This window comes from Limanda limanda, chromosome 20 (assembly GCF_963576545.1).
Source record: "Limanda limanda chromosome 20, fLimLim1.1, whole genome shotgun sequence".
Classification (NCBI taxonomy): Eukaryota; Metazoa; Chordata; class Actinopteri; order Pleuronectiformes; family Pleuronectidae; genus Limanda; species Limanda limanda.
The window spans coordinates 21,231,155-21,303,243 of NC_083655.1; the positions used below are offsets into that span (position 1 = coordinate 21,231,155).

Below are 72,089 nucleotides of genomic sequence, written 5' to 3' on the forward strand. Positions count from 1 at the left end.
ATAAAGGAATAGCCTGAGGGAGCAAGATTTATTTCCCCACACATTTTGAAATCTGAAAATCGTAAGGCAGAGTTGAAAAAAGGATTTTCTTTCAACCAGGAGTAAAATCTCTGTGTCAACCAGGACACAATGATTATTCCAATGAGATATCATCATTAAACTGTATAAACTGACAGCTGATGAAAAAACTAAGATAAATTATTATATTGGTTTGTGCAAATCTATCCCATGTCCCTTCTGCACTGTAACATACACTAAGTGGGCGGCCATGCTGGCAGCTCAGAAAGAATCTGTTGCCTTTCAGATAGTCTGTGTGGTGTGGTTCTTAAAGTCTGTGTGGTGGGCAGAGCACAAGCATTGTATAAAGAAATGACTGATGGCTGTGCTCATTGCAGTGTGTTTTATTCATCGTTACAGTGATCACTCTTGAAAGAGGCATGGGGATTGGCTGATCTGATTATTATGCTGCTGGTGGCTGTGCAGCGATCCTGATTCGGTGCCAGATATCTTGTGAGTGGAAAACATTGAGAGTCTGTTTTAGCATTGTTACTCCAACAGTCCACCACTGACATGTTGAGGTTCTGCTGTCATACAACATGTTGTTGTAATGTCAGAGATCAAAGGACAGAAACCTGCCTCACTCTACCTTAAAGGCCCAGTAATTGCTGTTTGTTTCAATGAAAAGAAAGAAAGAAACAGACCACACATAGATAAATAAGCATGAATTAATTACATAAGGATAAAGTGCCCCTATTTGTCCTTAGGGCTGCACCAGTCATTATGTAATTAAAAAAAATTGAATAAAGAACATGCTGACGATTGTGCTATTGTAGAGATTCCTTACTATAGAGCTCAGCTAAGCATGCTGCAGGCAAGGTCATGGTGTCATCAATTTGAAGGTATTCACCCGTTAGGAATCATAAATGTGCCGAGCTAATTTAATGTTCATATATTTTAAATACAATACTAACATTTAACTAAGGTTGTTTTTTGTGTATAAGTGTTGTGATTATGGTCAGACACCAGACATCCTTTCAGGTTAGTGTGGGCATCCCAGGTAAAGCACTGTTGTAACTGATTTAAATTGTCTGTGTCAGTGAACTTCAGAATTGTGGTTTGATTGTGTAACTTGTGTAGAGTAAGGAAAAAATACTTAAAACCCTTTTAACAGGGTAAAACCAACGTAGAAACCTCAGAGAGGGCCACATGTGATTCACTGAGATGGATGACTACCTACGGACGTCATTACGGTAAGCGTGCTGCGTCACTTCCTGTTATTGCCACGGGTGGTGTAGTCGCTATCTGAATTAGCTCCTCCGCTAAAACACAACTGTCTTTCTGTTCTACTGCGGCTAAAATCACCGGTATATAGTTAAGCACCCTCACATACCAGCCCCTACACTCTGGTGCTTTGTGAGTCTATGTTCTGTTTAAATCTCACCCTCGTAGTTTTAACAGCGATGTGTTGTCTCTCTCCCTCTCGCTCCACCCCTCTCTCTTGCTCCGAGTGTCTCATGTTTACTTACTCCTCCGCCTCCATTAACAGTAGTGGTAAATGTAATAAATGTAGTATGTTGGTAGCGATGGAGGCGAGGCTTAGCGACTTAGAAGCTCGGCTCCTCAGCTTAGAACCCCCGTTAGTTGTAGTTAGCCGGCCCGTGCTAGCTGCAGCGAAGCCACGTAGCTCAGCCCGTAGTTTAGCTTCAGCTAGCAGTCCCTCGACCTGCCCCGGGCAGCCGGGAGCCCAGGGCGGCTGGGTGACGGTCCGGAGGGGGCATAGTGCTACCCTTAGAAAGCCCACGATTAAAGACCCACCAGCTCACGTTTCAAATAGATTTTCTCCACTCAGCGACGCACCCGCTGAGAAACAAACTCTGGTTATTGGCGACTCGGTTCTCAGAAACGTGAGGTTAGCGACACCAGCGACCATAGTCAATTGTATCCCGGGGGCCAGAGCCGGCGACATTGAATCCAAATTGAAGCTGCTGGCTAAAACTAATCGCAAATACAGTAAAATCGTAATTCACGTCGGCAGCAACGACTCCCGGCTTCGTATGTCGGAGGTCACTAAAGTTAATGTTGAGTCTGTGTGTGCTTTTGCAAAAACGATGTCGGACACAGTAATTTTCTCTGGCCCTCTCCCTAACACTACAGGTGATGACATGTTTAGTCGCATGCTGTCTTTTAACCGCTGGCTGTCGAGGTGGTGTCCTGTAAACGGTGTGGGCTTTGTAGATAATTGGCAAACTTTTTGGAGTAAACCTGGTCTTGTTAGGAGAGACAGCGTTCATCCCACTTGGGATGGAGCAGCTCTCTTATCTAGGAATATTACCCAGTCTATTACATGACAACCCAGAGTTGGGACCAGGAAGCAGAGCTGCAGTGCTAAACACTTCTCTGCGCTCCCTCTGGATCAGTCACCCAACCGCATAGAGACTGTCTCTGTCTACCGTCCGATTCAATTATTTAAATTAAACAATAACACAGCGAGAACTCACAATAATCTTATACAAATTAACACAACCTCTGGAACAACACAGGAAACTAAGACTTTCAAATGTGGTCTTTTAAACATAAGATCACTATCCTCAAAGGCTATTTTAGTTAATGAACTAGTCTCAGACTACAATATAGATTTATTGTCCCTTTCTGAGACGTGGCTGCATCCTGATGAATATGTCAGTTTAAATGAATCTACTCTAATTCACACGTTCCCAGGGAACTCGGGCGAGGAGGTGGAGTTGCTGCTATTTTTAACTCCAGTCTATCAATTAATCCTAAACCTAAACTCAGCTACAACTCATTTGAATGTCTTGTTCTTAATCTTCCACGTCAATCCAGGAAACACCAACAGCCAATCATATTTGCTGTAGTTTATCGTGCTCCTGGGGCTTATACTGAATTTCTAACAGAATTCCCTGAGTTTTTATCAAACCTAGTCCTAAAGACCGATAAAATTATTATTGTTGGTGACTTTAATATTCATGTTGACAATAATAAAGATAGCCTGAGCGTAGCATTTATTTCAATACAAGACTCAATTGGTTTTAGTCAGTGTGTACATCAACCTACTCATTGTTGTAACCACACACTTGACCTTGTGTTATCATACGGTGTCAAAATTGAACATTTAACAGTACTTCCGCGCAATCCAGTACTATCAGACCATAATTTAATAACCTTCGATTTTTCATTATCTGAATATATGCCCCTAATAAAAAACTCATTTTCTAGATGTCTACCTGATAGTGCTATAGCTAAATTTAAGGAAATAATTCCGATTACATTTAAACCCGTATTATCCGTTGACATAAACAACAAATTCTTTAAAAACCCGAGCTCTATTGAGATTGACCACCTCATAGATAGCTCTGCAGACTCGTTACGATTAACATTAGACTCAATAGCGCCTCTAAAAAAGAAATGTGTAGAACATAGTCAATTAGCTCCGTGGTATAATTCCAAGACACATGAGTTGAAACAAATATCAAGAAAATTAGAAAGGAAGTGGCGCTCCAGCAACAGTGTTGAAAATCTCCTAGACTGGAAGAGTAGTGTTAAAGAATATAAAAAGGCTCTCCACAAAGCAAGAGCTGCCTATTATTCAAAACTAATAGAGGAGAATAAAAACAACCCAAGGTTTCTCTTCAGCACTGTAGCCAGGCTGACAGAGAGTCACACCTCCACCGAACCCAGTATTCCTCGATCCCTAAATAGCAATATCTTTATGACCTTTTTTAATGATAAAATTCTAACTATTAGAAATAAAATCAACCATCTCCTGCCCTCAATTGGCACTAATACCCTCCCAACAACAGAGATCTCAGAAACGGCTGAGAATCCTTCCCATTATTTAGACAGCTTCTCTCTGATCACCCGTGATCAGTTTACCAAAATAATCTCAGATTCTAAACCAACAACCTGTATCTTAGATCCGATTCCAACTAAATTACTTAAAGAAATTCTGCCCCTAATAGATAGTTTGTTACTTAACACAATAAATCTGTCATTATCATCAGGTTATGTACCACAGTCTTTTAAAATAGCTGTATTCAAACCCCTACTCAAAAAACCCACCCTAGACCCAGAGGTTTTAGCAAATTACAGGCCAATATCCAATCTCCCCTTCCTCTCTAAAATCTTAGAAAAAGTTGTAGCCAATCAGCTGTGTGAGTTTCTCCAGGAAAATAATATATATGAAGACTTTCAGTCTGGGTTTAGAACCAATCACAGCACAGAGACAGCCCTGGCAAAAGTCACTAATGACCTTCTAATAGCTTCAGATCAGGGACTTGTGTCTGTCCTTGTTCTGTTAGATCTCAGTGCAGCATTCGACACAATTGACCATCAAATTTTATTACAAAGACTAAAACAGTTAATTAACATTAAAGGAACGGCCCTAAACTGGTTTAAATCATATTTTTCTGATCGCTCCCAATTCGTACAAATTAATGATGAGTCATCTGTGCGCACCAAAGTTAACCATGGTGTTCCACAGGGGTCTGTGCTCGGCCCAATTTTATTCTCATTATATATGCTTCCACTAGGAAACATTATCAGGACACACTCGGTAAATTTTCACTGTTATGCGGATGACACCCAGTTATATTTGTCAATAAAACCTGATCAAAGTAATCAATTAACTAAACTTCGAGCATGTCTCAAGGACATAAAAACCTGGATGACCCGCAATTTTCTCTTATTAAACTCAGATAAAACTGAGGTTATAATACTCGACCCTAAACACCTTAGAGAAACATTATCTAATGATATAGCTGCGCTAGACGACATTGCCCTTGCTTCCAATGAAACAGTCAGGAACTTGGGAGTGATCTTCGATCCTGATTTGTCCTTTAATAGTCACTTAAAACAAATTTCTAGGACCGCCTTTTTCCACTTGCGTAATATCTCAAAAATCAGACATCTCCTTTCGCAAAAAGATGCAGAAAAACTAGTCCACGCCTTTGTTACATCGAGACTGGACTACAGTAATTCACTATTATCAGGCTCCAGCAGTAAGTCGTTAAAGACTCTGCAGCTGGTCCAAAATGCCGCAGCACGTGTCCTGACAAGAACTAAGAAAAGAAAGCACATTTCCCCAGTATTAGCATCGCTACACTGGCTTCCTGTTAAATCAAGAATAGAATTTAAAATTCTCCTCCTCACCTTCAAGGCCCTTAATGATATGACACCTTTTTACCTTAAAGAGATGTTAGTACCATATCAACCTACTAGAGCACTCCGATCCCAGAATTCAGGTTTACTTGTCATCCCTAAAGTCTCTAAAAGTAGAGTAGGAGCCAGAGCTTTTAGCCATCAAGCCCCACTGCTGTGGAATAATCTCTCACTTTCAGTTAGGGAAGCAGACACGCTCTGTTCGTTTAAAAGTAGACTCAAAACCTTCCTTTTTGATAAAGCTTATAGTTAGAGCTAATTAGTGGAATTCATGACACAAGACACACGGAGCTTCTCTTTCCTGCTTCTCCTTCCTTTTCTCCATCCCTAACACATCAAGGTAATTCTTATCTCATCAGTACATGTTACTAACTTGACCCCTTTCCCGGAGTTTCTGTGCCTTGTCGCCGCGGATGCAGGGCCACAGCTGTGGCCACACCATGGATATGATTATGGATCGCGCGTCAGAGGTCGCAATGGTGGATCTAGTTCGGTGGATTCTGTATCGTGCCTGCTGATCGTAGTGGTAATGGAGGATCCTTTGTCGCGCTGGCATCGGCTGATGGTGGACCACGACCGAGGCGGCAGCTGATAATGGATTCTAACTGGCGGCAGTGGACAATAACTGTGGACTATAGTGGATCCCATCCTGATGCTGGATCGTGATCTTGCTGCTGACCAGAGACTATGATTGCAGCAGGACTGCTTCACATATAGTATTGAAAAAATGTTTACCCTCATCGATGCTGCTAAAAACTTTAATCCTGATGATGTTTTCTTAACACTTGACATCTATTGCACTTCTGTCCGTCCTGGGAGAGGGATCCCTCACATGTGGCTCTCTCTGAGGGTTCTACATATTTTTACCTGTTAAAAAGGTTTTTAGTAGTTTTTCCTTACTCTTGTTGAGGGTTAAGGACAGAGGATGTCACACCATGTTAAAGCCCTATGAGACGAATTGTGATTTGTGAATATGGGCTATACAAATAAAACTTGATTGATTGATTGATTGATGTGAGAGATCCCTCTCCCAGGACGGACAGAAGTGCAATAGATGTCAAGTGTACTATATATCAAGCAGTCCTGCTGCAATCATAGTCTCTGGTCAGCAGCCAGCAAGATCATGATCCACCATCAAGATCGGATGCCACTATAGTCCACAGTCTTTGTCCACTGCCGCCAATTAAGATCCATCATCAGCTGCCACCTCGGTCGTGGTCAACCACCATTGTCAGATTCCAACTTGATAAAGGATCCGCCATTATTATCACAATCATCCAGCACGATACAGAATCTGGATCCATCATTACGATCTCTGATACGTGATCCACAGATCATAATCCATGATGTGGCCACAGCTGCGGCCCTGGATCTGCTGACGATAAGGCAAATGGATCCCGGGGAAAAAGTCAAGTCAGTAATATGTAATGATGAGATATGAATTACTTTTACTTATCAAAAAGGAAGGTTTTAAGCCTACTCTTAAACGTACAGATGGTGTCTGCTTCCCGAACTGAAAGTGAGATATTATTCCACATGAGAGGAGCTTGATGGCTGAAAGCTCTGGCTCCTACTCTACTTTTAGAGACTTTAGGGACGACAAGTAAGTCTCTAGAGCACTCCGCACGCCGCTCTACTTACTGGTAGAGCGGCGTGCTCTAGTGGGTTGATAAGGTACTAACAGATCTTTAAGGTAAAATGGCGCCATATTATTAAGGGCCTTGAAGGTGAGGAGTAAAATTTTAAATTCTATTCTAGATTTAACCGGAAGCCAGTGTAGGGAAGCTAATACTGGAGAAATGTGTGTCCTGATAATGCTTCCTAGTGGAAGCATATATAATGAGAATAAAATTGGGCGAGCACAGAGCCCTGTAGAACACCGTGGTTAACTTTGGTGCGCACAGATGACTCATCATTAATTTGCACGAATTGGAAGCGATCCGAAAAATAAGATTTAAACCAGTTTAGGGCGGTTCCTTTAATGCTAATTAACTTTTCTAATCTCTGTAATATTATGTGATGGTTAATTGTGTTGAATGCTGCACTGAGATCTAACAGAACGAGGACAGACACAAGTCCCTGATCTGAAGCTGTTAGAAGGTCATTAGTGACTTTTGCCAGGGCTGTCTCTGTGCTATGATTAGCTCTAAACCCAGACTGAAAGGCTTCATATATATTATTTTCCTGGAGAAACTCACACAGCTGATTGGCTACAACTTTTTCTAAGATTTAAGACAGGAAGGGGAGATTAGATATTGGTCTGTAATTGGCTAAATTATATAGATGCATAAGGTGTAATTGGGAAGAATAAACATGGATATTAATGGTTTACCAATGATTCCTTTATTATTCTTGTTCACCTATTTCCAACATGTGGGAATAAACTTCATAAATGTTTGCGAATTGACTGTCTTAAATATAATGTTGCTGTCTTTTTCTTCTAATATGAACACAGTGGTTAACGCCGGCCACACACCGGACGCGTTAGCGTCGCGTAGGCGTCGCGTAAGCGCACCGCCAAGCCTTAAATAACAGCTGGCTCCCATCCACTCTCATGTTAATCCCTTGTGCCGGCCACACCGGACGCTGAAGTGCAGCGCTGCACCAAAAGTGCCTCGCGTCGTGCAGCGATCGTTTCGGCGTCGAGTCTATTTTTTGCTCTTGACGCGAGCGTAACGCTCCGGGAAACACAGTGAAAAATGATTTTAAACAATATTGGGGACATATTTTATATGATATAAATGATAAAATATGCATCACATAGTTTGTATTCCCCTTCTGTTGTCCTGGAGTTTTAATTTTACCAATTTTACCAATCACATTATTAAATGTCCCCCTCTGCCCCCCCACTACAGCCACACAAGGTGTGACAGCCTAGCGTTTACGCGACGCTAACGCGTCCGGTGTGAAGCAGGCGTAAGACAGTGGAAACACAGCAGTCTGTCAATGTGACAGAATCAATAACATGGTTGCCACACAACCTCACAAACTGTCAGACAACGTGCTGGAGCAGCCTTTTAAATCCAACTTAAAATGCTTTTTTCCCCCCTGCAACATTTATCAATTTGTTGCTGCAAGTTTTTTTTCTTGCGACGCATTGGGACACTATCATCTCATTCAGAATGAAGAGTGGTCCAAACACTGCACACCTGCTGAGAGTCAAAATGCACGTCGCTCCATTTTGGCAGATACATTAAGGCCTATTGTGCTCGTCCGTGTGGAAATAATACACAATATACTGCTGCATTATCATTATGTGGGCCTGTAAGCAGAGGACGAAAAACAATGAGATAGTTAAGGGGGAGGGAAACATCAACACAAATATGAAATACTGTGTGGAAAAAAAACAGTAACCTTCAACAGAAAAGCCCCTCTTGCCTGCAGGCAGTCCTAATAGGAAGGCAAAGCTTTTTGACGCTAAATTGATTTTTAATTGTTCAGTCCCTGCATTCATCCAGGTGGCCAAGTTCTCTCTGTGTCTGCCTCTCTCTTTCTCCCTCTCTTTAAGTGGAACATGTTTGGAGCTGCCTGCCACTGTAAGCAGCGGTTTCCTGAACAAGAGCAATTCATTCAACATTAGACAGATAGGATGGATGGAGATGAGGGGGAGGGGGAAAAAAAACGGAAACTGACAATCACAAGAGTTGTGCCATAATTGTCATTAATGCTTTTCTACTTTAGCCATTTTGGACGTGGTACAGGGAAAACACAGTGAATGTTTTCCATTTGCTTAGATTTCTTTCCCTCCCTGTCTTACAGAGAAGCCACTCAGGCCTGTGCAGGCTAATGGCCGTGACAGTGGGTAAAAGCAGTTTGACAACGGTGATCTCTCAAAGCCATCGTTGAAGGAGGCATGGGGATTGGCTGATATGATTACTAGGCTGCTGGTAGCTGTACAGAGATCCTGATACTGTGCCAGTTATCTTGTGAGTGGAGAACATGGAGAGTCTGTTTTAGCAGTGTTACTCCAACAATCCTCCATTTAGATGATGAGGCTCTGCACATCGACAGGAAGACAACAGGATGTTAGTGTTGCTATGTCAAATCAAACCATTTCATCATTGTTCTGTGTGAGGATTAAGCCACAGAAACCTGTCTCACCATACATTTAGACATTTTCTTTTTTGATTCCAGCCTTATGACTTACGACTGAACAAGGCTTAAGCAGTGAGTGGATGGGAGGTGGAGCGGTTAGATCCCAGTCTCCCCCATTCCGCATGCCGAAGTGTCCTTGGGCAAGACACTGAACCCCAAATTGCCCCTGACGGCTGTGCCAGCAGTGTGTGAATGATGTGTGATAGGGGAAGTGGTCCACTTAGATGCACTGTATGAATGTGTCTGTGAAAGGGTCAAGGGCAAAAACTGTACTGTAAACGACTTTGAGTGGTCATCAAGAATAGAAAAGTGCTATATAAATAAAGAACATTTACCATATTAGGAACATAATTCTGCTTGATAATTTCATAAGGATTAGTATAGGGTTAAAGGAATATCCTTTGGGGAACAGGAATATACCCAGTAAATGTTATGAACATCTGGCCACTATCATTTGTAAAAAAATGTTGTGGTAAGCATTCTGTGAATGACAAATGGATAAATCCAAGCTTATGTTATCAGTTCAAGCAAACTCAAATGATGTCAGCGGATTAATGATGAGCTACCACTACACCATCTTCTCATAAAATGTAACATTAAAAACATCTTAAGCAAAATATAAGCACTGCGTTATAAGATTTAGTGTGAAATTGAGCAAGTAATAATTCATATACTCAAATCCATATATGAAAATTGTCTAATGAACAGATCTTGTCTCCTCCTCTGGGCCGGAGGGCAGCACCATGCACCACACACACAACACAACTTTAAACCCCCATGTTAAAACCAGGGCACTGGCCAAGGTGATGTTTGATGACCACACCTTCTTAAATGTTAGTGTTAATCATCAGAGTGAACCACGACAAACCCCTGCCACCCACACAGCAACAAACACTCGCCATCATCATCAGAGGCACGACAACTAGATGTCTCTCTTCAGGTCGAAGACTCCGAAATGCTCTGACATCACACCCTCCCTCCTCCCAGCCTCTACCACACCCCCGCCATCCTCCTCCGTTGTCGCTGTTTTCACTGTGAGAGAAACAGCGGCCAAAGAGAGGCTTGGAGGAGGTGAGGCTTTATTTTAAAAAATCAATCAGACAGACTGAACTGGTATGAAATGGCACAGAGATAATGCGATGGTTTGGCGTTGTGACCTTTTAAACACGGCCTACTGCTACATCCCAACTACTGAAAAACCCTGACCTTTGTAGAACCATTACAGAAGCCTCTAATCTGAAAGGTGGGGGACGGGGAAAATAAACACACACACAGACACACACACACACACACACACACATGCATACACATCACATGCATACACATCACATGCAACCATGTAGATAATATTTTTACACGTGCACCCGATTGCATTTGTGCATAAAAACAATTAACACACAGACCCAAGGTTAGGAACATGCAATAAGACTGAAACATTCATGCAAACACACTGACGCAAACACTCACTCAGCAGCCTTCCTGTTGGCTGCAAAGGCCATATGTGATAATGGCTTCCTGTATGTTAATGCCGCTGGCTGTAGCGCCTCCTCCTGCTTCTCAGTATTCTGCTCAGGCAGCGCTCACATAATTTTGAATTGCAAAGTGCCAAAAGTGGAACGACGCATTGTTTATAAAGCTATTGGCACTGTGCATTTAGAAAAAATATCCTGTGGAGTGTTTGAATAGATAATTATGTGTGGCGCTGTGTGTGTGTGTGTGTGCGTATGTGAGTGTGTGCATGCGCTGACTGCAAACTGAACAATCTGACTAAGGCAAGTGGAAGACAAGCAGTAATTGTTACTGTAGAGGAGAGAATGGATCAATAAATATAGATTATCTTCTGTCCATTAGGAATAATTGGTGATGTTTCGGTGAGCGATGTGAAGACACATCGACACAAGTGAGCTGGGAATAAAACATAATCGCTTTCAAACATAATGCACCGTTTGACAGTTTAGTTTATGTATCACAACTTGATCATCCACAGCTTTGGTTTCTTGGGATTAGTCAAGACATTATTTTTTTTCAAATAACTAAATCTGAATCCAAAACAAATTCAATCAATATGATATTATATGCATATGCATTTGATAGCTATTGTATAGCTATTTATATATTGCTAACAAAACCATTCCATTTTTCATTGGTACAAAACAGCATTGTTTACTGGATTGATTGCCAGATATGCACAAGAAACCTTCTCGATCTCTTGCCCCTATTATTTCCTTACAAACCACTGCATAAGCAATAATTCCTGAAAGAAAGATTTAACAGAAAAAAGAGAGGCTGCAATATCCCCCCATTTCCTTATATCCATCTTCAACTTATCAAACCATTTCCGCCACCCAGCCAGACGAGTAAAGACCGCTTAGGATAAGACAACATGTAAGAAAATAAATCAATGTTACCAGCACTGTCAGCAATTACAAGTACATATCATAATGCTATGCTTCAGAAAAAGTAATAAAAATAGGATCAACAAAACAAACACAAACTTGCTTTCCAAGAGACCTATTTTCCTGGACGGAATAAAATACAAGCAAAGAATGTCTGGCTCCCTCAACCTTGAAACAGTCTCTCTAAAAATATGTGAAAATGGTTAAAACACTTCTTTTCTGTTGCAAGATTGTCTTTATTGTCAGGATGTGTGTTTGCTTTGCAGTGAAGGAATGGTGAATATGTGGGGTAGCAGCAGATGTGGTGAAGTGCAGCTTGCGATCATTGGCCAGGATGCAGTCTATCAGGGACGAGCTGAGGCAAGACACACAACATGGCTTGCGCAACAGTGACATCTGTAGGTTTGTCCTGTGCTGGTGGAGCAGCACAGGACAGTCAGAGCAGCCTGCAGGCCAGCCACACTACTGTCTATACAGATGAGGATCACATGTGACCACTCTTAAAATTCATACTAGTCTTATACCTTTTCACTTAATATAAGTTTAGTCAATTGTACTGTGAATTTTCAGACTTTAGACGCAAGTAGTTTTAAATTGAGGTCCTCTGACTCCAATTGCTAGAAGAATCATTCACTCATTGACACACATTCACACACAATCACAACCATTCATACAGAGCTGCTGTATGCTACATTTTCACATCAATAGTCACATACCATTCAAACTCTGCCAGTACAGCCATCAGGGGAAATTTAAGGTTCTGTATCTTGCCCATGGACACTTTGGCATTTGGAATAGAGGAGCCCAGGATCAAACCACCGACCTTCTGGTAAGTGTACAACCCGCTCTAGCTCCTTAGCTACATAATGAGTTAATAAAATAATAAATAAATAAACTCTTTATAAAAAAGTACATGTGAAGAAAATACTTTTTTCTTTTAATGATAACACAAGCTAACCATGATCATTGTCAATATTAAATTCAGTACGAGATATATTTTAAATATAATAGTTATTGGAGTTTTTGTTTGTATAAATATTAGTTAAAATATTAAGTTCAGACCTATTTACAGTGAAGCTAAATCTTTATGCTATTATGAGGATTAGCAGATGACAGCGGTCTTGTATACAACAATTTTTTCGTGAAGTTTAGGGTAAGTTTAATCAAAAAGACAATGTTCCATTTATTCACAGTTCTCTAATGTTCTCTTGGCCTCTTCTAATCTGTTTGGTGTTTTTGGTAATTCAATCAGTTTTTATTGTGATCTCAATAAGCCAATAATGTCATTGCTGCCTAACCTCGAATCTGTTCGCCTCTCCTTCACTGTCAGCTGTCCTCCTCCCCAATCATTTCTGGTCTCAAGTGCCTTGGTCAAGCCGAGACTAAGCATCTCAATTCAAATCCTCATTTGCTAGATGCCATCAACATCCACCATGCAGTGTCTAGTCCCCCTCATGTATTCATGGATGCTCCTTGTTATCTTGATTCAAAGATATGAAACTCACTGATCCTCACCTTCCTTCTTTAATTTGCTCACATAGTCTGAGGGTGTTGGACTTGTGGAACCCTCTGTGCATTATGCAGAGTTCTTGTGTGTTGACAACAGTGGCATCTTATTCCTCCAGTGGCCATCTTACCATTCCAGATGGATACATGACTACTGGTGGGACATGTGTTGATGGCGTGGGTCTTTGAGGCAGGTTCTCAGCACCTGGCTTTCCCTCTTGAGCTATTTGGTTGTGGCTGCTCTCCTTGCATCCCTATCATGGCTCCCATTGACCTGTAGGATACCAAGGTCCGTGTAGCTCTGTATGTCTATTATTCTGCCTTCAGTTAATTTAGTCCTCATCAATTTCTCTGTCTTTGCCACCATGCGGCCACATACATACAGTCCAAATGACATCCGGCTTTCCCTGCTATTAGGTGGATCAGTGAATTAATGTCTCGTTCATACCTGGTGTTCAGCCTGATGGTCATTCCTGTTCTGAAACTGTTACTATATCCACTCATATAAATGATCTAGCTGAGACAGCTTTTCATGTTCTGTTGTTCCCTCGCAGCTGTTTAGTTTATGCTGTCTTTGGAGACATTTATTCTCATGGTCTCATCTTCTCTGGTGTATCTCTGTAGCCTAGTGGCCAGAGCTGTGAACTTTTGCTTGGCAGTCTCCAGAGCCTCATATTTTGACATCTTGTTGTACTTGTTTTCCATCCAAGACCTGTCTTAAATGAGACCTTTCTCCCAATTCAGAACCTCTGTTATATCCTCCGCCACATGCTTGCATGTTGCATTCTTGATCTTATCCCCATACAACACAAGGATTGATGATGTGGCGGTGTATGTTCACTGGTTTCTATGCCGGTGATAGTGGGGAAAGTAAGTTGAGTTGCCTTTACATCTGCTGTTCTAATATCTATCCATTCATCTTCAACTGAGGGGATGAAGCTGTCATGACCAGTAGTGCAGTAACATCTTATTCCTTAACACTGCTCTCCTCTACTGGGGTTGGCTCAGTATGTCCATGCTGCTTAGTAGTGTTCCTTAGGGGAAATGGGATGGTGTAGTTATACGGTTTAAAAAATGTTTTGTTATGCAAGAGAACTAAAAGAAACTTTAAAAAAAAAATTTGAATTAGTTTTTAACCCTTTGTCATTGGTGCCACTTCATATATCCTACACTACATTACAAAAAAGAAACATTTTTTATCATAATGGACAGTATCCTAACATGGGAATCTAACTTTGGATTTTAAAACTTTTGCATCTAAAACTTTCCAGAGTCATTTACTAGTGTACATAACAAAAACATTAATTAAATAGCTGCATTTATGTTTAATTCAGTTGTTTTTTTTCAGTCAGTCCTCTGTTTGTTTTTTTCCATCTGCCCAGTAAAATTCACTTCCGCAATTGTTACACCACACTGGGAAAATGAGGACTTATTATCCCCTCTGAGCAGAGACATGTTTTCTGTCAGTATGTCTTTGACACAATATCGACATCTCACTTAATGACAACTCACTTTCATGTTTATCATTCCTTTTCCATAGTTATTTTTCTTTTTCACCCTGGACATTGTCACAGTGCAGGGGCCTCATTTATAACCGTTGCGTACGCACAAAACGGGCCTGAAACGTGCGTACGCCACTTCTCACGCCAACGTTGGGATTTATAAAAACAAACTTGACGGGAAAATGTGCGTATTTCTACGCAAACTTAGACCCTCCCGTACGAGCGTTTTGGGGAGACGGGAAAACGGCGACACAGACGTGAGGTGGTGAACTGCAGCAGATTATTGATCCAATTCATAATTTACATTAAAACCAACAGTTTTTCTCGCGCGACGTATCTGCTCCACACGAGCCTTTTAATTAAAAAAATATAAAACAACTTTAAGCAAATAAGGTCCAGATTCGATTTAACAGCCGAGTTACGGTGCCGAGTCATTAATAGGTTTTAATAATCTTCTAACACTGTGCGTGTATCATCAGATCGCTGCAGTGAACGGGACTGAGCCAGAGAGCGCACAGAGCGCACAGAGCACACAGAGCACAGAGCGCACTGGAGATTACTTAAAAGAAATTAAGAAACTTTCCTAATAATATCCCAGAAGAGGTGAGGATCCACTGATGTGAGGGAATCGGTCCGATGCTTTAAATAAATAAATACTGCCGTGACACCGGTGCGGGGTTCTGCTCGATGTGTGCACGTGAATGGAAGAACGAGGAGGAAGCGAGGGTTCAGCGATCTCTGATCTCACACAGTGTGTTATCCACAGCAGCAGCGGCAGAGTATCAGTGTATTTTCTTTATTAGTGACATCGCTGCTGTCCCATGAAGTCGCTCTTCACCTCCGCCTCACTAACAGACACTTGATGTCAGTGTCAGAAAGTTTCACCTCCTCTTCACATCGCTTGATGTGGTGACTCCGTCAGGACTCACGGTGGAAACCCATTGGTCAGCAGCATTATTTAATATTCACGCCGTGCTTTGCGTTGACCATTTATGGTGGAAAGTGGGCGTGTGGAGGGCGGATTTGGAGGCAGATCCACGTACGAACGTTTCCAAGTGGACTGTGATTTATAAAGCGAACATTGCGTTCAGGTGTACGTGCGCACGGTTTTATAAATCGGAATTATCTTTTGCGTACGCCATTTCCGGATTTTGTACGTACGTACACTTTTAGTATGAATCCTACGCACTCTTTTATAAATGAGGCCCCAGGTCAGTCGCTCCCATCTGTGGTCGCTCCCACATGAATCATACAAGTGAGTTCTGCACTGATCCTTCCGCATATGCGCGCTCAGGCCTGCACCTATATCAAGAGCGATAATATCACCAAAAGTACACCAGAAGTACTTTTATTTTTGTGAAAATAAAAGCATTACTTTAAACTACTAAATAAAGAACATGCCTCAAGTTTAACCAAAGATACTCAATAGTTATGACTGAGTATCCTTTCTTGGAGCAGATCCTGTTAAACCCTACACACTGAGACTGGACAGGTCAATCCCTCAACACACACCAAATTCACTTTTTATCATTTCATCACTTCATATGAACTATTGTTTCACTGGGAATTCACATTAGCCAATCAAATACAATAAAACATTCTAAAAGGAAAATATATATTTCCTCCTCTACTGAAAATCTTAAATGAACTACTGTATATTCAAATTTGAACCCAGAATTCCCTGATGCTGTTTTTGTTATTGTAAATAAAATGGTGTGGAAAACAACCCGATGTCCTGCAATGGTTCTTAAGGTACATCAAAAAGATTGTCAAGAGGTGGCTCCGTCAACTGTTGTAGTACAACATAAACTTCTAGACAGATATTTTTGTCCTGGTATCTTGTTTAAAATAAAAAAAACTGATACTTCGATTGTCCTATTGTTAGAACGTGTGTATACACTAGCATCCAATTACAAGAGCCTGAACGTCAAAAACAAACAAACAAGACAAATAATTGAGGTGACTAATGAATCGTTACACTCAGATTGGGTGTAGCTGTGTGGCTTTTATTTTGAAGTGTATCAGAGGAAGTGCAGCCCTCAGTCACTCCCCGTGTGTTTCCGCTGCTCTGAAGTTGTGGTAGTTTTCTCTCAGGTCTGTCTGATGAGTTCACTTCATCTAGAAAGTTTGAGAGTGCGATGAGCGGGCAGACAGTCCCCGCGGACTTCTCCGGACACATGTTGGACCTGGACGAGGACGAAGACCTGGAGGTTTTCAGCAAGGTAAACACACAAGCTCAGCAGAACCCGAGAGCTTCGGACGCTCAGATTGTTCCACTGGCTTCGTTGCTACGTGGATTCGACTCACCTCATTGACTAACCGCTTTAACGTCAGATTGTAGAAGAAGATTGTAAGTTACTCCTCTGTGTGTTTAAATAGTTTCCGTGTATCGTCACGTAGAGAAACACGGAAACCACAGGTCCTGGATCAGCTGATGAGCTGACCTTAGGACCCGACTGTCCTGTCTGCCTATTAGTGTGGTGTTGAGTGTGGTTTTGGAGAAACCAACACCACACTCCATTCAGTTTTTCAGCAGTTTTAAGTTTATTTGACATGTAACAAAACTTTGCACGTTTAGAAACGCACTTAAAAGTACCTTGACTAATCTTTAGGTTCTCCTTTTCATTCCGGCTTTAGTGTTTTTAACTCTTTGACCAGCTTTACCTGTGGCAAATGTATTTGAACTTGAATCCCCGCGGTTGGTTGAATCGGTGGTTGTTAGTAGATGATGTAGCTGCATAATTTAAATGATGTAATACATCTTTGAAAGGCCATGATTAATGTTTTATGTATCAAGTATAATGGATGTAATTGTTTACGTTGTTACTGTATTGTACTGAATACGGGTACACTTTCCATTTCTATATGGAATTTGAAAGTCGCTAGTACTTCACTTAAACAAGTAATAAGCCATTTTTCCACCTCTGGCTTCATATTTATGCATTTTAGGTCAGTATGTCAGAGACATGGATCTAAAAGTTGTTAAGAAGTTTGAAATTATATCCTAAGAACTGATGCCTAAAGGCTCTTATATACTACTACATGTCCGTTTCTCGGAGAGGTCTCAGCGGGAGACAAAGAGTCTTTTTGATTTTTACTTCTCCGTCAGTCTACGTCCGGAAAAAATTCACCGCCAAACCCATAGGTGGCGCAACGGAAGACGAGCTCAGAGAAGCCTACCCCATTTGGGAAGAAGAAGTCCACGTGTCTCTGTTTACATGTTAGCTTGCGTCCCACACACTGAACCATGGCAACTAACAGAACTAAATAAAGTGACACCCAGCGGGTCAAAATGCTGATGTAATCGTTTCTTAGCGCAGCGGTTCCCCGGTCTTGTTTCCGAACTGTGTTGCTGATTCCACAGCTTGAATCTGCTTGAGGCTACATGTAGCTAGAAGCTACACGGACCTAGCTCCCCCCAGCTTCCACACACAGTCAGCAGGGACTCCCGACACTAACTACTACTATCCAGTGTTTGCTTCTAACCTGACGGTATTATAGAAACAGTGTCATGATAGAAGTGGAATTAAAGTCGTGACGGCGGGTTCTTGCACTGTTACCACCGCAGTTAGCATGGTGGCTAGCCTAGCCCGCTAGCCTAGCCTGCTAGCGCCGTTTTGAAAGCTCGTTATAACCGTATGTGACCGTGCACACATGCCCTCAGTGCTCTAACGAGCCACCGTCAGCCGGACAACTCCGCTGGCTTAACACACGTCACATTAATCGTAGAATCATAGTTGTGTTCGTGTTTGTTGCTACATGTAAACAGGAAGTTTGAGGTCCGGAAATACGGAAATGACGTCATACGGAAATGATGTCGTTCGCGGACCAATCACAGCCAAGAGCGGTCCGTCGGGTCTCCAACATGAAGACGGATAGTTAGAAAAATCAGACGTGTGCGAAAAGCTGTCCGAAGCCCTCGGAGAGGACGTTTCACGACGGATAGGGCGGTCTTATCTGTCCGTAATAGAAAAAACGGAGAGGCATAAATTGGCCTTTAGTCTATGATTTGGATATCTACTATGAATCAATACATTCCCATAGAGTATTCGATGTGATAATCGCTGATGAATGAACATAATCTGAGGGCTTTAGCAAAGTTGCAGGATAAGGGTGAATGGCTTTATTCAGTGTATTTCTTTGTGTCTGTGTTTCTCCTGAGCTCGATTTATGTGAGGTCACAATGTGAACCAAAGGAGGTCTCAAACAGATCTTGATCAAAATTTGGTCACAAATCAAAACTCCACTAGACCAGGTACAGTGTCTGTGCACCTATCAGGTCACAGATGAATACCTAACATTTCACACAAGCACCATGGGGACTGGCCAGTAAAGAAAAATAGAACTGACAATTATTTTTTTTGTAGTAAAAGACAAGTCAGTGTTTCTAGTAATGATTAAAAAGAGAATCCAGAGTGTCAGCACAGCTGGAATCATGCAGCCTTTCCCCCAGTGTCAGGTAAATTAGATGAGGTGGAAGCACAAATGCTTTTGGTTTAAATGAACGCTCCTCAACTGAATTTGGGTGTCCTGCAAGCAGCTTTCACAGGACCACATTCTGAATTCTGATTCTGAGCTAAGATGCTGAAACCTCATTCAGAAGGAGAATTTGTAGGACCTCAGTTGCTGCTGTGGAGCTACTTCTGCTGGTTAAAATGATGAGTGTACATTATGTGCAAACACCATCCATTGTTCTTACTCTGCCAGAACAGACACCTGCTTTGACATTTGAATATTCAGGTAAAAGTGCAAAACCCCTTCAGGTATTTGGCAATAGGTGTCAGAATATGGAAGGTAAACATAAGTCAAGGACAATATTTGTTAAGCTATCAGATGTGAAAAGAGCTGATGCTCCTTACAACATGAAATCATGAAGCTATAAACAAACAAATTATGCAACATCTCAGGTTCTATAAACTGTATTTATGTAAAGTGTATGTACCAGATGCAAGTAGCATCATCATTGCCATCTGAAATCAGATACCTAACAGACAAACAGCAGCAGTTTTAGCCATCACATTAGATAGGTTAATGACATGTGTCCAATGTGATCCTCCAATGACATATCCAGCCACATCTTCCATGGTCAAGTCTGTCAAACAGTACCTTCCTCTTTGCCACTGGCAAAAAAGTTAGGGTCAATATTTGCATTAATTTGCATGTTAACAAAATGGAAATAGGTCTAGCTGATGTAGTGCTGTAACTAATATGCACATTAATTATCAATTTGTTCATCTTTCTATAGTGAATCAATTACAAAATAGTCAAAATGCTACAGTCTTCATAAAATATAAAGAAGACCCAGTGTTAACACCCAGGTCTCATTTTGTCAGACAGCTGTTTTTATAGAAAAGCTTTTATGATCCTTTGTGCACACACCTGCTCAGCACTAAACAACAGTTAGTAAGGGAGCAACTGGTGAACATGTAGTAGCTGAAGTGTCAGATATTTTTCTAAGAAGTTTGTGGAAACATAGAAGAGCTCACCTTGCTTTTCTATTGGACTAACTGTTTTCACCATAACAACTCAAAAGTGCTAATTAGCAGCAACCTCTGCGACGACCCTATTGAAACTGAAGGAATCGTTATGTATGTCTCCTCCCAATGAATTGCATATTTGGTGGCTTAACCATGCATCACATTTGCTGAAACTTTGGACAAAATGCAGATGTTTGAGAGATCTACATGTGAAATGGTTTTCAGGCATTGGAGTTCCCAATTAACACAACAATGCATGAACATTTTGGGTCATATGTATGACGTACCAGACCTACAAAATGTCTAGAGAGCCCTTTTCCAAACCTAACAGGAAGTCAGCTATTTTGGATTAAGCGGTCATGTTTAATATTGTGATGTACTCCTCCTAGCAGGTTGACCAAATCGAGCTGAAATTAGGTCAGAAGACCCTTTAGACATGGTCGATGATGGGTTATGAATCTTGTATGAAAATCAGTAGGTATATATATCATGGCCAGACTTACAAAAAGGCTTCTTGGACCAATACCCTAAATTTACAGGAAGTTGGTGAAGTTGACTGTAATATATTTAACGCATAATTCAATACCAAGCCATGTCAACTAACCTTCAACAACTACACTACAGCCGTAGCACTTGTTAAGACGTGTTGTTTTATCCTATATAATGAGAAAAGCCGATCCAAGATTTTGGTTCAATCAAATGTTTTATTTAAAGATACAATGAAAAGTTATTCATAGCTATGGACAATTATCACAGCCTATACTAATTAAGTTAGCAGTAGGAAGATGAAAATGGCCCCGAACAGAAGGGGTTTGGTATAGTTATAAAAGTAGATTTGATGTGATTGGTTATGAATATTTGGAGGGGAGTCACCGCAAATCACTTTGGATCTCCCTTATTGGTCCAGCCGCAGTCCCACGCCTCTAGTCACCGAATCCAGGAAGTGACAGGGAGCAGCTCTCCGTCATGCACCTACGCTACTCTACCGGTTGCTAGGGCAACTCTATCTACCCTGACAGTCTGATGTTGTCTCGTAATTCAGCCTTGAGTAGAAAGTGTCTTGCTCTAGCCATCTTGGCTGCACCAACTTAACCATAACAAAACTCTCTTCGACTCTCCTATCAGGACAGCTGTTAGACTGGCCATCCTTGTGACGCACAAACATTATTAGAAAATTCCAAATATTAAATATGATAATCGAAAGGTTGAAAATAATGATTTGTATAAGGTAATGTAGTTGACCCACTGCTCCTACCTCCCCTTCCGCCTTTATGAAAAGAGTCATTCATTATGGTTTGAGAAACTATTATTGTGTTATTGTGTGTCTGCTCCATCAAAACAATCTTGACTGTGAATGTGTAAACATTCGCATCCTCGAAACTAAACAATGTCATACTGACTTTGCCCCAGAAAGGACAGCTCCTTGAATTCTGTCTGATGTTGAATACAGCTAATGAAAATATGCTTTAATATCCAAGAAGTTAATTATGAGGACAACTAAAAGATACATTTTTGGCACTAAACAGCAACAGTTATTAAATTAATTTGTATGTGCATTATATCTAGCTAAAACTACCTCTAGCTTTATTATTAAGAGTTCTTTCAGACACAACCTATAGTTAAAAGTTTGAAATTCCTAACACACTGCATGCAGACTGCGAGGGCCTGACCATAAGTTCATAAGAATTGCACCATGGAACGTCTGTCAAAATGTTCTCTGACAATACTTCCTCAGACAAAACTTCTTCAGACAGTACTTCCTAAGACCAAATGGCACCTGACAAAACCGCCTCAGACAAAATGGACCCAGACAAACCAGCATTAGGAAATTCTCCCTCAGACTAAACCTCCCCCGACAAAATATCTTCAAACAAATCTTCCTTAGATTAAAATGGACATCATACTGAGGGGAGTAAAATGAGAATTTGTAAACATAACCTCTGCAAAGTTGTAAATTATTGTATTCTATTAATCACTTTACACTGCTTAATTAACCTTCACAATCCTCACACTCATAATCCCCACTCTCTCTAGAGGTCAGTCCCACCCCTTGCTTAAATTAGCTCAACATTGGAAAGCCTCACTCTTTTGAGTGGTAATTAGCATTAGGTACCGAAATTCAGTGTCAATCTAGTTCCTAGATGTCCAGTACCTACCAGACCGAATCACAGCGTAGATTTTGGTGCCTCATCTTGGTGTACTTAAATAGTTTTCCATCTTACAGGCAACATAAACAAGTGCCTAGTTAACTTTACATTTAACTGTGGTGGCAACACACTCTCTACATGGCTCTGGAAACACTTAACGGTAACAGATAGAAATCACTGTTTCCCCCTCACCTCAGACTGTTACCATAACAACCACTTAATCCCAAAGACACTGATGTTGGTCATGGTTCCTCTTGAATATAATTTGGAAAAATTTAGCTGTTTTCAGTAAAGGTCAACTATACAAGATATTTCTGCATTTCCAACAACGCTGATGGGAGACTATGGGCTTTTCAACAAGAGATAGAGTGAGAGATCCCTGTTGCATATGTATGATCACATGATAACCAAGTTATCAGGGAGAGAAAAGTCATGATGTGTTTGTCATGGAGCGAGGCATGACTGCTGACCTCAGCAGCTTCTTGGCTGTTGTTACAGGAAACAGGCCTGCAGGCAGCTCACTTTTAATTCCCCACTGTTTGCATAAACTGTATCATTTGAGTGACAACAGTCCACTGTGAAAAAAGGCTTGTTCCTACAAGGAAAACTGAATAACCATTTCATTGATTAATCTAGCAATTATTTCTTTACATTAGTCAATCTTTCAATTTCTTTCATCTAAAATTTAAAAAATGAGTTAAAAAAGACACATTTTAAATTTTAATTTATGCTATCGCAAAAAGTACGATTTTGAGTTTATTGTTATTAATAATAGTAGCTAGTACTAAACATTGAGTGAGTGAGTTTCTCTCTGTGTGAATATTTATGTCACATTGACCTTAACATTGTATGAAGGCCATGAATGTGTGGGAGTATCCGTACTTCATAATTTATTGTGTTTTTCACAGAAATCAAGCTGATTTCAAGCTCTACAAACATTTTTAAATTGTGTTTGCTTTAGTCCAAATTTGACACGTCTCAATTTGACCCATTCATCACACAAAGCACAAGGGTTAAGGTACTGGAGATTGATGCATGCATGAAGCTTTCATCATGTAAAATGAGTGCTGTCGCTGCAGTCAGCTTTGACCTTGCTACTATTTCTTGCTTGGAACATTCTATTCTTGAATCAATGCTTATTCTCCTGTTGATGCTTCTGTTACAGTGGGTTCAGAGTTAAGGATAGCAATAGTTTCTGTCTGAAGTGAATATAGTCAGTGTGACAGGTAATAGGTTCAGCACCTGTAGATAAACAAAGTTATACAGTACATGTGTTACTGATTTTTTTTTTGCTTCATTCAATTCTTGCTCCGCACAACATCTGCATAGGTTTACAAATTGAAAAGGGTCCAGATGGCTCGCAGAGTTAGCAGTCAAAAATGAACTATAGGTGCACAATCCTCAGTTCTGAAAGTCGGAATAGTCACAGTAATCTAAAATATACTGTAATCAGCCACTTACTTTGTAAAGAACCTTATTAGTTATAATTTTGGCTGCCGTGTTAATCTGAGTAGAAATTATCCAATTTACAAAATACAAAAACATCTGGGGTAGACCAACACTTGGCCTGATTGAGTTTTCAAGATGTGCTTTGGCTGTGGGTTAAACCTGAACTGCTCATTAAGACTTCTAATTGCGTCTAACTAATGTATGCGTTTCAGAAGAGAATACTTGAGAAACAATAGTTGTGCTGTGAGGAAAAAGTGAAAATTGTATTTGGTTTTGATAAAGAGGCTTTACTATCTAGATTCAACAATGTCAATGAAGCCAGGACCATTAGCCAATCACTGGAGACTGTAGAGTGTTATTAGACAAGCCAAGAAATCATTATTGACACAACATCTTTCAAATTCTGACTTGTTGTTTGAACACCTATAATGATTAAACAGACAGTATGCCATGTGTCATGATTTTTATGCTCAAAGCATCTATAAACCTTCTATGTCAAGTGCCTTGAGATAATATATATTATGATTTGGCGCTGTAAAAATCAAATTTAATAAACATGTGCAGTTTTCCCCCTTGACACCTTCATTGAATTCACTGTTATGGATGGATGCATTTAGCTTGTGCCTGTAGTTTGGTGGTAACTGCTCTTTTAAAACTACTCTAATCAAAACGGTTGTTTTAACCACTGAAGTGTTGGCTGGGTAGATGCAAGAAAAGGAAATAAATAAACATAGTGACCTGCTAAGTGTGAATTCTTTCCCTTCATGTCAATATAGACAAAGCATATAAATGTAATATAAGGTAGGTCATTTGTTATTCAATTCAATTTTTTTTGTATAGCGCCAAATAATAATATACCTTTGTGTATTTTGAAAACAGTGACACTTCAACCAAACGTTTTTTTTTAAGTCCAATCAAGCTTGCTTTGATGGTGTTTTGGCAGTACAGATCAGACGAAGCCAAATTATATTTGCTAAAGCAGCTGGGAAAGAATAGGTTACTCTGTTCCCTGTATTAATGTCATATTGTTATTACCAGATGATCTAGTCACCTCTAGCAGAGATGCTAGTGACCATAAATACATACAACATCCCACCAATATTGGGTGAATGTTTATGAAACGGTCATAACAATGCATAATAGTCACGCTAAAAGACAACCAAATCATGTTGTGGGGTTACTGATCCCATCAGCTGCAGCACTTCCTTTCCTCTCTGTCCAGTCAGAAGTGAAGGAAGGAAAAAGCTTGTCTTGGATACATTTCCTGATTTTCCAGTTTTGCATCAAACCACTTGGTCAGCTCAGTCTTTTTTTCTCACATGCTCAACTTTATGAACGTTGTTTGGTAATACGATGTGATATCAGAGCTTCTATGGCATTTTCCTGGCAAGAATGTAAAGCATTTCTACATTTGGTTTAGAAAAGTTATGTCAAGCACATTTTTAACAGTCAAGAACCATGAATGGCACAGTGAAAGTGGAGCACATGCAGGAAGTGATAAATGTGCTGTATATTGGGGATTGCTAGTATCCTTGTTCATACCTGTGTTATTAGACCAAACGCAAACTTGTTAAACAGTCAGAGGTAAGTTAAACAGCAAGCTGTCACAGATACACTGTGACTTACACATATGGACAATGTCATATATGTTGAGTATCTCTTTGAAAACAGTCATGATGTTGCTCTTTGCTGTTCACATGGAAATCAACTGAACACTTACAGTGTCATTGCCTCACTGGTTCAGAACACATCCCTGGCAGATGGAAGCTCCATGCCCAACTCTCCCAGCTCCATGGTCAACCAGTACAGACTGGAGGAGGATGAGGAAGAGCAGCAGGACACTAACACCAAAGACATCTTCATCATTGTCGACAACCCGGAGAGCCAGGTCACTGCCATCGAGACCTTCATCATGTACAGGGTCCTGACCAAGGTGAGAATGTAATGACATGGAAAGATACTTTGGGAATGGTTCATTAGAAGCTACAGTTGAGGCAACCAACAATCAGAAGTTGTTGTCTCTATTGGTTGCAAAATTTGTTAATTACTACACTATACGTCATAATGACATCATGACCATGTTATTTCCTTCCATATGATCACCAATAATTTATTTGATCTTTATAAGGTGTAGGTTAAAGACTGAGACACTGCTCCCTCTGTTTCCATCCCTGTGTAATCCCCACACCAGCACCATAACATGTTATTACTTTCATAGAACAGGAAAAACGTCATATTTCTTTGATTTTGTGAAAATCCGAAGATTGACATCAGTCTTGTAGGCTGTGCAGCGTGGTGATTGGGTAGTGATTTGCAGCTTCTTTCTGCAGACCACGCGGAGTGAGTTTGACTCCAGTGAGTATGAGGTATACCGACGCTACCAGGACTTCTTGTGGCTCAGGAGCAGACTGGAGGAAAACCACCCGACACTCATTGTCCACGTATGTATTAGCCCACCGCATCATCTACTGAACACATCTGTGGGCTACGTCACAAGTCCACTGGGAAGAGACTAGAGCTCATTTACCACAAGTCATACATACTTGATTTTACTGTCAGACATTTTCCAAAGCACTCAGGGTTTTTTGAGTCTTACTTCTGTAATTATTTTCTGAATCATTACTTTTGTTTTGGTTACATTAGACAATGGAGGAGTAACTTAGTTGAGGTAAGATATGATGTTTTTACAAAATGAAATTACATGTGTTACAGAAAAAAACGTTTCTATCCCCAATCCCATTAAGGTGTAAATTATATGATATCTTGGGTAGTGTGGTAGGCTATGTTTTTTATGGGTCTGAAACAGGACCATGCTCATTGCATGTCTTTAAAGGTAGATTTGATAAGTTGTTTCTGAAACAGTTTTGTATCTTATTTGTTGAAATTCTCTTCATGTTCAGATAGTCATCAATTAATGAGATAAAAGAAAAAAAGGCAGGTTCTGTGGTCCTGACAGGACTCTATTTTTCTTTTTCCTTTTATGTAAAGTGTGTCAACATTTGGACCGAAGTAACATTTATTTAGTCCAAGATTCTCTAATGCGGAAAATCAGATTATTCTTTGGCTTCAAACTCCTTTATCCTTCTAAGCATATTTGTTTCTGATATTGCTCTTTTACTTCTATACACTTTTTTACATTTAAAATTATATAAATTACACATATGTGAATATGGGTGTAAGATTTTTTTTGTCTGACATACAATATATATAAAAAGGGATGTTTACTAGAGTCATGTTTAACAACTAGTGTAAACGATGAAAAGTGTCAAGATATATCATTATTTATGGCAATCCTTTTATAATGGAAAACGCATATTGATTGCGTTCAAAGTAAAAAAAATAAGTCAGTTTTAACTGCAACAACTCAACATCAAAGTTTAACGCCCTATATGCAGGGGAGCGATTAATGTGCTGGCCATGTTGAACTATGTCACCATCATTAACATCATTGTTTGGCTCTTTGACTTAGGAAACACTTTTGGTCTTTCCACAGCCGCTGCCGGAGAAGTTTGTGATGAAAGGCATGGTGGAACGATTCAACGACGACTTCATCGAGACCAGAAGAAAAGCTCTGCACCGTTTCCTCAACAAGATCTCTGAGCATCCCATCCTGTCCTTCAGCCAGCACTTCAACGTCTTCCTCACTGCACAGGTCACACACGCACACATGCACTAAGCTAGTCTCTGTGCACATTCAACAATTGTTTCTATCATTAAGTTAATCAAAAGTAGAGGGCTACAAGCCGCCAGTTCAAGAATCTACTTAGTTAACTTTAGTCTCACTGCAGAGATCTGGTGGATGACGAGTCGTGGTTTAACAAACAGACTACAGTGAAGAAGTAAAACAATTAATAGCGATGAAAAACATACCTTTGGGGAACCTAAGCTGTGTCTCAATTCAGGGGCTGCATCTTTCGGAGGACCTGGTCTATGCAGCTGCTGCATCCTTCATTGGCCGTGTAGTCTCCGTTGGCCGAAATGAGATGGTCTGGTCTTCTTAATGCAGCACCAGATTATCACCTTACAGCCGTTGCCTAGCAAGAGAACAACCAGAAAAGTTCTTGGTTTCAATAAAACATTTTTTTTTTAAACGTGTACCGTTAGCTGTTCGGTTGAGTTCTTATAGAATCTTCTGATGTTTTCGACTCACTTTTTGACCGCCATCACCCCCTCGAGAAACAGAAGCGCAATAAATTCTGGGATATGTTGGGCCTGGAAGGATCCACGTGTTGGAGACTCCATTACAAGGGGGTGAAAGGACAAGTCTTTTGGCTGCATTTGGAGAAGCCTTGGAATTTGATCTAGTCAAACCGCTGTGACACAATCTGTCTTCAAATGCAGCCTCCGAAGGTTAAGGGCCCCAAATTGAGACAAAGCTTCAGTCACTACGTTTACATGATGGCAGAAACCCGATTTCGGCCGAAATCGGGTTTCTCTATCCATGGGGGGTTAACTGCTCTATCTCAGGGTACATGGCACTGAGAAATCCGACTCTTGTCCGAAAGCATTTCATACCCCGCTACGATAGGTGGCGCTGTTTTCATTACAGCTAGTGGTGATACAGCCATTTCCGCTTGACCTCGTCACCACTAGCAACCATAAACAACAACAGCCTTCAACTCAGCATGCGAGAAAGATGACGAACGGAGAGCAAGGTGAAGCTACGTCCCTCTACATGATGTTGTGCATGTTTACTCTAGGAGTACTGCGAATGCGAACGGCGCATTTGATTAGAATGGTAATGGCGAGTGCCGGCCGGCACCGGGCAGCGACATTTTATCTACGTGTCGACTTCCGGGTCATGGCCAGGGAGGGAGGGGGGGGCAGGATCTCAAGCATGCGCAAAGACGTCTTCTCCAGTTGTTGTCTAGCTTCCAGAGTTACATGCGCGCGTTGTCCGATATACGGCCAAATCCGATCTACTTATCTGGGGGTGGTTATCCGACTTCAGTCGGACACAAGAAATCTAGATTTGCGGAGTTACATGACATGGATCTTCGATTGAAACCGGACAACGCCAGAAATCGGGTTTCAATCGGACACATGTAACCGCAGTGACTGATGGAAAGTGGCTGTTGGATTTTGACTCTGAAAATCAAAGTGCATTGTCCCAATCAGGTTCCCAGCTTTCAAATGTGAAATCAAATTATCATGCTAAATTTATGCTTTGTTATGTGAAATCGGAAAGGGGTTACCCTGGTGTTTTTCCACTCTGCGGAAACAAACATCCGCTGTGACATCTTACTGTGCTTGTTATTGTCAAAGGGAAGCAGTTCCAGCTGTCACAATGGAGAGAGCTTAATTATTAGTAAGGTTATTGATATTTCTTCAGTAATTTAGTATGGCCTTTGAGGGATTTTATAAAAACCTAAACAACTCTTGATAAGAAAAATGTTTCCCAACCCTGCCTTAGCCGCTATTAACTCAAAATGGTCCTGACTAGAGCCACGGTTTTGAATGAAAGTACCTTGAAGTTTTAGTCTCAGGAACTTTTTCAAGTAATTCTAAGGTTCCAGCAGACTGCTGTTCACCTGTTATTCTACTGTTGTCTAAAGATCAGGGGAAATTAAGTAAATCATTATGCTGATATATGAACTAGTGATAGCACCAAAAAACTGTTCCACTCCAGTCCTCAAGGTGGTAGTAATGCACAAGACTGTAGAACAACAGTGACACCATATTAATCAAGAAACTACAACACATAAAGTGAAAAGTGTAAACTCTGTAAAAACAGGGTTTGGCACGAAGCTGTTGGCTGTTTGCATTTGTTTATTAATTGCAAGTTATATCATCATTCAACAACGTTATCGCATGCTTTCCTAATATCGTGCAGCCCCAATCTCAAGGACCCGGTCAACGCAGAAACAGAAATGAGTCGGTCTGGTGATTTTATAGCATCACTAGCTTGCATTGACAATAAAGCTCTGGGGTTGATTACAAAATGTTGAAAAGATGTTTTTTTTAACAGTTAAAATAAATTCTATCTACCAGTTAGTCACAGAGGCGCAATGACCAAGATAGCTTATTACTAGGGCTGCTCAATTAATCGAAATATAATCGTGATTACGATTATGGGGTCAAACGATCTCCAAACTACTATAATCGAGTTGAAACGATTATTTGACTTTTTTTTCGAAAGAGACGCACGCGGATGCGTAATTCAGTCCTTCCCCCCAAGCATTCAGCGCGGCCCCGCTGACTATCTGCGTCTGGCACTCACTCTCCAGCAGCTGTGAAGTGAAGGAGGCGAGTTGTGTGTGTGGTCGAAGAGTCGCAGTGTTTAAAAAACAGCGCAACTCTTCGAATCCGACGAGCAGCAGCAGCACACAGTGTAGCGGCCGCGCCGCGCACATTCTCCAGCGCGCAGCCGCCGGCTGTTCACTCCGGACCCGCATTTCCCTGTGCGATCAGCCCGCGATTTTCCGCTTGTTGTTGTATGGAACCCGTTCAATGTCGGGGTTCGGGGGTAAATGATGATGGTCCTCATAGCCCACCCCTCTCTTTCTCTCTCTGTCTGTTTGCTTATGTGCTTGTAGTGGAGGGGCAGATGGGGACATTTAATAATGAGGACATTTCAAAGTTCTCAGTTACAAAGTGTTTTTTGGATAGTGTTGGGGTTGCCATCATTAAGGGTTTGAATAACCGGGCACCGATATCCTGGTTTCACTGAGGAATAAGACATGCAGCCGTCATCGGCGATTACCGGAACAGGAAGTGACTGGTACTTCCGGTTATAGTCATTTCAAGAATAAAATTGACTTCAGAATAAGGGCACATAATATTCGTTTGAATAATCGTGATTTTGATATTGTCCAAAATAATCGTGATTATGATTTTTTCCATAATTGAGCAGCCCTACTTATTACCCAAAGTGCAAATTGACATTGTGACATTGTCCACTAAGCAATTTAAAGGTGTTTGTTGGTGTATTGTTGGGTGACTCAGGTTATGCCTTATTCCCACTGCTTCAACTCTTATGCTAAAACCGACTGACAATTAGACATGAGATTAAACAAGTAGGAACATTTTGAAACTGGTTCAACACTGGTACCCAATATTATTTAAGCCCTGTGCTGTGACCTCCTACAGGAGCTGACGTCTCACAAGAAACAAGGTCCAGGGTTCCTGAGCAGGATGGGAGAAACGGTGAGGTCAGTGGCCAACTCGGTACGAGGCCTGAAGAGCCGCCCAGAGGAGTTCACTTTTATGCAGGAGTATGTGGAGGAGTTCAGCAACAAGATCTGCTCTGTGGACAAAGTCACCCAAAGGATTATCAAAGAACAGAGAGGTACTGCAGCATGCGTATTACCAAAAATGTACATTATATATATTTTAAAGGTAAAGGTAAAGAAGAGAAAAAAAGCTCTGACTGGACACATTTTTGTCTCTCGGTAACTTTTAATTCCATATGTCCATCATTCCGTCCACATAAATGATAATGTTAAACCCAGTTTTGAATTTCAACCCAAACCACAAACACTGTACAAACTCAAAAATATTGTACAAAAACCAACATTGAGATTATAGACAGCCTTTAGTTTTTTTGTGATTGCAAATACTCACAGTAAAAGAGTTCTGCTCAGCACATAGGGTGGAAATAATACTAATATCCAATAACTGCTATGTTGGAGTGTGATCCAGGTAGTTCATCGCAATGGAAAGAAACCACAATGATTTAAGAGGCGCTGGATTTATTAACACAATGTTTATATATATGCATTATTAATACAACATCAAATTTGTTTAAAAGTCCTCTGTGCTTCCAGAGTATCTGGATGAGCTGAAGCAGTATGGCCCAGTGTATGTCCAGTGGGCAGGGTCAGAGGGGGACTTGGGGGAACCCTTGAAGGCCGTGGCCGGCTGTGTGGAACGCTGCAGTAAGGAAACAGAAGAGAACAACCAGCATCTGTCTGAGGTCCTGGCCCCTGCCCTGCACGAGTACATCCTGTGTGCTGAGACACTGAAGGTGAGCTTAGACTACACTGCTCACATCTGAAACCCAGCCCACAAAGGGAGAGACTAATGGCATAATTTATCAAAGGATGCACAGAAGTTCTTCATGTGTGAGTGGGAATTGTCTGTACGAATACGATTTGTCATGTTCATCAGAGGTGGGAATACACAGCTTTATGCAGTGAAGCACGGTAAATCTCCCCTGTTCTACAACCATCTGCTTGTGCATGTAAGGCTCATTTCCATATAAGGATGATAAATCAACACCTGTCATGTTTAGTTCAGTCGTCAACTTTCCCACTAGTCAAACAAGTCATCAGCATTCGGTCATTCTCACACTGACTATGTAAACGAGCTAATGTTTAGTAATTACTCTTATTACCATGATCATTTGCAAATTAGAACTAAACAAAAAAGAGAATAGGAGCTAATGGGAATGCTATTTGTTTATTAGGTTTTTTGGTCATAAAGCAAACTATTGAACAGAGCTCATCCTGAAGGTAACATGAATTAAGTGCTAATCCACTTATTGGATGTAGAAATATTTCACTGGCCTCAGTAGGATGCACATTTTGTACCAGTCAATTCAAATCTCTCATCTCTTGCAATTCATAGAGCCGCTTCACTTTAGGTTCTAGAAGATGAGAGATTGTAATACTCACGCATTTTTAAATTTTTGGACGTGGAGGACAGACAAAGCTCTTTTCAGCTTTGCCTGGTTCCCACAATCAACATAACAATTAACAACACTTGTTTGGCTTTGTTGTGCCTCTGTGCCGGCCATAAGCAAACAAATTTTTTAAAATTTTGTGCAAGTATTCACACAGCACAGTTTTTGCCTTGTGAGGGGACACTTTGTTAGCCGAAGTTCAAAGTCACAGTGGCCTCAAAAAGTTACAAGTTTTACATTTTATTTGTATATCGGGGAATCCAAACATACATTATCTCAAGACACAAAATGGTGAAGAGAGGAGGGATGGGTGGAACAGAGGGGAGAAGGGGGGGGGGGCAGAGTAGAGAGAGAGACCAGGAACAGTTGTGTAACCATCATATTTAAGCTTTGTCAGACTGGTTGTTATAATAAATAACCCAACGATTAGTATTTATGTGTGTAGTATCTATCCTTTTGCTTCTTAGTTCTTTTATTGTTGTAATTTGCTGAATCTTTCAGATCTGATCTAAATGTCACTTTCATTTCCTTCCTGGGATGGTTTTGGCAAACGAAGGTGCTGAAGGTGGTCATAACGTATTCATTCCCCTGCAGAAATCATGTATTTTTGTTCTCAGCTCGTTACCAGCATCCGCTCATCTCCCTAAAAGGTTTCTTGACATCTTCCTTAGTGTTTTCTAATTCGGTGCACGTTTTTATGTCAAGATGTTTGCAATCTTTTTTTCTGTTTTGTTGTCTGTCGCCTATTAAAAGCTTCAACAGCACACCCACTCGAAGTGGGAATCTTGCAAAGAATCTCAAACGTGCTCCTTTTTACTACAGCCGTGGCCAAAAGTTTTGAGAATAACACAAGTATTGGTTTTCACAAAGTGTGTTGCTTCAGTGTTTTCAGATCTTTTTATCAGATGTTACTATGGTATACTGAAGTATAATTACAAGCATTTCATAAGTGTCAAAGGATTTTATTGACAATTACATTAAGTTTATGCAAAGAGTCAATATTTGTAGCGTTGACCATTCTTTTTCAAGACTTCTTCAATTCAACCTGGCATGCTGTCAATTAACTTCTGTGCCACATCCTGACTGATGGCAGCCCATTCTTGCATAATAAATGCTTGGAACTTGTCAGAATTCGTGGGTTTTTGTTTGTCCACCCGCCTCTTGAGGATTGCCCACAAGTTCTGAATGGGATTAACGTCTTGGGAGTTTCCTGGCCATGGCCCCAAAATTTCGATGTTTTATTCCCCGAGCCACTTAGTTATCACTTTCGCTTCATGGCAAGGTGCTCCATCATGCTGGAAAAGGCATTGTTCGTCACCAAACTGTTCTTGGATGGTTGGGAGAAGTGGCTCTCGGAGGATGTTTTGGTACCATTCTTTATTCATGGCTGTGTTCTTTGGCAAAATTGTAATTCTCCCTTGGCTGAGAAGCAACCCCACACATGAATGTTCTCAGGTTGCTTTACTGTTGGCATGACACAGGACTGATGGTAGCGCTCATCTTTTCTTCTCCAGACAAGCTTTTTTCCAGATGCCCCAAACAATCGGAAAGGGGATTCATCAGAAAAAATGACTTTACCCCAGTCCTCAGCAGTCCAATCCCTGTACCTTTGACAGAATATCAGTCTGTCCCTGATGTTTTTCCTGGAGAGAAGTGTCTTCTTTGCTGCCCTTCTTGACACCAGGCCATCATCCAAACGTCTTTGCCTCACTGTGCGTGCAGATGCACTTGCACCTGCCTGCTGCCATTCCTGAGCAACCTCTGCACTAGTGGTGCCCCAATCCTGCAGCTGAATCAACTTTAGGAGACGGTCCTGGCGCTTGCAGGACTTCCTTGGGCGCCCTGAAGCCTTTTCCCAACAATTGAACCTCTCTCCTTGAAGTTCTTGATGATCAGATAAATGGTAGATTTAGGTGCAATCTTACTAGCAGCAATATCCTGGCCTCTGAAGCCCTTTTTGTGCAAAGTAATGATGACTGCACGTGTTTCCTTGCAGGTAACCATGGTTAACAGAGGAAGAACAATGATTTCAAGCACCACTCTCATTTTAAAGCTTCCAGTCTGCTATTCTGTCTAAATCAGCATGACAGAGTGATCTCCAGACTTGTCCTCGTCGACACTCTCACCCGTGTTAACAAGAGAATCACTGACATGATGTCAGCTGGTCCTTCTGTGGCAGGGCTGAAATGCAGTGGAAATGGTTTTTTGGGGATTAAGTTAATTTTGTGGCAAAGAGGGACTTTGCAATTCATCTGGTCACTTCATAACATTCTTGAGTATATGCAAATTGCCATTATAAAAAATGAGGCAGCAGACTTTGTGAAAATATATATTTGTGTCATTCTCAAAACTTTTGGCCACGGCTGTAGAGGTTTTAGTTTTTACTAGAGGACTGGCTACAACAACTCAGCAGGAAGTCTGGATGCTCTCACTTGGACATTCACGTGCATACATACAACCCCATCCAGAGAATTACTGGAGATTGGTGCATGACTAAAAGCAGCTGTAGAGTCATACACTACGATGTCATTGGAAATGTCCTTGAAATATCTTAATAATTTGGATGAGAACAACACTTCCAGGCCGTTCACTTACATTGTCATTGTACAGTTCCTTTTAGCACCATTGAAAGTGATGTTAGAGAGCGTTTAAAGGATGTTTGTGTAAATATTTGCAGTAGTCAGACTCACCAAGATGGATAAAAAAAATTATTTTAGCAAGTTTTATCAGTAACGGTTTACCGGTATTTTCTAGACTGTGATGAGACGCAGAGACAACGTCCAGGCTGAGTTTGAAGCCAAGAATGAGGCTCTGGCTTCCAGAAAAGGTGAACAAGAGGAAGTAAGTATGATTTCACATCATCACTTACAGACAATCTGAAGCACACACTCCCCCCCCTCCCTCTCTGTGTCCCTCTGAGCCAGCCGAGGTGTTTGTGTGTCCTCCAGTCATTTTCCCAGAGATTAGGTGTAATAAAGTGAAGCATGTAGTGTGGGCTCTCCCATAGGGCCACACTCAGCTCATATTTGGAGGTGGGGTGGCTTCCTGGGAGGATTATCTAAATATCCAGGCTTGTCGACTGGAAGTCAGTCCTCAGCTCAGTGGGAATACGAGCTGTCAATATTATTTTATACTGTAAGCCCAGCAGCTAATCGTGGAGTAATGAAAAACCGCATATCCCTTTTAGAAGATGACGCTCTTCAAAATGTCAGTAGACAAAGAGAGAAGACAGAAAGTTTGCCAAGCAAAGGACAGAGCTATTTTTAAACACTCTACTAAAGGGGTTTGTCTATGAATGTGTGAGTTTGTATTTTATTTTCAATCATTATTTCATTAGACATTCTAATTGAGGCCCACACACACACACAGAAGTTTTGATACTGGACGGTAGAAAGAAAATAAACAACTGTTATTGTTTTAAAGGTTCCACTACAATGCAAAAAGTTAGCACTAAAGGTTAAGTTAAGGGTTAAATTAAATGTAAATGCATGATTTATATCTGTATTAAAATGTGTTTTTGGTGATTGGATTGCAGTTTGATAGAGATTGACCACATGACAGTAAAGGTGTAAATGCATCAATGCCACATTGATGGTGGCAATAATAATTACAGGCAAGAGTTTTTAAACTAGCGATCTAGCAGCTAATGGTAAACACAGGAAGGAGTCCCCTCCTCAATCCACAGTCAAAAAAAATCTGTGCACACGCATACCTGAACGCAATGTTCACTTTGTAAATCCACCTGGAAACATTTTTACGTGGATCTGGCTCAAATCCCGCCCTCTTGATTCCCACATTCAACCATAAATGGTCATATAGAAATATAAGTGGAAATATAAGTTTGAATGTGAATACGTATCTCATTTACATATAGAGCGGGTGAAGTAAGATATGATCACAAGGTCTCACAGGAGACAGATTCAGTGATTCAAGGTGTGAACAGCTAAACTTGGAGCTCACTTCTTGAGGTTTGATCTCTCAGGATAAATCTTTTTATCTTACCAGGTCTAAATGAGTTTGCACTGTGAGTACAGGAGAAACATATGAACACCAGGTGTACATAATTTCTGGTAAAACACCAAATTTAAATACTAGCAGATCATGTAAAAATCTGCATTAATGTTCAAACTAAAAGAACATTTACAGTCAGATTAATCTGAATTTGTCGTCTCTCTCTACTGGACAGATATATAATTGTCTATAATTTACCCCAGGCAGGTTAAATAAAAGACTGGAGGAGAAAAATGGGGATTCAACTAGCCTTCCTAATCGTGCTGCTGCAGATGCTTTCTTTCCCACTGCATCTAGCTGTGAACCAGTCTTTGTCTCTGGTGGAGATGTTGATGCAGTGTTGTATGCCGTGCAGGTGTGTGTCCCCTCACCCACCTGATATCAAAATCCTTCTGTGAAATTTTAATTAAGGAGGACTGAGATATTCCCCCACAGACTTCTATTATATTCATACTTTAATTAGCTGTATGTGTCTGCGTGTGTGTGTGGGGGTGGGGGGGGGCTTTAATTCAGTCCCTTAGCTTCTAATGCATATCAGTCATCTTGTGCCTGCAACACATCGGTGCTAATGAGGTGGGAGTGGTGGAAAAGATGCCTTTGTTACTGTTTCAAAGAGAGCTTTTTGTCAAAGAAACCATGTGGCCACAAGCAGCGCTGAAGCAGCGTGTATGAAAATGCACCTATACCATTTTTATTGAACGGTCATTGGGTGGAGCATCAGAAAATACTTTTAAACCTTCACTCCTTTCCATGTCAGCAGATTACATGCCACTATAGCTGATGTTCAATGGCATTCATGAGGTAGAAATAAAAGTTTTACATTAACAGAAATGTCAATGACATTGACGATATTTGCCTATCATGTCCACACATTTTCTGGGCCCCACAATTTGCCCTGTACCCTGACTGATGTGGCCACTTAAAGTAGTTGACGTTCCCTTCACAAGAGTTGAGAACATAGAGAGAATGTTCAGTTACAATGCAAGGAAATGGTTAGGAGTTTTAAGATGTCTAAGTAACATCTACCTGTATAGACAAGGAATCATCAACCTGCCTACAGTATCTCAAGTCTTGTAGAGGAGTTTAAATGCACCATGAAAGGACTGGAGATGACCCTCTCCGAGTCCGGAGACACATCCATATCGGTTGTTGGACCATCACTGACAACAGGACAGAAATGGTCACCAAATGAGGCAACTCAACAGGCAAAAGCTGCACTCCAGAATGCTGACATTGTGGGCCTTGTTCTGCAGGGAAGAGGAGGTATGGGCATAGGTCAGAGTAGACCCCTGTGGAAAAAGGCAACTCCTGCAGAGCAATGAAAAATGGTTGTCTTGGAAATTTGGGGTACAGGATGAGGCTGCAAGATGTGCAAAGACTGTCATTCAAGCCAGACAGGCGCAGTAGATGAAATGGAAGAGCACAGAGAATAGGAAGAACAGCTGGAACTGTGAGGAACGGAAACAAGCAGGATAAGCTTCCTGCTTAGGGCAACCGATGACGTTCTTCCCTCACCCAAAACCTACAGAATTGGCTGAACGAAAATCCATCCTTCCCACTATGCTCAACTCTAGCTACCCTCAGGCACATCCTTACCGGTTGTAGGTAGGCATACGTGGAGACACAACAAGGTACTCAAATGCCTTGCAGCAACAACTAAAACAAAGAGAACTGCTACCAATGCATAGCCATCCAAAACGTCAGACACAGCTCAAAGGAAAACATTTGTCCATGAGGGGGAACAGGGACAGAGAAGGCTGTGGCAGTAGACCATCACCAGAGACGAACCATTCGCTTTTTAACATATTTATTAAATCAGACACATTTAACAAACATGAATAAACTTCAACCTAAAGCAGACTAGCTTTGCAGCTCAGTCTCTCGCTCAGTCCGGGCAACTCTCCAGTGTCTGAGTCTCTCCTGAGGGAGCTCAGACAGGAGGACCAATCAGCAAACAGCTCTCGCCTGTGCTTAGTGATCCTCTGTGGAGCAGGTGAGGGTGCTCTCCCAGCCCCCTCACCTCCACAAAGGCTTTCTCCACTGATCAGGAGTTTCAGGTTGCTCAAAGATCTGGGGGATCCACGGACATGCCCTGCACCAGAACATAAAAGAAACATCACACACTGCAGAACACTGCAGCCAATGGCTCTGGATCAGGAGGAAAGATCCCAACTGGGCCCCAAATTGCTAGGGACATGCACCCAGATCTGGGGTCTCATTTACAGCCGTTGCATACGCACAAAACGGGGCATAAAACGTACGTACGGCACCTCTAACGCAAGTGTTGGGATTTATAAAAACAAACTTGACAGGAAAATTTGTGTATTTCCACGCAAACTCTGACCCATGCGTACGAGTTCTTTGGAGAAAGGAAAGTGGCAACGCAGACGTGAGGTGGTGAACTGACGCCAGATTATTGATCCAATTCATCATTTACATTAAAATAGTTTTGCTGAAGATATGGCTCTTGTCCCTTGTTTTCAGTCTAGCTTCAGGCCGAGGAATAGCACTATATAAACAATATAGTCTCAATACTAGATAACAGAATACACAGCTGCCCTTTATATTGATATTACAAAAACCTTTGACACAGTTCTTATTTACTGTTCATAAAAACAACCTAACCTCCTCATTGTACAAATAAGGCCCAATCCCATTTCCCCCTTGGCCCTACCCCTACCACTTTTTTCCCGATAACATACAAATAACATCCCTACCCTACAACCTACAGGTGAACACGCAAAGCGAAGGGGGAGGGTTGGGAGGTACAGCCAAGGGCTGAAATAAGATTAGGCCTTTAACTAACTTAACGAGATGACATGGTACTTTATTGTTGTGCAGATTCTATTCCAACTACCACTCAAGATGTACAAATATCATTTAAACTTTTTCAAAAACACCTTAAAACTGGTCTTTAACTCCTTACATTTTTTTTCAAACTGATGTGCCGTATTTTTCTTCTCTGCATTGGGATGTTATTTATGGGTGGGCAGCCAGTGCCAACCTCAAAGCTGTAGCTGCATTATATCAGTGAATTAATATTCATCAGTTGAAATAGTTATGGGACACACCATTTCCCCCTTCACCAATATACTGGCCTTCCAGCTCAATCAATGAGGAGGGATCAGGATTTATTCTTATTTATTTATAAAGCTATTTTACAAAGTGTCTCAGCTCTTCTTGAAATGCTGGAAGCCATTTTACCCATTAGACCTGGCACGTCCTGCAGGTGCCAAACATTCATACAGAGTTGGGGAGATCTGCTTTTTGGTACTGTGCATCTTTAAAACGTCCTCTGAGACAATTACAGCTTTAGTTGCTAATTTAATTAACTGCAATTGTGTTTGCATTTAATTCCATGACTTAATTATTTTGGGTTGATTAATTAATTTATTCATATCATTGTTAATTCCTACATGGCTAACGTTGTTATTTTATACCCAGTTTAACTTGATTAGCCACATGTTTCTCTTTCTCTCTGACATTACTTTTGTCTGTATTTATTTTGCGGCTCTGGCTCAGGAGGTAGAGGGGGTCATCAACTAACTAGAAGGTTGGTGGTTCAATCTCCTGCTCCTCCAGTTTGCATTCCGAAGTGTCTCGCTAATGAACACATATAGCCCTCTAGCCGGCCTAATATGTTTTTTTGCTGATTTAAGGAGTGTTCTCTTAGAAAATAGTGAGACACAGTAGTGGGACGCTGATCAGATAAGTTTGTGAAGACTGTTCAGTCATAACTGGACGGCACATACCATGACTGAGCAGTCTGAAACACAAAATATTTAAGTTGTGTATGAGCGGTAAAACAGAACTGTACTGACCAGTATGATGAGAATCAAACAGCACAGTTAAAAATCGCTCTCTTCTTCAAAGTTTATTTGGCCTTTATTGGAGAGGAAATACTAGGCTTTTATACAAGTCAACCTTTCCATAGACAGAATGAATGTGTCAATGACCCATTACAGCCAGGAGAAGGCAATGTTGCTCTATTTTAGCAGCTCACTGTTTCATCAAACCATATTCTATGCTTGTGTTATTTGAATATTATCTGTAATCCATGTAGGCTGACAAAATTAAAAAACAACAGATTTAAAAAATGTCATTTGAATTATTTTTGATGGAATGGAGAAATTAATGTTGCTAACCCTAGAACACTAATGTACAATTAGTAACACCGTCATTAACGTCGGGTTAATTTTACCCGATATAATATACCCGATAAAAAATACTTCTCATCAAAATATATTAATGTCCAACAATACATGGCAATTTGAAGTAGTCTTCTTTTATTTTCCCCGATACAACATCTCACAAAATGAAAAAAATGTATCATGGAGGGACCCTATAAAAAGGCTCTAAAATTTGTGAAAAATTGGGGGTTGTTAAAGAATAATTCCTCAAAAAATTGAGCTGGGAACTTGTTCTTCGGTCCAGCTGTTCCTGGGACATGTCCGGTAAAGGCACAATCTCCCTGAATCATTTACAACTTGTATTCCAAAAAATGTTTACCCTCTAACAATTACGTCGGATGAAAATGACCCAAACACGTGCCTATTGAAAAAAACAGGGATGGAAGCAGGGAAACTACCCTACCTTCTATGACGTCAGTGAGCAGACTGAAGCTACCCAAGGACCCACACCACTCGGACAGCAGCAACACAATGAAAATCTTGTGACCACACTCGCTCGGGTAAAAAACAGTGTTCTAGGGTTAATGAAACAAGTTTGTCAATTTACATGATTACATCAATTTTTATTGAAGTCTTGTAGAGAAGTATAACAAAAACATAACTTGGATATTTCCCAACCCAAACTGTGATACTTGTGTGCCGGGAAATGGAGTCAGTCAGCACCGGTCTGTTAACTGTGAAAATAACATTTATTTGTCATATTTTCCTTCATATAATGCAATGATTTACTCTGCGCTTAAGGATGAAGCCTCTTTCAGATTATACAGTTGCTGAACCCTAAACACTTTGGTGTTGACCTACACTATTGGTGATGCTGCAATTGGCCCATATGTTCCAGCTAAAGAATTTGAACAGAGGAAAAATAATTGAACACACAAACACACACAGAGATGCACTGTGGTATCTGGCCATATAGCCTTGACAAGGTTTTTGGATCAATATCACGGCAGTAACAAGGAGGCCGCTGATAAGCCCCCAGCTTGTCTGTCATAATCTGTCTTTGGGGACACATTTCAGAAGAAAGACCAGCTTGTCCACTTGGAACAAAAGCTGTGTCCCCAATTGGGACAATCTAATTTTTAATGTGTATGAATACTTTAGACTCTAAAGTATTCATACACATTAAAAATTAGATTGTACAGTAAACTATTTAGTTATTTTACTACATTAGAGTGATGAGAGCGTTTTGATTCCATCTCATTACTCTAATGTAGTAAAATAACTAAATAGTTTACTGTTTTATAATTCAATTAGTATATTAATGTAATAAATTAAAGTTAAATCGTGATTAGTAATCTATATAATTATATTAATTAAATGAAGTAAATGAGTGAGCGCATTGGCTCCTGCTGTTCTTTGTGATCTGGTGAACCCACTGTGGGTCTCTGGTTCAGTACCTCTTTAATAAAAGGTGCTTTATGCTGATTTATGTCGGTGCACAGGATCAGTGGGGCTGGCTTGGGATCGTTTTTGTATTCAGGTTAAAACTTGTTTTTCAAAGCAGTATCCATTGTTTTATATAGCCACTGAAGCAGAACACAAATAAATTATATAACACTCAGCCACGTTCAAAGGCAACTAGTTATAAAAGGTGGAAACAACCTTTTTAGCTGAGCGGAAGTGCAGATTTCGTGACAGCTTTCTGTGAATTCAAACTGTGAACTGGGATTGCTCATGGATGATAAGTTTAATTCCATTGATATTTTTTGATTAGCAATTTACTTTTCCATTTGAGGTTTGTTGAATTTGTATTAACCAGTGCATTGCCCGATCTCAACCTGCCTGTTTGGTATTGTCAGATTTTTAGGCCTGTTTTAATGCACTGGAGCTACTTCAGAATTATTCCTGGTCATTAGTGAGTACTACAATATATTGTCAAGTTGTTATTTTTAGCGTGCTGGATGTTGTGTTTAGAGATTTTTATACACAGTTTGTTGTGCAGAGTGATATGAAATGAAACTGTAATTGCTATATTACTGGAGTTGAAGTTTGAATGATATACAGAACTGGTGATATTTGTTCATACATTCACTTGACAGAGATCCGTGCCTGTGTGGTATCAGTCAGATATGTTGCAATGTAAATAATCAAAATTTCTAAATGATCTGTTGGTGATTTTGACTCGTGGTTGATCCAGTTACGGACTAAAGCTGTCGTTTATCGTTCGTTTAAGGACATAGAAAAATACAGTTTAGCTCGGTCCACAAACCGACTGGTAGCATGCTGCTCCTCTCCACTCCAACACACTGCAACTGCTAGAGTGTTGGTCACCTGTTTAATCTTTTTTTATTAATATGAATGTATCACATGTCCAATTTCACCAAGCTCTGCCCTTCACTTTCTCTGGCAATTTACATGCAAAGTGTGATGCTGCTTAGATGAATGGTTTGCAAGATATGCATTCCAAAGACTTATGTGAAAGTCAGAGAGACGTCTGTGAAAGTAGTAGGTAGATGGCCATCTAGGAATGGAGATAGCATACTTATTTTGGCTGTAAATGCTGTTTGAAGAAGCACTGGTCCACAAACACATTTAATATTTAACACTTAATCTTGCACTGTTTTGAGTAATATCTAAAATTTGCACTCACATTATTGTTAAAACCTTCAACAGTTCTTAAGCTGGTTTCACTGAGATTCTGGGCTGGAGAAGAAGACATGAGGTGGTCTGAAAGCAGGCAGGTTTGAGAGCATGTCTATACAGGCAGACACTCGTCAGGTAGAGGAAGTGTAGGTTGGATTTGGCTGGTAACTGACAAAGCATCACACAAATTGACAGGCAAAACATCAGAAGCAAAGGGGGGTATGGCCATTAGGTTTGAAGCACTCTAGGTAAGTAGATTAGTGTTTGTCTTGTAGTTAGATTTCACGTTAGGTTTGAGTCTAAATTCCAGAGCCAAGAGTTATTTGGGAAATGACACAGTGATACTTATGCACAAACCTCATATGAACTGATTTGCTTTAGCTCTCACAAGTCAGTACAAGAAATATCAAAGCATAAAAGAGTCAGTGTCTTTCTCTACAGGAGAATTTGAATATGATGCTAAACAAATCACTAAATAAAATTCAGTTTGCCATAATGATCCTTATCATCATTTTACCTCTCTATCTTCATCTTTTTTGTTTTCGATTTGGCCGATCCTGTGATGCTTGTTCTCTGAACCTTCAGCCATTGCTCTGTGTTTTTGACCGGCAGCTGCAGGAGGAGGTGGATGGTCTGTCAGACCGGATGGAGATGGCTAATGATGCCTTGAAGGGAGACTGGTCCCGCTGGAAGAACAGCATGAGAACTGATCTCAGATCAGCCTTTATTTCCACCGCAGAGAAGAACGTGGACTACTATGAGAAGGTGAGATGAGTTCTATTGATCATCAAAAGGTTTAGAATTAAGTGCATTTGGAGCTAATTACTAATTAAAGAGGACCATCATTAATCTAGGCAACCTCTGTCTTTACTGAGACAGTTTATGTACATACATAGAAGGTGGCAGCATACAAACTCAGCAAGGAGACTCTGATCCAGCTGAGTGGATAAATCAAGAGGTCCTCTCAGTTCATCAGACATGAGAAATGATGAAGGAAATAACATTGACTACATTTAAAGTTAAATAGTAACATTTCTAAATACTCACTTAATAACTTACTTAAAACTCTAATATTCTGCTACCTGTAGAGTAGTCTAGTTTTAGCAGTGTGTAATGGTTCTCTTTTTAGCTGGATATACACTGTTCAGTTTTAGAATTGTTCTTGTTAAGTAAATGGTCTGCAATGAAAAGCCAAAGCTCCCGATTTTTGTGGTCACACATTAAGTGGCCTAACCTCACGTTCTGACCTGACAGCTCACACTGTCTGTTACCTGCTGGCCCCTCTGGACCAGTCTGACCATTGTCAAAGAAGAAGAAGTCAAAGTTTGTTTCACAGCGATAACCAGGAAGAGAAGCTCTGTCTTGACCAGATGTAAATGGTTTTGGTAAATGGTTTTGTATTTATGTAGCAGATGTGTCATTCAGTGTTTCCCGAAACAGGAAAAAAAAAGACATTTCATTCTGGGATGTTGGTTGTTATAGGAAGAGGAGAAGATATTGAATAGGCAGGTCTGTTGTTGCCACAACTCAACCACTTTTGCCTCTGTGTTTTCTGTCCAAATTATGCATTGTTACAACCATGTCCTGGTCTCACTTTCACCTTGTTTTGACATTGTGCACAAACACAGTGAGAAAAAATTGTATAATAGTCTGAAGATGGCAGACCAAAATTTCTGACATGTCAACAATTTCATTTGGGAGCGTCTGATAGCTCCTCACTCCCCCTTGTATATTTCACCACAAACGACAAAGCTGAAATTTGGTCAGTGCAAGAGCAGGCAATGAAAAGTTAATACGTGGTTAATAAGATTGGAAGTAGAGTATAGTCAGAAGAACACAGAAGTTTACATGTACTATTACAGTTCAACCATGAGTTCCCTCAGCTGCCTGGTAAGTCACCATTTAACTTAAGAAATCTGAGCTGAGAAGATGTTATTTTATCCCGCATGATAAAAATAGGTGGGAAATGCTGTCAGAAAACCTCTTCAAGAACAGCAAGAATATAAAGATCCAACCAGTTTAAGATCCTTATTTGTCACAATCAATGTAGAACAATGTAGAATCCATACATTATTGAAATCCAACCTGCCTGGTTCCAGGATAGTCGCTTTCTTGTTCACTCTTTAACTATGAGGACACTTTACTCATTGAGCATTGAATATACATTTTTCAGAAAATTTGTTTTGCGAGGAGCTGTGTAACAGCAGAGCATTGGATTTCTGGGATACTTGACAAAAATGCTGTTTACATTATATAGTCAGGTTTGGGCACCTCTGTTTAGAATACATATTTTGTTGATATTTGCACACAATAGAAGTGGATACAACCAGTGCAACTAATAGACCATGAAATGAGCTTCTTCAAATGCTAATGCCATTGGCAGTTCCTACAAGTTTCCTGCCATAAAGGCCTCATAACTTTTAAATGGCAACTGCTGGAAAGTCTTTCAGCTCAATCTAATTTGTTCATTCATCTCCTGTGATATTTACACTCGTTTGGGTTGGTCACAGGGTCTAATCAAACTTATTGTAGCTTTTTCACAGAGCAATGAATCTCCCTATAAATTTGTTCGACCACTGACTGCTCATAATTGAGAAAATCTGCACACAATTCTTGTATGATATAACTATTTGGAGGGAGTGGATGTAACCTGAAAGAAGAGCATTGAGATATCAATAGAAGATGGAGGAGAGTAAAACGGAGAGAGAGAGACAATGCAAGTTGCCATGTAGAAGAGACCATCCAGATTAAGGACCAAGCAGCTCAGCAGAGACAGCAGGGAGCTAAATGTTGAGAAAAGAACAATGGAGTGAGCTAGAACGAGAGAGCATTACAGCAGAAGGAGAACGAGACAATGAAGTTGTTATGGCAACAGTTGTTTAGTCTATTATAGCTTTTGTTAGTCATGATGTTGTCTAAGAAAGCAGTGTGCACAGAAATATGCTTCCACTTTTGATGTATTCTGGTCATGGAGACTGGAGCTCAGTCAGCAGAGGGTGGCAGGATTTGAAGGTTTGATTCACGGCTATTCTTTTGAATTGCTCCTATAAATGACTCAGCAGATTGTAAAGATCTTGGTTGAGGTTGGATAATGGTTGGTACCTAGGTGATTACGTATTTGAAAATTAACTAATAAATACTTAACATCGAAACATTATAGAAAAGAAAAACTAGTGTGCTTAACTTTGTGCCAAAGATTGTGTTTTGTTCGTTCTTTCTTCAACATGACAATGTCTTAATGCACAAAGCCAGCGTGCGTGCGTGCGTGCGTGCGTGTCTGTGATTGTCCTTGTCATATTTGGGCTTTCTCTCCAGTGTCTCTGTCTGCAGGGGAAGGCCAACTCTGCTGGCCTCTCCCTGCAGCAGGAATGACAAAAAACACCCATCACCCAGCACATTGCCCCGCAGCAACCAAATGCAATACATCAAATGAGTACTGGTGTGTGTGTACTTGTATTCATATCTTTGTGAAGACCATTTTGAGTAGAGACCTTACGGAGTGAGGTCATATTGGGAAATTGAGAACATTTTGGCCACTTTTCTCAGGGGCTGTTAGAGGTTTAAGATTTGGTTTTAGGGTTAAGTTTATATTAGATTCAAGTAAGGGTTTATCTAAGGTTTAGGGTTATGTATTAAGTTGTGATGGTTAATGCACGAGGGAATGCATTATGCCAATCACTGTCCTCACTAAGATGGAAGTGCAGGACTGTGTGTGTGGGAATGTGGAAAGTGTATAGAAGCCGCCAAAGGGCACACTGCCACTGAATATGAAGGCATTTTTAATATAGTCAGTAAAACTATTTGTTAAAAAGGGAGCCTTAAAACCGTGATTTTGCCTGAATAATACATACAGCCATGGATATAATAATAATAATGGGAAATGAGACTGCCTGCTTTCTACTTGAGTTACACCACATATTATTTCCTACGTTTGAATTTAAAAAAAATGAAGCCTCAAAGGTTCTTCTCCTCCACATCACTTTTTAAAAGTTTTTGATTAAAAGGCAGGAAGGCCAATAGCACACAATTGGCGCTTAGTGATATCTCTTCAAATCAGTATCCCGATTATTTAAAACTTACCTTGATTATGATTTATGAATGATGTTTTGATGATAGGGGCTGCATTGTGGTCTTCGCCGGTCTGGCCTTTACCAGGAGTTTGATCACTATTTGCTTCTCTGTGATGCAAAATACGTGTTTATTAGGGGTGCAACGATTAGTTGACGTCGTCGACAAAAATCGATGACCAAAATAGTCGCCGACGAATTTACCCGTCGATGATTCGTTGGTGACGTCATAGCGCGTGTTTCTCGTGCCGCGCAGCGGAACTAAACGTTGTTTTACCGGAGGTGCTGATGAAAGCAGCTGAGGAGTGAGCCATCTCGCTCCCTTCCTATCTCTGAAAGTCGCGCATGTGCAATAGCCACGAAACATGGACCAATGTCGGCGTCCGCTGCCGCGCGCAGTCGCACACCAGGAAGTAAAAAGTTCGGGAGAACTTCACTCTTAACAGCCCGAGAAAAACTACCTGCAGTATCTGTACAGAGGACCTGCTCTCCAGGGCAGCAGGACACGCGCATGTGAGGAGGAGGAGTCACGTGTGACTTCGTAACGGAGACGATGCGGACTCGCCTCTGTCAGATGTTATATATACACGTTTATACCTGCGCGCAGGATTCTAGCATCCATTACAAAAATATGGTTTAAACTTTTAATTAACGAGTTTAAAAGCTTTATGTTATCCTATTGCCTGACAAACGTCTTGTTTTAATCAAAATGATTTAGTCCGAAGAAGACTGTAGTTTCGTTTGTTGATGTTTTTATTAATGTTATTTTCCCTGTCCTTTTTTGTTAACACGAAAAATGGATACTTGATTTTTTATTTATTTTTAGTACCAGCACTTGGCCTGTTCTTGGTTCACAGTAAAAAGGGAAACTTAAATTTAAATTAATTTTTTTTATTAGCACTTTGCCTGTCCTTGGTTTTAAATGGACAAAAACTTGATTTTTCTTTGCGTTTGTGTCAACAGTACCCTTATATGCTGCAAAGTTTATTAAAAGACATGTAAAAAAATATGTATGTGCATTTGTCCAAGCGTGTTATCTCAGTAGTCGGTTAAAATGCAATGCATTTCTTCTTCTTTTTATTAACACATTGAATCTTCGCGGAGTGATGAACGTGTTTATTTGCATATATAGCGGGGATTCTATCACGACGTTGTCTGTCTACTGCGGTCAGCTGTGTATGGTTTCCAGGTTAGAGCTCCCAGGTTAGAGCCCGTCACAACCCGGCAGGACAGACGCTTCACCATGTGAACAGGATGAACATTTCTCCTTTCTCTGGTATTAATGCCTTTCTTCGTCATCTATCTGTGAAATGAAAAAATTAGATTTCCACACAGGCAGAGAAAGTTAAAGTATGTGTCCTGCTCATATAGTTTCGTTATAAAATCCAGCACTGCGTCACTCCTGCAGCTGCTGACAGCACAGGTGAAACATTTGACACATACACAGGCTGCTACAGGAGTTTAATGTTGCGCTTAATTGAAAAAAAAGTGACAACTTCACAGTAATAATGGACATTTAGTGACAAAATTCTGAGTAGGATTCAGTCCTGCAATGTTTATTTGCATGTAGAGCGGGAAAGGGAAATCAAATCATAATTGGTCACTTGGATCACCTAAAACGCATGTTATTCAGGGTTAAACCGGGCCAAAGACCTCGTGATCTGTATGGGTCTCGGCCAATACTACTTCAAACGATAGACGATCGACCACAAAAATCCTAAATACCCTTAATTTATTTTGTTATTAATTGATGGTATCGGATCATGAATCCGGATCGTTCTGGTCTCTTTAACCCTGATGTCCTGGCTGTGCGAATCACATTACGTCTCGAGTTTTTTGTTTAAACAGCCTTCATGCAAATGAGCACAAGGAGGACATGCGGCATGGTAATACACCATGGATCGTAGCAGAAACCAGATTTGAATGTATGAATTGGGGAAAGTATTAACGGAATTAAGCGACATTCCGTTACATTTACATTTTTGGTTAATTGCCCGGCGCACACATAGCTGCTCTTTAAGCTCTGCTTTTAGACATGTTTGAGTAAGATATAACAATAAGCTGTATGCAAAGGTCGTTAAAAGGAAAATGGAATACAAAATCCTCAACTGCTGGTTTATCTCAACAGTAGTTGGTTGAATTTACTGTAAGCTAATCCGTTCAGTGACTGTCCAGAGAAGGCTTAACATAAGTGTTGGGCAGTACAATAACTGGGTGAGGCAGGTCTGTCAAGCTTTGGATTTGTCCACATATTGAAGCTGGGTGCATGGGGCTGAGGAAGGCATACCAAGACTTTTAAGCACTGTGACACTTGTGCTGGTTGTGGCAGAGCTTGGTATTTGTCGATGTCTTCACTGCAGAATGAGGTGCAGCTCACACAGGCTTGCACGCACACGCACACACACACACACACACACACACTGAAGTAAAAAACTGCAAAGGCAGAGATGGAGGGATTGAAAGTTATGATGGTGCTAGCAAACAGCTGACCATATTCTATATAATTTGGACTGGTATTTGTGTCTAAATACTTATTGACTCTACTTTTAGCTTTGCTTTAGCCTCTTGCAAATTCTGAGAAGTTGCAAAATGCTCCACTGTCTTGTTTGTATATGGGCTATTATTAGCTACTTGGAAACCACCCTTTTTCCAGGCTCACCTCTTACTCGTATTGTGTGCATCTTTGATGAAGCACAGCTGTAAGACCAGCTTGTCTTGAAAACATCTTGAAGATTTGGCAGGATCAATTATACACAATGAATGTCCCTTAACAGTACATCAAAATAATATAGCTCAGACACTCATTTATCTTGTTAGCACTGGGTTCTTTATTATTTATTAAACAGCAGTGGCCTCTCCAAGATAATTGCTACGACAGAAGACAGGGACACCGTGACAATACATGAGGTGATTAAACAAACTCAGCAGTAAATATCAACAAGCAAAACATGCACTTTCTTTGTTTTGGCATTGCCTTTGTAACCCAACCCTGTTTTTTGTGTTTTCTTTTGTTACAGCTTGCATAGTTTGTACATAACTTGTTGAAGGCATTTATCACTTCATAAAACAGAAAGAAAATGTTGAAACCTCATAATTAACATCCCTGTTTACTTGCCTCCTACTTTCACATCACGTCTGTATTGTTGTTATTATTTATTTGTTTTACACAATTCTGACATTGAAAACCCTCAGCCTAAGTTATACAGTACCTGGTGGTTACAAGTGATAACCACATCAAATAAATGTTATCTTTGTGACTAATTTGGCAGAGCTCCTGGATCCAAACCTACTCATCAAACCAACTGCTGTGATTTTCAAATTTGTTTGACACAAATGTTTTCCATACATTCCATAGATGCATTGAGATCAAACAATAACTCGTGGTGCCCTTGTGAAAATGATCCAAAAGAATAAGATAACTCATTCCCATTTGCTGATATTGTTATTCAGATGCAAAGGTGGTGGGCTATTGTAGCCATGGGGCCTGTGAATGATTTATTGGAGTGGAGCACAGAGAGACGGCCTATGAGAATATAATAAGACACCTGCACCTAGGAGGGTTTTATACCACCTAGTTTGGGTGGAAGGGAAATAGAGAGGGAGGATGAATGAGTGCACAAAGAAACAAGATTGGGTAAGAAGTGTTGTGGAGGGTGGGGGAGAATGAAAGACTTTCAAAAAGCAAGATGGAGGAAATAAGAGAATTTGAATATTGATAAGCATTAACTACGAAATAATCACACATTAGTGTATAATGAAAATGGTTATCTGAAGCCCTTTTGTCAGCTAAAAATTTGACATCTTAAGGGATTTGAACATTTGAACATCACCAAATCATCCCTTTAACGGTCAAGTTCTCCTGACAGGAATTCTCATATGACATGCTTGTAGCATTAACACTGAGGAGCAGGAAGGGGACGGTTGGTATGAAGTGGATAGCAGGACATACTTACCCGTACTTTAGATAACCACTTTCGTTCTGTTGTTGCTCAGGCTCTCTGTCACATCACATTAGATATGAATTGAAACAATGGGTTCACCCATTTCCCTGACTGTAGCTTGTACATGAATCATTTGATCAGATCACCCTGACAAAGGCGTCAAACCCTTTAACCAAACTGCACTGCGTTTGTATCTTGTCATTCAAAAGATAAAAAAACAAAAAATCTCACATTGAGTTCACTTGTGAACAGGAAGAGGATGGTAAGCTGCTGTTCCCAGACACCTGTGTTCATGTGAAGTCTATAGTGACATCAGTAAAGCAAACTCACACAGACCAATATCTCAGTGTTATTTCTTAACTCGACTTACACCAGTCAATGGTGAGAAGTGTTGTACATAGATCATGTATTCCTCTTTGGGATCAGATTACAAGTGGACTCCTTTTGAGATTGTCATTTCTCACAGACATCACACTGCATCTTACCACTTATCATCAGCTCTCACTTCAATTATATTTTATTGGTATTGCACAAAATCATAATATACAGTATCTCCAGGCACTTAAAATAGAAAGTCAGGACCTTTAAATTATACAGTGCATCAATTTGCGTGCGTGCGTGCGTGTGTGTGTCTGTATTAATGCTCAGGCTTGCTATATCATTCCACTGTTTTGTTGCCCTTGAGACACCTTTATTCACTGTATTAAATGATGTATAAGAAAATCTTAATGATTTCTAAGTGGCATTGCACCAGTTTATTTTAAACTGAAAACGGCACTTTCTGTTTCCATGGTAACCATATTTTCTTTAGAATTAAGACCAATGACTGTATATAAAGATGAATCATGACTGACGTCACAACTTCCGCCCACTGTACAAAAATAAGTCATTACGCTTCGTCATTTTACTTGCTCAGACTACAAAGTGTACTTTGATATTTTAGTTTAGCTCATGGCCCATCTGCTAACTTGGAGGGTTAGCAGATGGGTGTCGTCCATCACAACACAACCCTTTGATGTCACTGATGACATTAGATAAAGCCATGCCCCCGCTTGACATGCACTGCATAAGTGCTTTTAAAGACTACAATAATCAGCAGATATTCAACCCACTCAGTTAATACATCTGAGAGCCCAGGAACATTATAGATCTGAATTTGAAAAAGATGTAATAATTTGAGAGACAGCATAAATTTCATTTTAGCCGCTGCACTGATGAACATTTTTTAATATTTTATATTCGAGTGATGGTAAAAGCAACCAAATAAGCCTTCTAAAATCACCATGACTGGCAAAGGTAGTCTTGGCAGTATTACCATGGTGACATCTGCAGGACAATAGGATTGATAGAAATGTGATTATTTTACAGTCCTCATAAAGTTTGAATATCTTTTGAAGCCCTGTACTGGACAACAGTAAAATGTAGCATTTGATCCCAAATAAAGTATCTCAGAATTTGGTGGCTTATCAGATGGAAAATTCCGAGATTCAACAAATCACTGACGGCTTGACTGAAATGTAAATTGTTATTAGTTTAGTCTGTGTGGGTATTTTTTGCTGAGTTGTAAGACTCACACTAGCTAACGTGACTGATTTGTGCAAGTGCAGCAGAGGGTAACTGGAACACCTTCACTGAAATTATGCCTGTCCAGACTCCACTAAGACAATCAGGCACAAGGATTGTTTAGCTGCATTAAAGAGGCAGTTTGTTTTGTGGTTATGGGTACAACTTCTTACCAAATTTAAATCTAATGATCAGATTTGTTGAGGCAGAGGCTCTGACAACAATTACATTTTTGGAAGGTGTGCATATTTTCTCTCCCAGAGCGCTGAGCCATGACATCCTTCTCTGCGTAGAACCACTCAGATGTATCTTCAGAGCACATAAGTTGACCGTGAGTCATTTTCACCTGCTGTGAGAGCGTCGATGCCCTGCTGTTTCCAAGTGATGTTACTGCCTTGGATTAAATGGCCTGCGGTTCTAGCATGCTTGGGGCCAATTTTATTTTTACATCATATAATGTACAACAATGATTGGATACTTTCTTATACATGGACCTGAGTTCAGAATGTGTCACAACATTTGATTAAATACACAGAATAGAGTTTTGCAGTCTGAGACCACTTTCCCATACACTTGAATAGAAATATACAGTATATGGGCCTGAGTTCAAAACAGTCACACTAAGTCTTGTTTTTCTAGACTAGAGGCTTGTCCCTAAAGAGGGAGTTATTGTCTCTCCACAGTCGCCAATGTTAGCTCATTGTAGGAACTGTTGGGTGTCTCTGTAATACTGTAAGGTTGTGACCTTACTATATAAAGGCTCTTGAGATGGTGCATATTGTGATTTGGCGCTATACAAATTGACAATAATTTAACTGAATTAGGAGAATTCTAACCAGAAAGAGCAGCGCACCGAATTTGCCAAGTTCTGAAAAATATAACAAACTTTATTTTGGGCATACAGTATACAAAGGGATTGAACAGTTAGTATTTGACTGTGTGTAAAAAAGACTCCAACCACTCAGAAGCTTCAGTACTGGACCATTTATTATTCTACTGTGTTAACTGGAAGTGAATCAATCCTATTTCCGTGTCACACTCTTTTTGTTGTTGTCAGATTAATGTGCTACAATTTCCTTGTGTCTTGGCTTTCTCTGTAGTTTTCCATAAAGAAGAGTGTGCTGAGTCAACAGCCTGTTAAATCCATGGCTCCGTGGACAGATTTAGTTCGCTGGAAAATCTAAATCTGCTTTGTTAGAAACACTCTCTGTCTGTGCTGCCAAAAGCACCAGTTCTTAGAATGTAAAGTTATGCTGCGAAGGAAAGAATTGGTACTAACTTTTAATCACATTATTTTGAAGATAAGCAGTTTCTAACAATTATTTTGAATATTATCTGCACTGCTAGAAATTGAAATGTGCCATGAAAGGGTTAGGGTTAGGGTTTGCTACACTCGGTAACAGAGGTATTGTTAGTCTGTTTTTTCATCTCAATTCTCGTTGCCAGTGTCAAATGAATATGTATTTTCAGCACTTGAAATGACTTATTTCTTCTTTTACAATTATTCCGCTGAGAGACAGGATTTCACTGCAGAAAACAGAAACTTTTTAGAGTTTAGAATTCTAGAGCAGTGTGGACTTGAGAGCAAAATGTTAAAAAATGTGCGGTCCATCGCCAACCAAAAGGTCTGTGGTTCAATACCAGTCTTCCATCTGCATGTGGAAGTTTCCTTGGGCAAGATACTGAACCCCAATTGCTCATTACTTGTAGAAAAAAATAGCTGCCCTTAGATGCACTGTATGAAAATATTGGTGAATGGGTGAATGGCAAAAACTGTACTCAAAGGAGGTTTGAGTAGTCAAGACTAGATAAGGGTTATATAAATACAAACCTTAAGATCAAATCCTGCTGCTGCAGTAGTGATTGTTTGAGCGAAGTGGAACCTGGGGAGATCATGAGAACCATAAAAACATGACTGATGATTCTGTGTATATCCCATTAGAGATGTGAAGGAATGCACTATTGTCATGTCAGCATACATTTATCATACGCTTACTTAAATTCTAGGTTAAATGTTAAAAGAGTTTGTTCGTCATACTTTCTTCATCGTTACCCTCCTGAGAACGACATCATCGCTTCGTGTATGAGCACATTGAAAGCAGCATCTCTAGAGTTCATGCAGTATTTTACATTGCTGCAGAGGATGGTAAAAACTTAACGGATGTTTGCAATGGATCACCAAAGAGTTTTCCAGGTGCTGCAGTCAGTCTTGCTCTGACAGATGGTCAATGTGAGAAACGGTGAGAGAAACAGCATGGAAAACCATTAAAAACCAATATAGAGAGGCTTCATTTTGTTTAAAAAAATGTTTGTATCAATATAAATTTGTGGTGGAACAAATGTAGTATATAGTATGTATGTGTATCTATATACAGCATATATATATATATATATATATATATATATATATATATATATATATATATATATATATATATATATATATATATATACATACATACATTTTCATTCTAGGCCTGACACTGTCTTACCTGTCCCTCCATTTCCCCGGAGGTGTTTACTTTTAATAAAGCCAAATGTCACCAATGGCATTTCTGCCTCCTCTTCATTTCTGTGACCAAAGCTCCAGCCTCCACTTCCGCAGTGGCACCAAGGTTCTGTGGCTGCTATTGAGAGAAATTGGCTGTTAAATAGAGAATTGACGGGCCAAGGATCTGACTTATTGCAACCTCTAAACGAACTGCTATTACCTTGGAAAAACTGACTGCACTATTGATGTGTGCTGACAAAGTGGAACCCAAGTTCTTAGATTGGGTTTTCAGTGTGTCTGTGCTGTAGGTGAGTTCTTGTCATTTTCACTTTCTGGTTGCATGGCTTCCTGCCTCTCCTGTTATCTAGATAACTGCTTCTTTGCAATAAAACGTGATTTGCTTTGTCAAGTTGTCTGCCACACATGCACAAGTACACACATGTAAACACACACAATGGCACTCAATGCCTCTGTCAGTGCAATAATGTGCTTTCACTGCTGTTACGGCAATGGAGTGAGAAACTAAGGAGAGACTGATTAAAAGAGAACTTGGAGAGAAGAAGTGGGGTAGTCATGTGAGAACCGTCCTCTGACTTTGACAGAACCCTGATGATACTTTGCCTGGTCCCAGCTGCTCCCCAGCATCAACAGGCTACTTCACAAATTCTCCTTTTAAAGCATGACATGATTGATCTATTTTTCTTTTCTTGAGAGTTCCCACAATGCTTGTCAGCACTGTCACATACTGTATCTGCTATTTTCATGTTGCATTCCCTCTCGGATCATTGTGTCGACGATGATCTGACAGGCATAGAGCTGTAAAGGACCACTTCAGAGGACATGTTTATCTTTGAAATGAATCGCTGTCATGAGATTTATTTTTTTTATGTCTGAGTTGCTTTTTTACATTTATGACTTGCCTTAGGAGTTGGTTCAAGCTGTCTCAAGGGGCATATACTCGACTGCAATTCCCCACCTGTGACTCTGATTTATATTTTTAGTCTCTTATGTAAGATGTAAGATCATGCCTTGAATAGACTGGACAACAAAATACATCTTGTACAGCAATACAGTCTTGTACCATGGAATTTATTTCTGCCACACTTTTAATTGACTAAATGAACGGCCAATATACTGTACATGAAATAAGATACAAGCCCACACTGCAGTTTTACAACTTCAGACTGTCTGCCTGATCAGAGGAAAGCCCTGCACACTAGGGGCACCACCATGATTACCAAATGATTTGTATCACTCAAGCGTTATTTGTCTGTATTTATAATCTGTACATTACATTACATTTCATTTAGCTGACGCTTTATCCAAAGCGACTTACAATATGTGCATTCAACCATTAGGGTACAAACCCAGAACAACAAGAATCTAGAAAATAAAATTTCTTTAAAAAAAAGCAAAACTACAAAGTGCTATAAGTAAGTGCCATTTAAGTGCTACTAAATTGTTGGTTTCAAAATGTTTTATTCAAGGTATAGTCGGAAGAGTTGTGTTTTTAGTTTGCGGCGGAAGATGTGTAAAAGATGCGATTTTGATTAGTGTTTAGCTCACAGTGAGGGAGCAACAAGCCAATTGGCCGAAGCAGAGCAGAGTGAACGGGCTGGGGTGTAACGTTTGACCATGTCCTGGATGTAGACTGGACCTGATCCGTTCCCAGCTGAGGATGTAATGTAATGAGTCATTTAAGTCTGAGTAGTTTATTAGATGATAACTTTGGGATGATGATACTGAATAGAGAAGTGCAAAAAAACATTGGGTTCTCAGCCTCTGCAATGCTTTTCATCGATATGTGTAAAAGTCTCAGAATGATTTAAACTAAACAGGTCCAAAGGACATGTCATCACAACAAATTTAATCCTAAAGTTTATGCAGATTCCCGTTTTCTTTTTTAAAAATCTATGAACATTTTTCAGAAGCAGCCCCAACAATCACTTTCTGCTGACAAACATTTAATCTCAATCGATTCAGGACCTCAGCTTTAAAATGTACAGTATATTATGCTAATGAAGCTGATGAGGATGTGTCTTCTCTTCTCTTTCAGTGCCTGGCTGTGTGGGAGTCATTCCTCCTGTCTCAGAGAGTGGAACCTATTGAGCAGCGAGATGGGGAAGATGTTTCCTAAGGTCGGGAAGAAAATCAAATTCCTGTTTATCCACCAGAACCTCCAAAGTACAGACTTTTAACCAATGTCCACTTATGCAAACATGCATCATGTACGAATCAAGCACTCTCTCTCTCTTTGTCTCTCTCTTTCTCTCTGGCCAAAGGGTTAAATCCTAGTTTAACCATTCCAGTGTTAATTGGGCATCACGAAAAAACAAGAAAATACACATTGTGATCTAAAGTACCAAACATATTCATGTTTACAAACCTCCATGTTCATGGCCAAAAATTCAAAGAAGACTCTTCTGACTCCACTTTACTGTTTTTGTGGTGATGCATCTTTGATACAAACTACAAACAACATGGTGCCACTTTGAAACATTTCCCTCCAATGTGGATGATGAAGAACTGGGTCTCATTGATTTCTCCTTTCTTCTGCTTATTTTTTGGGCACAAGCCAAAAGATCTGAACGTGAAATTAAGAAGTCCTGTTTTCAACCCATCAAAGAGCGTGCTTTAGGTAAGCTATAGTTCAAGGTCCATCACAGAAGAGTCTAAAATGAAATGAAATGTATCGGTTCGAAAACCAGAGATAGAAGTGAGGCTGTTTGAAGAATGAATAAACAGAATGTGAGTTCAACAATATAATTTAGGGATTATTTTACATTGGTTGGGTTGAAATTTTAAGTTTGTGCTCATTTGTTCAAACTTGGTTTTAATGACGAATTGACAGCACTAATGTACTCATTCTAAAATCCAGGCTTCAAAAGAAAACCCCAATAATTGTGACACAGCTATTGAATCAATTGTACTGCTTCAATAATACCAATGAAACCGAACCACATGACTGATCATGATCTTTCTAACGATATTATAGCATTTATCGACACAACCACTGTTTTTTTTAAGTCCTTAACATGTTACTCTCATGGAGTTAATGGCATAGCTCCAAGGGACTTGTCTATGTTCTCGATCTTGGGAACAACAACTTCATACAATGAATTTTCACCATTGAAATCGATTATGTTTTTGTCTGTAAACTGTTCTCCAGACAGTAGATTTATTAGACCTGAATTCTGTGAGTCTTGAATTCAGGTCTAGAAAATTGATTCTAGCAAAAATCACGCCTTATAGATGAATCACATGTCAAGTTCAGACAGCATTATATCGGTCCAACCTGACTGACTGTTAAGAATGAAAAAGAGCGTCAGACATGACAGTTTGTCATTTTATCCAGTGCAGAGTGTCACAGTGGAAAACAGGCAACGCAGCATGAGAGACAAGCACGACCACCTAACAAAAAACTAGCATGTCAGAACTTCCTACCTTTTCAAATTGTTTTGACAACCCCTATGACATTTTCGATGACATCAACCAACAGGTGGAATAATGTGGCAGCCTTACACGTGTCCCCGTATGTTTGCACTGGAAAACCACTAATAGAAACTACTGGAGATGTAAAAACTGCAAAGGAATATAGTCTGGGTGTGCAAGTGCTTATGTTTATACTGCACTGCATGGGTTCACATACTGTGTGTTGGCCCAAACAGTCTTGCCGACATGTGCAGATGACAGTATCTACATCACACAGACCCTCATTGCCATGCAGACGCAGGATATTTGTGTTTGGTTAGTGTTCTACATGAAGTCTGCCATGTCTTTCATCCACAGCAACTATTTAGGATCCCATAATCTGACACAGTAACCAAGTAAAATCAAATTTTCAATGAACACGCTGGTCTGCGACTGAATGGTCTTGGGCTGTTATGTGGGTTTTTCAATTATCATGGCCTCTATAGCTGATCCAGACAGTGCAGATTCATGCACCAAAAGATAAAAAGCACCACTTGTACTGCAGGTGACATCAGTTACTCTTCCTTTTAGGCTAACATGTGAGATCAGAATGGTATAAATAACACACAGTACTACTGATCTGCTCCATTCTAACAGAAGCTGTAAGTGCCTAATGAAATTCTTACATGAATGTTTGCTTGTTTGTGCCGATTGAGATTCCACGTTTACATGTCTGATGAAGACTGTGGCTTTTTGCAATGTCTTTGTAATAGAATGATCTGTTTTATACTTTTATTTTTGTCTTATCTACTTTCTGTCACTTTTCTTTTGCTTATATCATCGAATATGTAAAAAAGTGTTTTATGAGATGATGACATAATAATAAAGACTGATCACACCCTGTGTTTGTAGACTGTATCAGCATGGGTTTGATGGGGAAAACGAAGATGAATAATGTCTTTCCCAGGTATTTAGTCTTTTAGATTGCGGTGAATAATCCCAAATGAAGCAGCTTGTCATTATACCTCAGTGATGACAGAATATTGATTGAAACGTCTGGAAAGAAAATGCTTTTGGAGAACATGTCATGATTATCGCTTCAGGGCTGAACAGAAAGACTACTTATCTTCTAAAACAGGTTTAAGCTGTTGAAATAAATCACTCTGCTTTGACTTCTGCAGCAATGACAAAGTGAGGATTTATTATTATTAGTTATCAGGTACCAAGGAACATTGTGCTCAACCCATTTCCACAACTGCAATCCCCAAAAAAAACAGTATTACCAAGAGGACAACAAAATCGTTTCGGTTTAACAATGTAGGGGACAGAGGGGATAGATGTATGAATGCAACGCTTCAGTAAGACATTGCATACAAAGAGCCTGTCTCCATGTTTCTTGTCATGTATTTAATGTTTAATAGATGTAAAAAACACGTACAACAAATCTCTAAAGGCACAGACACAATGAAGGATGATTGAGGAAACCATTAATATGGTTTGGTTATGAAAACGGGTGAGTTGTTGAGGTGGAAGATAAAACAATGTGTGATTTGTAAAGATTCTTCAAATCTTATTATTACACAATGTCACTCGAAAGAAATACTCATAAATAAGCAGCTTTACCTGATGTTGGCTCATTGTTTGGCCTTGTCATCATATGTCACTGCCCATTAGTGTGAAACAACACATGGATCTGCAAACTGTAAAGCACCAGGAGTACTGAACCTAATGTTAGGGTGATGTATAAGGCTTCTGGCACTTAAACATTAGCACATGTAACCATAACACTATTCACAAATCTGCAAACTTTGCCAATTTTTTCTCTGGACTGCAACGGGCCTGTAAGTGATGCCAGAGACGATGATCTTGTGTCAGGCTCTCAGACTGGCTACAGCAGGTTGAGGTGGTGCAGGTGCTTCCGTAATGCTGCAATGATGTGCAGCTGACCACAGTGACCCAGACTGTGACTGTATGGAAAACAATTGTAAAGTGAGAAAATCACTATCATATCAAAATCATATTGTAGCTATAGATGACAAGAAACAACATTCTTAATAAATTATCTCCTCGAATTTTGTGAAAATATATAACCCTTTCTCAGCTAAGTTGTACAAATTAACTGGGAAAATACACATCAATTCATTGACCTCCCATTATGCGACAAAATGTTTATTCTAATCAATGCTGCAAATACCCTTATCTTTCTGATGTTCTCCTTTACACGTGACATCTTTTGCACTTCTGTCCATCCTGGTAGAGGGATCCCTCACATGTGGCTCTCTCTAAGGTTTCTACCTTCTTTTTACCCTGTTAAAAGTGTATTTGTAATAGTTTAATTTATTACCCTTGTTGATGGTTAAGGGCAGAGAATGTCACACCTATTTTAAGCCGTATGAGACAAATTTGATTTGTGAATATGGGCTATATAAATCATATTTGATTGATTGATTGAAGAAAAAGATCCAGCATGTGGCATGGCCCTGACCTCTGACCCCTCTTCTCACAGACCTGATTAAAGCTCAGGCTCTGGAGGACAGATTGCTCCCCTCTTGTCACTGAACACCCCAATGAGGATGCTCACTACCTTCTTGTTGTATGGTGGGGTGCAAGAAGCAGGTGGATGTTGGCGTGCAAAGATGTGGCTCTGTGTGAAGACTTGATCAGTCTTTGGATACATAGGTTTGAATCTGTTCATTGTGTTCAAGGATTGGAATAGATATCACCAGATTTGTTTGCCTTTATGTGTTTTCGGGTACATTACAGTAATGGATTTCAGCAGTGCTGTTAATACCAAATAAACATTAAAACACTGGGTGCAAATAATTCAGCTCTAAATAAAGAAATGTTCATTTTCCTCTCTCTGGAGGGAACAGGGAGGAGTACACACAGCAGTCGTCAGCACACTTAACACCAGTGTAGAGCTCTCTTGCATGTAATCATGCTCTCTCCTTCCCCCTCTTTCCCTTTTCTTCTCGCTTGTTTTTATTCCCTTCTGCATTTGGAAAAAGCGCATGTGGAGGGTCTAATTTTCAAGGCACTGGCTTATTTAAAGAACCCTCTTTAATATTTAATGTGATTAAGTGTGTAGGATAACCTACTTAGTAGTAGCTTGTGCAGCTGCTCGATCCTCACCAAGCATGCAGAAAGACAGGAATAGAAGTTTTGTTCTTGCTCAAAGCGAAGCTGTAAATTCCCTGCACATATATTGGACAGTTTGTACTGCACACCCCTTCTGTCACCAAAGCTATTTGGTTAACAACTCTAACTATAAGTTTGGACAGATATGGCTTTTCAAATATTTAATATTTTAAGAGATAAGCACCATACTCTGTCACACTGATAAATTGACAGTTACATTTTACTGCATTTATTTTCTCTACCCTTAATTGTTAACAAAGTATAAAATCACTATATGTACTAGTTATATGGTCCAATCTCTATAGTGCAAACTATGTCCTCAAACTGTCCACATACGATGGCAACTGTTGGCCTTACCGTGTCAGCAAATTCAATTTTTTACCAGTTTGTAGCTTTGTGCATTTGACAAGAAAAAACATTGCATGGTAACAAACATTTAATAATAGAGTTTTCCTTAACTGCAGCTGCACTGGAAGCAGCTGGAGCTGCAGGAGCTTACGTTTCTGCACTGGAAGCATTTGGTTGAGGTCAGAATTCTACACAAAGTTATGGTTTAAAGAAACCAGTGTGAATTGTTGGTTGAAACCATGCTCGATGACTTATTACCTAAAGTGAAAATTGGGCATGAGACATATGACTGCAATCAAAGACAAACACCGAATAAAAAAAATTGTATTGATTCGAAATATAGTTTGACCAGGGATGTATAAGCAATATAGCTTCTGTGCACCAGTGCTTCAATTAAATCCAGTCACAATACACATTATCTCAAGGCATTTTTTGGTCAAGACCTTACATTATTATATTAAAAAAATGAAAAAAAGGGTTTGTATCTTTATAGAGCTTTCTAGTCTTGTTGACCAACTAAAGCACCAGTACAGTTTTACATTCACACAGTTCATCTATTAGCAGTACTTTTTTTTTTTAAATGATCAGCAATTCGGTGTTCAGCATCTTGCCCAAAAAACACTCCGGCATGCAGATGGGGAGACTGGGATCGAACTACCGACCTTCTGGTTGGAGGATGACCGCTCTACCCCATTAGCCACAGCTGCCCAACAGTTCGACAATGTACAAAGTCTTGCTGACAGTATTCAGGCTTACTTATCAACCCTTAAGTCTCTAACTTATCGTCAAAGCTTCAGGTTGTCTTGGACCAGCTCTTAGTTATGCTGCTGTAGGTCTCGATTGTCGGGGAAACATGACATGTGACAGCTCCTCTTTCCTCTTCTCCCTCCTCATCACATTAACGTCACATCAAAACATGTTACCGACTTGACTTCTCTCCCAGAGTGCTTTCTCGTTGCGGATCGTTGATTGTCATCATGGTGGCATATGATTGTTAAGAATAATTAACACATCTTAGAGATTGCAGAGTCTTTGAATTGAAATATAATTAAAGGACTCTGAATTAGTGCTCCAATAAAACATGCATTAATACACCAGTTAAAAAAGCAGGACTTAAATTACACAGAACCTTCCTCTTCTATGCGGAACATAGTATCTCCCTGGCTAACCTCATTTCTTGGAGACTTTGGCACATACGGTCTAATGGAGCATCCCTCAGGTTGCGAGAGGATTCATAATTCACCAGGAGAGACTACTCTACAGCATTGGCCTGGCATCGAATGAATGTTCCATCAGCACAGACGAACAAAAGCCAAGTATTCTAGTGTATGACATGCTCAGTGTGATGGAATCAATCCAAGTATGGCAGCACTGAAAGACCTCTTGAGGCCCTGCAGGCGTGGCTGTGTGTGTGCATGTTCAATAAATGTACACGTGCACAAGTCTGTATGTGTCCATCACACACACACACACACACACACATACACATATAATTAATGTATTTAACCATGCATGTCCTACTTCTTCCGTTTGCGCTGCCAATATGGTCATGCAATAAAGTTTGTGACAATATTTCAATGAGACATAAGAGGAGATGAGATAATCCTTTATTCGTGCCATAGTGGGTCAATTTGCACCAATAAAACAGCAAGAGGGCAGTCAAAAATAGAGATATTAATATCAATGTGGTAGATATAAAAACTACAAATGGAATAAAAACTAATATATACAGTTGTTAAGATAATATGTACAGTGTGAACATGTGAACAGTGGAATGGATTGACAATATATCGTCCAAGAAAATTTGTTATTGTGAAGGCCTACCTTAATATTTTTAAGACTGCACCAGGTTGGAAGTTTCCTTTCACAGTTTACAGCTTTCGTTCTCTAATATCCAGGCAAAATTGTTATTGTCCAATGAAATATTCTTAAGTATATCCATATTCGAACAAATCAAATGGAGTCAAACCCAGCCCTAGTTAAGAAATAAACAATGCATGTGGGAACTGTCAAGAAAAGGTTTAATAGGTGTATTACTCCGGTGCCAAAAGGCATAGTGAAAGATTTTGGGTGCACCTTAAAGAATAAGTTAGGTGCCCTGATACAAAAAACTATGAATTACTTTTTAATTTATTGTATCAGTTATTTTTATGCACTAATCTTAATACAAAGGTAAATGGTTTTGTATTGATATAGCGCTTTTCTAGTCTTGATGACCACTCAAAGCTCTTTACAGTACAGTTTTACATTCACCCATTTACACACATTCATACAGTGCATCTATTAGCAGCACTTTGTGGTTCTATGGGGGGCCATTCAGGGTTCAGCATCTTGCCCAAGGACACTTCGGCATGCAGATGGTTCAGACTGGGGATCGAACCGCCGACCTTCAGGTTGAAGGACGACCGCTCTACCCCTCAGCCGCACCCACCCAAGGTAAATTCTTTACTCAAAAAAACACCCTCAGGGAAAACCAATTTTTGTCAATATGTAGGAATTATTAGTGTGTGACACATCGAAGACCTTGATTGACAACCAGTGTGAAAATGGATGATAACAAGGGTTTTGCATGAATGAGAATACAGGTGTGCCTTGTGATTTTGGCTTGCCCTTCGTTCTGCCTTTGGCAGAAAAAGTTTTAAAACCACTGATTTAGATAATGAGCTTGTATTGTTATTAGGGTTGCAAAATTCCGGGAATATTCAAAGTTGGAAACTTTCCATGGGAATTAACGGGAATATACAGGAATTAACGGGAATTAACGGGAATTAACGGGAATAAACTGAACATTTTGTGGATAATTTATACTAACTGTATTTACCTTGTCATATACAGACATAAATATAATCATTTTGTTTTGTCATAGGCTGATTTGAGCCCTGAGGAAACTTTGGACACTTGACTATATGCTTCTGCATCTTTGTGTCATTCGTGTCAATCAGCATGTTAATATATATTCCCTAGTCATATCATTGAAACTTACCTGACTAGTCCTGCACACTAAAGCAGGCCTCAATAGTGCTGTAGTGTGCAGGATGCTGGGAATTATCTGTGCATGTGATGGAAGAATGCACAGTGGAGGGTTGAAATTCAACATGCAGCGTGTGCTGCATTCCATACATCTTTAAAATAGTGTTTTGAATGATGTTTTTATTGCTCAGCGTTTAATTTGCGTAGTTTTTTTTTTTCAAAATTCCCAAAATTCCCAAGCTTAACTTCCCATGGAAACTTTCCGCCCCTTTGCAACCCTAATTGTTATATAACCTCAAGTCTCCCTATTCAGTTGATATGTGATTAGGCACAGTCCTTGTGCGTCTTTAATTAAATTTTGTTTTGTACATATGGATTTTATTTTAAAATACTGTCAGTACTTTAACAGCAAAATCTCTTCAATAATCTGAAGCTATGCTAAGGACACATTGGCGTATAAAGTCCCCTGTGTTTTCCTTGGACAGTGTTGTTTGGGCTGTGAAAGTATAGTAACCGACAAGATATTTTGAACAAGAAAATATATTTTTGTGTTTGGTTCGGTCATGTTTGTATTGGTTAATAAAAGCTTTCAATCAAATTGCTTTGCAGACGGGAGAAGTGGATGTAAATGCACCATTTGGTTTGAATGAGAAAACATTGTAACTAACAAACCTGTAATATTACAATACAAGACATTATTCCGTTTCCTACTCTAAAATCATTTTCATGACTGATAAAAATAATAATATTGCTACACCAAAGCAAAATAAACACATAAGCAGCAGTGACATCTTCCCATAGCCCCAACTATGTGGTGCTGATGATACACAATGACATCACCCAAACAGTCCAACCAAATCAAGTGTAGTCTCAGTAAATCTGAGGTAATAAATAATTAATTCTTGTGTAAAATCTCTGATGATGATTCAAATTAAATATGACTAGTAGTGATTCTCTGTGCAGATATTTTGAACAATACAGCCTCCCCCAGGCCAGTGGAATTAATGGAAGCAACATTGTAGCTTCTGTGCCGTCCTGTCATTTTTTGAAAAACAGAATGCGTTTGAAATTAATCATCACATTTTTTATCTTCTGCAGTATCTTATTCAGCCGAGCCTGCTCTTTCTACCTCTGACATCATGTGAAGACTGAGTCCCGGTCAGTGAGCCCCGAGGCCAGCAGAGATCCAGACTCGCAGTGTGACATAATACAACTTAATGACCACACCCCACTCCTGATGCTACGCAGGCATCACTGCTTTGCCATGTTCTCCTCCTGTTTCATCAGCCTGCCCTGACCCAGTTTGGGATGAATACTGTTAATGTGTCTCTGTGATTTGCTATGTGGGCTCTGGCCCTGCTGCAGTAGCTGAGGTGAATCCTCTGTCCTTGACTGGGACTGTTTCAGAGGAACTCCTGCCTCGTCCTTGTAGATGTGTGTGTCTCTCTGTTCACTGCATGGATCCACAGTCGGGAGAGTTGCCATTTACCAAGATAAGTGAGTGTGTGTAGATTAGACGAGGATGGGTGCACCTGCTGCTCATTGAAATCGATGCACAGCCAGTGACTCATCAGCCACAGAACTCTGGAGGCCAAAGGAGCTCACTGACAATTTGGATTAGCAGACAGAAAAAAAGGATTACATCAATCTTCTTCACAATGATACATCCCTGTTAGGACAGTGATATTAAAACAGAGTTAGCTATGTCCTTTCAAAGCTTTAGAATATTAATCCAACCAGTGCAGTGCCCATTCTGCACTTGCATGTATGCCTGTGTTATTCCTTGTCCTCCTCAGTTCTACAGTATTCCTTCACTTTTTATTGTTTGTTTGCTGGACGTGGTGTGAAGAGATTTTTATGTGCAGTCAATGGTGTGGATTCAATTTAGAAAACTTTGCATTCATCATACATCTGATATAAAATGACTTTTATCGTCAACGTTTCTCATAAAGGAAACTATTAGTTTTATTGTGTTTCCTGTGTGTGGTTTATAAATACGCATGGATGATTTACTGAGCAGGTGTTATTTTTTTCTTACATTGCTTGTCCGCTTATTCAGAGGTCTGTTAAACACAATCTTTACACCCAACTTTACAACCTTTCAAAATTAAAACTTGAACGTGGCAGAGATCAATACCCATCGCAGGTCAGTCCATGGTGACATGAAAATAATCGAATTATCAAAAAGATCTGACTGCGATTATTGATCTGCAGTTTGACCCAGTTGCTAACAGCTGCTTTAGTCCGAGAAAGGTGATAAAGGGATGATGCCTATTCCCCTCCCCCCTGAGGTAATAAAACAAAAGCAGTATACATAAGGAATCCTCTTTCATATCTATCATATTCGCTTTTCCTGGCAGCCTATTTAAGCTATAGGCTATTCTTGGTTTGTCAATGTCAGTGCTGCCCTGCATCAGTGTTGCTGCATGTTGATAGCACTTCCACCTGCCCAGCATCCACCCATAGGCTCCGACAGGGAGATTAACGATATTTGCACATCACTCCCTGATATTTTTAAGTAATCACATCCCAGGAAGTGGTGAAGTAAGAGCCTTGTTTCCAAACTCTAACAAGGTTCTGCTCCTGCAATAAACATTTCAGACCTGAGTTCACGAGCGGAGAGAGAGACCAGGAAAACTTGTGTACCATCAGGTATCAGCTTTGACTTGTTATAATTAAAACAATAAGGGCATATTTTGTATGTGTGGAACAGAATTTTAAATTCTATTCAGAACTTACTTACAGGGAGCCAATGCAGAAAAGCTAAGACAGGAGTTATATGATCTCTTTTTCTAGTTCCTCACAGCACTCCTGCTGCAGCATGTTGGACCAACTGGAGGCTTTTCACAGACTTACTGGGACATCCTTTTAATAAAGATGTCTCACTGATCTATGCGTATTTTAAAGTGTGATGTATCAGATTTTAATGGAATCTGATGTTGAACTAGAAGCAAATTCCTCCTGCCGAGAAATTTGGAATGGGTGCCTTCTGCGGCCGGGTCGGAAAGTGACTTTTTTTTTTTTTTTCTGGGGGAAGAGAATGTGTCAATTTGAGAGAGAGACACACAAAGACAGAGAGACACACAGAGACAGAGAGACACACAGAGACAGAGAGACACACAGAGACAAAGAGACAGAGAGACACACAGAGACAGAGAGACAGAGATACACACAGAGACAGAGAGACACAGAGAGACACACAGAGACAGAGAGACACACAGAGACAGAGAGACACAGTGAGACAGAGAGACACACAGACACAGAGAGACACAGTGAGACAGAGAGACACACAGAGACAGAGAGACACACAGAGACAGAGAGACACAGAGAGATAGAGAGACACACAGAGACAGAGAGACACACAGAGAGACAGAGAGACACACAGAGAGAGAGACAGAGAGACACACAGAGAGACACACAGAGACAGAGAGACACACAGAGACAGAGAGACACACAGAGAGACAGAGAGACACGCAGAGAGACAGAGAGACACACAGAGAGAGACACACAGAGACACACAGAGACAGAGAGACACACAGAGACAGAGAGACACACAGAGACAGAGAGACAGAGAGACACACAGAGACAGAGAGACACACAGACACACAGAGAGAGAGAGACACAGAGAGACACAAAGAGAGAAAGAGACAGACAGAGACAGAGAGACACACAGAGAGAGAGACAAACAGATACAGAGAGACACACAGAGACAGAGAGAGAGTGACACAGAGACTGACTGACTGACTGACTGACTGACTGACTGACTGGTTTAAAAGAGAGAGAGAGACTTGATCCAGTAGGTGGCGCTATCACTAACACTGCATACACACTCATAGATCTGTTCAGGCCTTGACTCTGATCATGTGGCCTGATTTTGGGGTCAATTGCTCAAACTGCATTTTCACACTGACCACTAGCTGGTGCTATCACTGTCAATAAATACAAACTAATATATCTGGTCAGGTCTGGAACCTGATGAAGTGTGTGCGATTTGGGACCAATTGCTCAAACTGCATTTTCACACTTACCACTAGATGGCGCTATCACTTTCACTTCATAGACACTTAAACAGGAATCTGATGAAGAACCAATCACATTGCCTTTCAAAATCGATGACAGTTGTTTATTTAAAGACAGAAAAAAGTTAATGTCTAAGTCCTGCCCTCACCAGGACTTGACCTCTTGACCTTTGGGACACTGTCCCTCTGCTCTCCTCACTGCACCACTGCTAATGTTGATTAAGACCTTTGAAGTGTTGATTAAAACAATCCACTGTCTCATTGTTCACTTAAAGAGTTCAACAGTTCCCCCCTGAAAGACAAAGAAAAATAATTTTATTAGTCCTGCCCACAGTGGGACTTGAACCCTCCTCCTCTGGTTCAATTTCCCTCAGCTCTACTCACTACGCCACTACTAATGCTGATCAGTGCTTTTGAAGTGTTAATATAAAGAATCCACTGTGTCCCTTTTGGCCCCCCTCCCTCCTCAGCGTGTTTATCTCACTAACGAGACACCTGTGTGAGGCAGCGAGTGACAGATTTGACCACAACAGCACAGGTCCAAACAAAATGGTCTCATTCAAAATCTATAACTCCTATCCGTGAAATGAAAACACCGTGAGAATCACAAGGTCTGGCCGAACAAGTACAAAATGAGGCCGTTCTAGCAGTTTAGAAACGTAGCTCATCGTTCCTAAATCTCCTCCACAAATTAACATTGAATCCAATGAGAGGAGATTTTTTCCACACTCTAGCATTGTCCTCAAACAAATACTTGTTACTCAAAAACTATAAGCCCTATCTGGAAAATGAAAACATTTTGAGCGTCACAAGGGTTCACACTACAACCAGATATTTTTTTTTTTCGCGAGAGCTTAGAAATGAAGCCGTGAGGGCAATTTACGTTTTATTTTACAGTTTTAATCTTTCCAGAAAAATCTTCAAATTTAACATGGGTTCAGATGAGAGGTTGTGCCGGGAAAACATTCCTCGATTTTCAGACACGCATATAAGCACATGTCCGAGTGATTTGAGAGTGACATCACTGCGAAGGAGACATTCTCACCACCTCAAATATCTAAAAATCATGTCTGAGGACCTCTGTTTGGGGATTTGAGAGCAGTTTTAGTGCTCCCGAGATGGCTTAAAACAGGTCATTTTCACACCTTGAGTCCCATTCATCGTTTTTGGTCGCGTTTTCGCGATTTTTGTGCGAACCGGGGGACGATTTAAAAATTTGAATAATAGCACACGATTCGACGTAATTCCGCAGGTTAATTTGTGGGTCTCGTGAATGTGCGACAAAATTTGTAGGAGGAGAAGCACGCCGAAATAAAGACGGAAGAACGTATAAGAACTAGAAGCAAATTCCTCCTGCCGAGAAATTTGGAATGGGTGCCTTCTGCGGCCGGGTCGGAAAGTGACTTCTTTTTTTTTTTTTCTGGGGGTAGAGACACATAGACCCAGAAAGGGAAGAAAATGTACCAGTTAGAAAGAGGGAGAGAAAATGTACCAGTCAGAAAGAGGGAGAGAAAATGTACCAGTTAGAGAGACAGAGAAAATGTACCAGAGAGAGAGAGAGAGAGAGAGAGAGAGAGAGAGAGAATGAGAGAGAGAGAGAGAGAGAGAGAGAGAGAGAATGAAAATGTACCAGTGTCAGAGAGCGAGGTGGTGAGAGGGAACCCATAATAATAAGCACCAAGCCCTGCACCAAGCCCTGCAAAGCGTTGCCTAGAGGTGCCTGCCAGGGGGCGGCACCCATAATAAACGGGTTTAAGTGAAGATTTGTCTGGGGGGGATGCACTGGAAACTGGACAGAGGGAGGCTCAGCATGGGGGGTTCAGGCATCATTCCAACGCTTATTATAGCCCCCCAGGCAGTACCCGAATGTAACGTAAGAGGCATCCATCAAAATGAATAAGAATGGATGAGGGAGGGAGGAAAAGAGGATGAAAGAATATATAGGCAGTGGAGGATGAAAGAGATGATGACGGTTTGTCTGAATCAGGAGAGTTGATTTCCTCTTTGGGATCCATAGGGAGTTTACTATTGTTTAAGGTGATTGGTATTATTTTAGAAAATATAAATGTGCATATTTGTTTGAACCACAGTTTGTCTGAGATAAACACAGCATGATGGGTTCAGCAGGTATGGGCTTAAGTGAGGAGAGGTATGGTTGAGGTGTAGCCCTGCTCCTGAACTTTAGTTGACAATATATAGACTGAAAACATACGACTCATCAAATTATATCTAAAAATAATCATGTCAAGATGTAGTACCAAAGTTGAAACTTGATAAATTGAAACAGTTATGGATGGTGTCAGTCTCCAATGTGCACTCATGTCACTCACTCATCATATTAAAATAGTTTTTACAAAATTCTACTTGAATGCAACTTGCGTTTACTAGAATGATTTCAACCAAAGATTTTAATAGGATTTACCGAGCTGTGTAATTGTCCTCAGATAATGCCACTGAGTGTATTGTCAACACGTGTCCTCTGAGAAGAGGGGCTTTTGATAATAATACTTGATTCTCTATGTATCACACCACTATTCCTGCTGTCATCATCTGACAAGAGCGAAAAAACATTTGCCTCATTAAAAGTCTCTCCACTGGGCTGCTTGTCAGTCATCTCCACCTGTTGCATTCAGCCTAACCCCCTGCAGATGCTGCTTTCACCATAATTGACAGGGCAGGGGATTTAGCCCACAGAAATGGGAATGCACATTTCTAAAGCCTAATTCCCAATCTTCATACCTACCCGCCAATCCACCCACATCACTCTAAGTCTCTCTTCATTCTCGGGGAAGAGAAAGGGATGACAGTGGCAAACCTGGTCAGAGCCGGAAGGTCTCAGGAGGTAGATTACTGACACGGCAGTCAGTAATCAAGCTACCATTCAGCTTGGGAGCTGAAAAAGCTCCCTCGACTCTGCTGAAGGAATAGATGGAAGGATGGTGAAAAAAATCATACACAATATGATTAAACCATTGACCTTGATTTGG

At 40.3% G+C, this 72,089-nt stretch overlaps 1 protein-coding gene across 1 annotated transcript; it reads left to right on the forward strand.

Moving 5' to 3' along the window:
• The first annotated feature begins 16,736 nt into the window (after positions 1-16,736).
• On the forward strand, positions 16,737-59,530 carry snx7 (sorting nexin 7). The gene is made up of 9 exons (XM_061093570.1): positions 16,737-16,896; positions 25,492-25,680; positions 26,078-26,188; positions 27,241-27,399; positions 30,837-31,035; positions 31,514-31,713; positions 35,125-35,211; positions 43,767-43,919; positions 57,273-59,530. The coding sequence occupies exons 1-9, from the start codon at positions 16,813-16,815 to the stop codon at positions 57,351-57,353; spliced, it is 1,263 nt and encodes a 420-aa protein (XP_060949553.1). The 5' UTR covers positions 16,737-16,812; the 3' UTR covers positions 57,354-59,530.
• Positions 59,531-72,089: the final 12,559 nt, after the last annotated feature.

What these genes read in the sequence shown, in the direction of transcription:
- snx7 (XM_061093570.1), top strand. Translation starts at nt 16,813, where the DNA reads ATGAGCGGGCAGACAGTCCCCGCGGACTTCTCCGGACACATGTTGGAC. An exon ending in TGTACAGGGTCCTGACCAAG is followed by an intron (nt 25,681 to 26,077) that starts GTGAGAATGTAA and finishes TTCTTTCTGCAG; the next exon opens with ACCACGCGGAGTGAGTTTGA. An exon ending in TGTGTGCTGAGACACTGAAG is followed by an intron (nt 31,714 to 35,124) that starts GTGAGCTTAGAC and finishes GGTATTTTCTAG; the next exon opens with ACTGTGATGAGACGCAGAGA.